The sequence below is a fragment of the Rana temporaria genome, chromosome 4 (assembly GCF_905171775.1).
Source record: "Rana temporaria chromosome 4, aRanTem1.1, whole genome shotgun sequence".
NCBI lineage: Eukaryota > Metazoa > Chordata > Amphibia > Anura > Ranidae > Rana > Rana temporaria.
In genome coordinates this window covers 233,986,800-234,058,888 of record NC_053492.1, presented here as the reverse complement: position 1 = coordinate 234,058,888, position 72,089 = coordinate 233,986,800, and the positions used below count along the sequence as shown (strand labels likewise).

Genomic DNA, 72,089 nt, shown 5'->3' with positions numbered 1-72,089 from the left:
AGCATCAGCTGTCCTAGTGGCTCTTGGCATTAAGTCACATGATATCTCAGAGCCTCAAAAGAAGGTGATACTTGAACACTAATCTCTTCCAAACACAACGATTGGTGGTCTAAACAGTGGGCAGGAAGGTATATAATGCCCCGTATGTATCACTGTCTGTGAGTCTTGCTCTTGATGTCTTGATGGGGGAGTATCTCCACTCAGGGCAACCAGCCCAACATATATTATTAGTATTGGCTCAGGGGAGAAATACCACCCTACCCCCCAACCCTGACCTCCACTGGCCATACTCCACACCTTAGTAATATGATTGTGAAATGGAAATGCTCATATAGTCTGAGCATTTACCTTTTACTGACTTCTTATTTTTATTTACATCAGGATCTTTCTTCTATCTTTCTTACTTGCTTGTAACATTCATGTAGTTTGATGAGCTTGGTTCATACACTGAACAAACTAACATCCAATTAAATGTTTTTCCAGCTTTCAAACATAAATTGAAAGCATAAGCAATACAACTGCATTTCCCATGTAATGTAATAAAACCCCCAATTGTAATATACACTTAATCCTGCTGCTTCTATAGCACAGAGTAAGCCACCATCCATAGTGTTGCTGACAGATAATAAAGATTCCCATAGCTCACATATTTTACTAAATACATCAATGACATCATTGCAACCAAGCACTAAATTTCCACTGGCATGCTTTATTCAAACACAATCGCTGGACTATTTTCCTGTCAAATTCTGCTCTTGCAATTAGTTTGATTTCCATTGTCTCTTTATCTGCAGTCTGTTACTACTCAAGGGCTTTATGCAAATGTGAACTCATAATTAGATGTCCAAATTTACATGCTTACACATCAGCCTCCAAAAGAGAATATTCAGACAGGAATAAATAGAGTCCATTTGCCATAGAGTCATAAGTTTCAAAGAGCAAAATTGACGCTTTAATTTAAATTCTAATTATTTATTTAATTTAATTTAACATTATTTATAAACGGCAATATGTTTGGTCAAACTAAAGAGTGGTAAAATGTATCTAAATTATATTGCATAAACAAAGAAATACATCACAAAACTTTACTTCACTTGAAGCCAGCACATTTTACAAACTGCGCTAGAATGCAAACTAACTGTTGGAGTAAACGCAGCCTGAAGCTCTTAATATTAAGCAGCAACTAACCTGAAAACATAAACAGTGAACAAAAGTGAAAAAAAATATATATAGTTGTGCTAGATCTCAAACAGCCCTTGAAAGGGGATGGTTACTAAATTACTACCACTCTATAGGTATCAAATATAAAGTGTAAAAAACATACAGTGCAAAACAATAAATGTAGACCATGCAATATGCAAAAAAAAAATGCGAACAATGAAGTAACCATATAGAAATGCATGAAATTAGAAATGAACATAAGAGTCCATATGTGACTTCAGTGTGAATGTACACCCATGTGATGATCCAAGATGTGAACTGGACTCACCGAGTCTAGAAACCAAAGTGAAATCCACCACCATCTAGTAGGTAAACTGTTTACCAGAGTCATTGGTCCCTTATGACATAGGACCCAAACCAGCATGTGTATTACTCCCAGCAGACAAATGACAGCCCCATTATCAGATCAGAAGAGGCGGCACCGGGGCCCAGGCAGCAGCAGCCCCCCCCCCCGACCAGCACGTTGGCGACCCCGCTGAACCTGAGCCTGCAGACAGGCTGGCCCAGAGGGGCGAACCAGCGCGGGAACAAGCACCCGCCCCAGACCAAGCCACCCACCCCGGAGCGGACCACCAACCTGTGAGCCGGGGGGGGGAGGGGACAACCGGCATGTTATTATTCCTGTGTACTCTGTGGGGCTTACATGATGTACTTGAATTAGTAGAGTGGGAGAAGGGGCACAAATTGTGAAAAAAAAATGTATAACCCCTTCCTATCCTCCCCAGCATCCTTCAAATAGTTCTGACTGCCCAAGGGGCAGGAAGGATCAGCAATCATGTGACAAATTTCACAGTGATCACATGATTGGAAGCCATTCCCACTTCTGATCTTTACTCTGGACTGAGGGCTGTCTTTGAAAAGCACGGTCTTTGTACACGCTCTCGACACAAAATCATTGGTTGCTCAGCGATGCATGTGTGCGACGTGTGGATGCTAAAGCCCACCCTTTTGCCACTGCACATATGTGTTGGGAGGTTGTAAGGGGTTAAAGTGTTTGTTAGAACTTTTTTCTGTTTTTTACGTTTTGTGTAGAGAAGGGCTAAATCATCTGGCAGTTTATTTTCACTGTTTCTGTCCTGTTGTGGAGAGTCCCTATACTCCTGGGAGATACAACAGGTAATATCAAGGTGTGGGAAATTTCCCTCTAATGCCCTGTACACACGATCGGTTCATCCGATGAAAACAGACTGATGGATTTTTTCATCAGATATCCGATGAAGCTGACTGTCATCAGTCGTGCCTACACACCATCAGTTAAAAAAACGATTGTGTCAGAACGCGGTGACGTAAAACACAACAACGTGCTGAGAAAAATGAAGTTCAATGCTTCCGAGCATGCGTCGCCTTGATTCTGAGCATGCGTTGATTTTTAACCGATGGATTTTCCCACAGACAAACATTTTTTTCTATCGGTTAGTTAACCATCAGATCATTTTAAAACATGTTCCTAGTTTTTTAACCGATAGATAAAAAAACGATGGGGCCCACACACGATCGGTTAGTCTGATGAAAACGGTCCATCAGACCGTTTTCATCAGACAATCCGATCTTGTGTACGCGGCATTAGACAGTGGTCAGCGGAACAATTGTGCCCATTGGAGGATTTTTCCTCCCCTCTAATTAGGGTAACAGGTGTAAATATTAGTAAAGCTGACCATACAAAAATAGAACTTTGTTTGATTTTCTGATTACTAGTGGAGTTAAATCGATGTTCGTTTTCAACTGCAGTGAAGAAATATTTTTTAAATATGACATTTCTAACATTGAATGTGGTTTTTGTTTGGGAAAGTCCATTCATGGAATGTTAAAATGGAATTAAATCATCCAATGTACTGAGAATTTTTGTACAAATGCTTGTACAAACATTTGTTTAAAAATCTGCTAGCGTATGGCCAGCTTAACAGTGCTCTCCAGGACTTTTAAAGAGCACGACTATAACAGACTTTGATCTAGCGAAGACTGAGACATAAAAAAACTTTACAGTTTTACAGGTTCTAATCCTTTTCTTTAAAATCCCCCCAAAAAAACAGAATTTTGGCTACAAAAATACGTTAAATGTTAAATCACCCTGTAATGCTACATGCAACCAGTTAGAAAAACAATATAATTTTTTATATATATATATATATATATATATATATATATATATATATAGATAGATAGATAGATAGATAGATAGATAGATAGATAGATAGATATTGCTATTTTATGTCACAGGTCCTTATAAACATAGTTCTATAATATAATTTTTTAGGTAAGAAAACTATTACAAATATAAGCACACTACAGAATACTAAGTTGCTGGGACATCACTGCTATACTGGAATCCTTACTGCATTTATCTTTTTAATTTAAAGGCACTCTGTGAATCTATAAGGCCCCTTTTAAATGGACGGACCGTTCAGGTCTGCCTGTCAGTTTTGTCAGCGGAGACATGTCCACTGACATCCGATCCGCTAAAAACAGACGTATGGGGATGGACATGCTGTCCGTTTTCATCAGATCGCTCCATAGGAAACAGCGGCGCCCAACAAGCCCCTCCCCACTCAGTGAGCAGAGAGGAGTTGTTATCCACCAGCTCAGCGAAGATCCACAGACTGATCTCCCGCTGAGCTGGCGGACTCCGTAGCGACAGAGTCTGCCTAGTGTGAAAGGAGCCTAAGCCATGTTTGGGATGGAATGACTTTGGGGGTTGTCTGTGGGGTGGTGATGACAAACATGCTAGTGTCCTGCTTTACCAAATGCTTATTGTAAACCAAGGACAGTGATCTAACAAAAGCATCCACAAAAAAAAGATGATTACCAATGATTGTCCCAAACTTTGATGGCAAGGGTTCATAGATACCCACACGTAAGTTTGTTTAATGCATGTTGTAAATTTCAAGGTTATGTACTTCCATCAAATAGCATTCTGATCAACCTTGTTGACCAATTACAGAGATATATAATATAATATCATTTAATATAATGCAATTTTATTATTATTGTTGTTAATATTATATGATATAATATATAATTACAAACATTTACAAATTACAAATTAGCTTGTTTACTGATTGTTCTTAAGAATTAACACAAATTTTACAAATATACAATAGCACACAAATAAAAACAGTAAACAAATACCTGTGCTGGATGTTATAGATAGCGGCATTTTTAGACTTGTTTTATTCGTTTTGGCAGTTTGCAAAGAAGATAATCTTCCAGGTGCCGTAGAAATTGAGCTTAGAGATGAGTATCGATGAAGTCCGTGTCCTCCAAACAACCAATCACGCAATCGTTGTACTTCCTCCTGAAAACAGTTGTGCACTGCAAGGCAAGCTTGTATTCTGAATGGGAAAAAAAAAATAGACACATAGAAATCTGAATATGATTTTAGAATTCTGCATTAACACCTCTGGGGTCCTACAATAAATGTATTATCCCCTAAATATACATACAGTGCCTTGAAAAAGTATTCACACCCCTTGAAATTTTCCACATTTTGTCATGTTACAACCAAAAAAGTAAATGTATTTTATTGGGATTTTATGTGATAGACCAATACAAAGTGGCACATAATTGTGAAGTGAAAGGAAAATGATTATTGGCTTTAATTTTTTTTTACATTTAAATATGTGAAAAGTGTGGCGTGCATTTGTATTCAGCCCCCTTCACTCTGATTCCCTTAACTAAAATCTAGTGGAACCCATTGCCTTCAGAAGTCACCTAATCAGTAAATAGAGTCCATCTGTGTGTATAAATACAGCTGTTCTGTGAAGCCCTCAGAGGTTTGTTAGAGGACCTTAGTGAACAAACAGCAACATGAAGGACAAGAAACACACCAGAAAGGTCAGGGATGAAATTGTGGAGAAGTTCAAAGCAGGGTTAGGGTATAAAAAAAATATCCCAAGCTTTGAACAACTCACGGAGCACTTTTTCAAAGCACTGTATACATCCTTTTACTAAGGGAAGGCAAATGTTCATTACAGCCATTTTTTTGTTTGTTTTTGATATTGTGGACAAGGGTTGGAGCCTCTTTCAGGTCTCTTTTGATTGCTGTCTGTGTGATTTCCCCACTCTTCCCTTTCATAATTAAAAATAAAGCTTATTCGTGATAGCTTTATATACATTTATTGCATTCTATCATTATGTCAATCAGATCACTTCTTTTATGTTTAATCTCTTTTTTATTAGGTTTTAGATGTTAACAGAGTCAGAACATATACTCAGCGTATTATGACCAATATAGAGATCTGAGAATAGAGATAACTTATATAGTAAAGCAATAATAGGATGTTATTGTTATAAGATGTTAATCCCAACTTCATATTTTGCACTGTACATGCAAAGCTGATTTTTAATCGATCCCCCATGAACTTTCGTACACATTGACAGATTTTCTCCCCAGTGACATTACTTTGTTTTCAGTTACTCACCTTTCATAGAAAGAACTGTTTCTTTTTAAAATAACTGCCTTATATTTATCTTTGTTGTGTTTTTTCTCTTCTCCAGCCCCAGTCAGAATAGAATCTTTATTTGTTACCATATGGTTCCTTATTATGCTCCAGAGTTTCTCTTCTGACCCTCCAGTTAAAAGACTTTCTTTCAGAAATAACTTACAGTTCTGTGTTAACTGATTTGATACCTGGCAGAGGCAAGTAAGCAAAATCATGAACAGAAAACAAGGACTTACAAAACACAACTAACAGAGATTTGGGGAAGAATTAAGGTCTTATTCACATGAGCATATAATTTGCATTTATATGCTTTTAGCGGACATTTCTAAATGCATACAAATGAATGCAGTCCCCATTACGAGGGGTCTTTTCTAGGAAAACGGGCATCACTAGCATCGTTTCCAGGAGCTAGGCACCATAACATTGCAGTTTGCAGGCTCCAACTAAAGTCACACTGCGCAAGCTTTAATTTAAATGGAGCAGCTGAAGCCGCCTGTGTGCAATGTGTTTCCTGCCTGGCTCCTGGGCATGATGCTGGGAACCACTGGGAAAGAGAAGAGGGAGGGTGGTGAAGACTCAGACATAAGGGGTAGGTCATGGGAATAACCAGGTGCAACCACCGGCCAATGAATGTGGTATAATCCATTTTTAAGGAAAGGGATGTCCGCACTCAGGATGACATCCAAAATAGTATTCCTTTGTTAAATACATGTACAGAGCTGTAAAACAGTCTACGCGTTTCAGATGTTAGTCATGGCTGATAAAAAAACAAAATAAGTAACACTTAAATAGTATATACAAAAGTCACATGATTAACCAACACAGGTGAATTCAAAATGCAAAAGGGAAAACCCAGCATGACTCCGTGCAATGGAACACATCACATTTTTTAAAATATATTGCAGGTGCACTGATTATCCTGAATTTTGTGTATTACTTAATCCTGACCGATAACCAGGGATGGACTGGCCATTGGGACTACAGGGAGTTTCCCGGTGGGCCGATGGCTCAGTGGGCCGGCTTCAGTGACAGCGGACTGCCACCCCCTCTGCTCCTCTGTCTCTCCCTTCCCGCATCGCTCACCTCCCTTCCGGCAGCGCTCACCTCCTCTCCCTCCCCGCAGCGCTCACCTGGGGGGACCAGAGAAGCAGGGGGAGGACCAGAGAAGCAGGGGGAGGACCAGAAGAGCAGGCGGGAGTTGTCCGGCCGCCATGGGAGAGACCTGTCAAAGTGGGCCAGTCTGGATGAAGTCCAGGGCCAACTTTTTGTCCCAGTCCAGCCCTGCCGATAACCTCTCTGTATTACTTAATCCTGATTCAATACTCTGTACGTTACCTAATCCCGACCCCTGAATTCTGTCCATTACTTAATCCTGACTGTTGAACTCTCTGCGTTACTTAATCCTGATCCCTGAACGCTGCGTTACTTAATCCTGACCCCTGTACTCTCTGCGCAACTTAATACCAACCCTGTGAACTTTGTGCATCACTTATACCTGAACCCTGAACTTTCTGTGTTACTTAATGCTGAGCCCTAAACTCTCTGCATTACTTAATCCTAGCCACTAAACTCTCTGCGTTACTTATACCTGAACCCTCAAACTCTGTGCAATACCTAATCCTGACCCTTGAACTCTCTACATTACTTAATCCTGAACCCCTGAACTCTCTACATTACTTAATCCTAACCCCTAAACTCTTTGCGTTACTTAATCCTGAACTCCCTACGTTACTTAATACTGACTCCTGAACTCTGTGAATTACTTATTTTTGAACCCTGATGGCTAAATGCATTAAAAATGCAATAAAATTAAATTAAAAACTTGCTAACGAGCTCTATTAAGACATTTGTAAAGCAGTCACATGACACTTGTTCAGTACACTAGATCAGTGATGGAGCAGAGACTGAGTGTCTCTGGACTGTGAACCCCGGTGATGACACGATGTCCTGCTAACACAACATTCTGCTTTTCCCTTTCAAAGATCAACTGCACACATCTGTCAATTGTATTATGGGTCTGAACCTATGGATAGCATTGACAAAAAAAGCAGGAGGCTGGCAAGCCCAACAAAGTCTGTCAGGATCACCAGGTTTGTGGCTTTACTTGGCAGCAACATCAGACATACTTAGGATTTAAAAAAAAAAAAAGATAAAAAAGAAGTTAACAAATTATTTGTTTATGAGCTTATTTTTATTTTTTTAGGTTTACATGAATTTTAGGTAGATAAAATTGTCAAATTCATAACACTGTACCTTAGTAAGTAAGAGTCCCAAATAACCATTTTTGGAGAAGAACTTTGTCATGTTTTCAATCTGCTGGATGCCATTGAAGAGGCTGGGGATTGTGTTGTTTACAAGGTTTACTGGGTCAGTGTCAGTAGACAAAGCTTCCAGATGACGATAAAGTGCCTCCAGGTATTTAACACGGTCCTTTGTAGCATTGGTTGCCTCTGTAATCCTATATAAAATATTAGAGCACAATTTAGTGCTGCCTAATTCATTACATTATTAATCTTAAAGATCCATCTAAAATCATTTGAAAAAAATGCATTCAGCATTCCTTTTTACTTCATGAGACTTCGATAAAATATTACCCAATATCCATGGTTTTCCACCTCTTTAGCAGTTTAGATTTGGCAGATATTATGACTCCAATAACAGATTTGCATTCTTTTCCTCGTAGTTGCTCTGCTATCAATCCCAGCATCTTCTGTCTTTGGTGCCATCGCTGAAGCTCAGTCAGAGGAGTAGTGGTAATATCCAGAACTCTAAACCAATAAATTACATTTAGAGAAATTCTTCTGTAAACTCAAGGAAAGAATGTTATGATGAGTTTTTATAAAACATTATTCATTTGTAAATGTTAGCGAGGGTTCCTGTTACTTTTTGTAAGTTGAAAATAGCACTGCTATTAGATCAATCATTTTCCAAAAAGTTTATTTTTTGCATGTACAGTATAGGTGTACTTATAGTTAACTAACTATAAAATATTTTTAGTAAATATACATTTTGAGCTATTAGGGCCAGATTCACAAAGGAGATACAACGGAGTATCTCAGATACTCCGTCGTATCTCTCAGAGTATCTATGCGACTGATTCATAGAATCAGTTACGCATAGATAGCCAGAAGATCCGACAGGTGTAATGGACTTACACTGTCGGATCTTAGGATGCAATACCGCGGCCGCCGCTGGGGGGGGTTCGCGTCGTAAACCAGCGTCGGGTATGCAAATTAGGATTTACGGCAATCCACGAAGATTTTTCCTGTCGTTACGTCGTCGCAAGTGTTAGATTTCCGTTGCAAAGATAGGGCACCTTTAATATGGTGGAAAAGTACTCCACCATGTTAAAGTATGCCCGTCTTTCCCGCGTCGCTTTTGAATTATTTTTAATTTTTTTCTTTTTCCCGGCGTAAGTGCTTTGTTGACGTCGCGATTCTCAAAACGTCGGTGCGTCGTAATTTCGCGCAAAGCACGTCATGAAATTTGCGACGGGAGCATGCGCAGTACGTCCGGCGCGGGAGCGCGCCTAATTTAAATGGTACCCGCCCCATTTGAATTGGACCGCCTTGCGCCGGACGTGTTTACGATACACCGCCGCAAATTTCCAGGTAAGTGCTTTGTGGATCGGGCACTTAGACTAAAAACTTGCGGCGGTCTAACGTAAACGGTTTACGTTACGCTGCGCCGAGGGTATGTGAATCTGGCCCTTAGTTTGTTCAACTGAAAGCAATTTTTGAATGGTTTTCATATCTTTACATGCATGCTGTGCCATGCTTTGATTATTGCATTTAATACAAAGATTTGTATAGGATTGTTCTAATGCTCATCTGTTAATAGCATTTCCTGATGATTCGACCTAGCAGGAGACTGTATTGAATACACATCAAACTAATGCAGAAGTTCCAAAGTAACCACCATGAGGCACACCACTGCACTCCTCTCTTCTATATGAATCAAAAATGATCATCACCTACTATAATTTTAACAAATATTATCTAAGAGTACAAAATTAAGTGCAAATAAAGTGAAAAGTGTTCATTATCTTTATCCATGATTTCAATGTTTACCACACTGTATCTTATCAGTATTTTTGTACCTTTCATCCACAGTTTCTGCCAAAACCTGCTCAATGGTTTTAATCCATTCAGAAAGTAGGGCTTCATTTTCATTGACAATCTCTGAATCAAGGACCATAGATCTTTGCTGTAGAATATCCGGACTGATAATGTTATGTGGTCTCTTCAAAATCTGAATTACAAAACATTCAGTGAGCAAAAAAAACTATATTTTTTAAATGGCAAGAAAAAATATCCAAGAAACCAGACTTTTGAGCATCACGGTAATCTAGTAGGTAATAACCAACATATTAGAGCCAGTACAGGATCAGACATTTTTACAGAAAATCAGAATTAGATTGTGTGTACTAACCCTTATGCCGCGTACACACGGTCGTTTTTTGTGATGAAATAAAACAACGTTTTTTATCATGAAACAAAACAAAGTTTTACAAACTTCATTTTAAAAAACGACGTTGCCTACATACCATTATTTTTTCAAAATGCTCTAGCAAAGCGCGGTTACGTTCAGCACGTACGACGGCACTCTGTTCCATTCAAGCTCGCTTTATAACTTGATTCTTAGCATGCGCGGGTTTAAAAACGTTGTTTTACCCACACACTATCATTTTAAATGACACAAAAAACGACGTTTTGAAAAACGACATAAAGAATTGAAGCATGTTTGAATTTTTTCAGAAGACATAAAACAACGTTTTCCCCACACACGGTCATTTTAAATGACGTTTTTAAAAATGTCGTTTTTTTTCATCACAAAAAACGACCGTGTGTACGCGGCATAAGAAATGGATTTGACCTTTTATTTTAGGACTCATTTCTATTGGCCAATTCAAAGCTTATCATTTAAAAAAAAAAAAAGTATGCAAATAAACAATTCTATGCATAGTGCCACAAATCAGTTAGATTGTATTGTATATATTAGATTATTCTATATTATTTTTATATTAAATTGATACATTTCTTAAGATAAAGTTTTTTGGCACATATTACAAAGTGCCATTTACAAATGTGAAAGGCTAACAGCCAATAAATGCTGTAATTTGTTACTATTACTACTATGACACGCTACAGATTTTTTTATCCGTGATAACGGACTTGTAAAATAAATCCTTGTTGTTTGCTCCCACTGTTCTATAATAATCTAGGTGAACATAACCTTTACTTCAAGAAACCAAGAACATGACTGGTTCAGCTTGTAACTAATCTCCCCTCCTTTATTACCAAGAATGGCTAAAAGAAATTATGAATGAAGAAAGACAATTCTGGTGAGCTGGCATGTGGTCTTTTATTCAGAATGCTTTATGTATGTTATTTATTATAGAAGCAGATATCTAATATTTGGAACACTGAAAGAAAACTATCAAAATAAAATATAAGTCAGCAGCTATAAAAAGTGTAGCTGCTGACTTTTAATAATCGGACACTCACCTGTCCCATGGTCCGGCAATTTTGGCGTACGAAGCCCCGCTCCTCTCCCCCCTCCTCTCTGCGGTGCCGGCATTCTTACTGTGGGCACCCGGCTGAGGCTTCACAGCCGGGAATGCACTGCGCATGCGCGAGCCACGCTGCATGCTGTGAATGCCGGGCAATCTTCTGGGACCTGTGACATGTCCCAGAAGATTGCAGGGAGGGAGGGGTGAGAGGTGAACTTCCTTCCAGCACTGCGGAGCCCCGCGAGGAGGTGGGAGCTGGATGCCTCTAAAAAGAGGGTATGCGCTCCCCCCCCCAAAAAAAAATTACATGCCACCATCACTTAAAGCGGAAGTTACATTTTTAAGTGGAACTCCATTTTAAAATTTCAAAACCATCAAGTATTTAGTATAACATGACCAATATAACACTCTAACAATTTTAAAATGATGTTCTCAGATATAAGAAATACTATTTCAAAACTTGACATAGGGAAATTCATGGTTCTTTAAAGATCGTTTGGGGAGAGTTCCCAATTATGTAATTTTACTGGTGCTACATCATCTCTCTCTCTATCCAACAACAAACAATTCTGTCTTGTATAGAATAATTATAATATATTACTAGCCCCCCAGTTTTTCATCCCAGAACCTAATCTCAACCACCCTACCTACATCATCTTTTTTTTTATCTCTAAGATTCTTACTTCCCCTTTGGACCTAGTTAAAATTAGATCCATGCACAAATACTATTTATACTGTTTTGTTTGTATGTTCTCTAATACTCACAGAGGGCTGCTGACAGAAATCCCCCCCCCCCCAAGAAAATATTTACAGGGAGAAGGATTAATGAGGGATGACTGTCTATTTCTTAGCAGATAAAAGCTGGGGGGGAGAGATCAGCTTTCAGCTACTGGAGGAAGAGATCTGTAATTGTCATCCATCATTAATCCCCCTCCCTGTATGGGCCCCCCTGTGTGCTTGGGCCCCCCTACAAGTGGACTTGTAGGGGCCCTGCTCATGCACTGTTCAAGAAAAATAAATAAAAAAGATATTGAAACAGAAAAATTACATTATACCAGTGTACACTCAAACAATAATTTAGAAATAAAATGACAAAAAAGTAATATAGCAGCAAACAAAACAAAATTAACTGTAAAAAAGTATATACTTACTGTCAGATGCTTTTCCGCATTGTTTATAATGGCAGTTTCTTCAATGGCCACAACATATTTCTCCAGATTTGATAGAAAATGTGTGACACTCTCCTGGCTGCAGGAACCCCAGTCTTTCTGAGCCCTCAGTAAAGGTATGCACAATTCATTCAGCAAGCATTTAAGACTTTCTACTGGATTTTCCTTGATTTCCCCACAAAATATTTCCTTCTCCATCATTGCAGCATCAACGTCACGTTCATTCTAAATTATAAATATTCAGTAAAACAAAGTAGGAGAAAGAGAGAGCAAGGAAAAACTTTACACAAGGTCTAGCAAAAAAACTGATTTAGTATAGGATGGTTACAATTTTGGATCTTTTAGAAAATATCCCAAATGAGTTTCAATATCCACCCACAGCAAACTAGTATGCAGTATGCAAACTATGGCTTATAATAGCCTCCAACAAACATGGCCAAAACTCTTGTGCATGTTGTGGGGCCTTAACACAGGGAACCAAGAACACAACAATGTGGATAAAGGTAACAACAGTATTTTGACAATACATAGTGTACAATTGTCCATTGTTTCAGCACCCATCGTAGGCCGGCCGTACAGGGAGCAAATTTCTTACTTGCAACCATAGGTTGACAGGGGAATCCCTCTGGCCATTGTGTTCCTCCGCTGGTGGAGAGGAAGTCATCCCAGCTAAAAGAACACAGTTATTATTGCTAGTGGCTGTAAAGCCACTAGCAATAATTGGGTGTAAAATCCAGCAGGCTGGTCGATCGATTAATTTGGGTACAACCAGCCTTCCCATACATGGTTCGAATCTTGGCCAGTTCCCGCTCAACTGACCGATATTCTTATGCCCTGTACAAACGATCGGTCCATCCGATGAGAACGGTCTGATGGACCATTTTCGTTGGTTAACCGATGAAGCTGACTGATGGTCAGTCGTGCCTACACACCATTGGTTAAAAAAATGATCGTGTCAGAATGCGGTGACATAAAACACAGCGACGTGCTGAAAAAACGAAGTTCAATGCTTCCAAGCATGCGTCAACTTGATTCTGAGCATGCGTGAATTTTTAACCGATGGACGTGCCTACAAACGATCATTTATTTCTATCGGTTAGGTATCCATTGGTTAAATTTAAAACAAGATTGCTTTTTTTTAACCTATGGATAAATAACAGATGGGGCCCACACACGACCGGTTTGGTCCGATGAAAATGGTCCATCTGACCGTTCTCATCGGTTTCACCGATCGTGTGTACGCGGCATAACTATCTATGGCTGGCTTTAGATTGCTTTCAGAGCAGTTTGTATACTAGAGGTATATTCAGAATGACACTGGACCTTGTAGATAAATTTCCTTTTAGATTTTGTTTGAAAGGTCATATACAGATTTTCCAAGGCATCCTGCCAAATTTTAATGTATAAACCTTAAAGCGCCTTTGAATATATATAAGTACTTATAGTGACAATATCAGCTGCAAAAAAAACTTGCTAAGTAGCGGTCAGCAAAAAAGCAATAAACAATGGAAGAAAAAGATTGCGCTAGAAAGAGTCTAATATAAGTACTCGACAGAACAGTATCATCAAATAGATAAATATTTCATTGGAAATAGATCATCATAGATCATCATCAGGAAGTAGTGACTACTTCCTGATGATGGCTTTGTGATTAGCCGAAACTTCGAGATATTACCACGTCATTGCGTTACTTCCGCCCAATTCAACTTACCCGGGAATCGTGCACCAGGACGCCGCTACAGGGGCTACTTCGTTCCAGGGCCGATTACCCTTTATTTCAATGGCCTGCTATACATGCCGGTGCCAAGACTATTAGGCACTCAGCAATGTAAGTGAAATTTTTTTACTTTTGTGGAACAAATAAATATTTTATATAGCATTGCGCAATGAGACTTTTTTCCTGTTCTTATCATCCTCATCCATCCCTATGAGGCACATCTCCCAGATGTTATCCTAAGAATTTGATTTCAGGGTATCCCCACATGCTTACAAGACCATACTAGCGATAGGTGGTCAACACCTAGGGGTGAGTGTACATCTATGTATGGCACCCAGCCTGAGCACTACTGCATAGGATACATCTATTGAGCACGAGCACCATATGGGACTGTTTATGATCTATTTCCAATGAAATGTTTATCTATTTGATGATACTGTTCTGTCCAGTACTTATATTAGACTATTTATAAATCAATCTTTTCTTCCATCCTGCCAAATTTTACAGTTGATTTAGACCATTTTTTGTTGCAGTCATAGGTTTAACTGTTGAAATATTACTGCCTAAATTTTTTTTAGGTATTTAAATTTTTGGTGTGACAAAATTATAAGCATAACAGCATGTATTGCATAACACCTATTTCTGTCAAGGTAAAAATATCTCCTGTGGCTTGGTGTTAGTTGAGGTTAAGGGTTATGGATTACAGCGACAGGAGAGAGTTAACTTAGAACACCTAAATAAAAAGCAGATTGCGTTAACAGCCAGCATAAACTTTAAGCTTGTTCCTTATTTGTAATTTTGTACCCATTATGCACCCTGAGATGTAAATATTTCATAATAGTATCAGTAGTAGTAGTAGGCATATGTGCATGCATCCTTCCACCATTCCCATAGACTTGTAAAGGTGTGCAAATTCTGACTGAAGTGAACACATGCCTTAAAACAGCACAGGTGCCAAATATGTATTCATAATATAATATATTAGATAGATAATATATTATCTTACTGAAAGAGAGGGGGGTGATATATTATCTTACTGGTGACAAAAAATGAGTGTGCTGAAACTTCTGTCGGGGAAACTCGCTCGTCTACAATAACCATGTTAAATTAAAAAAATAAGATAAAAATGTATGTGCCTGTCGTTTTAATGTATTTTAAAATATACGCGTTAAATAAATTAGCTTGCTGTAAATCATATTCGTACATGTTAAAAGGGAAGATACTGTATCTATCTGGTCTGGGTCATAATGGCTGTGGTTTGCTGAAAATAAAAAAAGATCCCTCCATTCACACAAAGTGTATGGAGGAGTCTCTGCACCCCCCTATGGTACATTGTATTTTGACAGTGGCATCTGTCAGAATACACTGATCTGTGGCTGCAGGAAAAATGTCCAACAATTCTGTTGAGCATCCCACACTAAGCAAAATTCAGCTGGTTCTTGCTGAACTCCATTTCTGATATTGAACATTCTTCGGGCAGGCAAAATAATAATGTGGTTTGGCAATGCAAACAAAATATAGTTATTTTTGGAGAACTAATGATAATCCCTTCTACTGGAAAAAGTAAGGCCTTTGCTGCACTGTATATTTTTTTTATATGTGTTTTTAAGGAAGTCAGTCTTCTTACAGAAATAAGAGAACCATTCATTGGAAAGAAGTCCCTAAAACCTTTGTGGGGCAGTTTGTACTGTCAAGTGGCTTGTGTCTGTGTATTTATTTACCTCTGCACGAAGAAAGTAAACCACTGTGGGAAAAGAGGACTTTCCGTTGACATTTTCTAAACTCCGTAGATCTGATCGAAGATGAAATTGCCAGGTGAAAGGATCTGCTTGATCATAAGCTTCAACCAAAAAGAAGAGGGCATGTTGTCCTTCAGCTTTAATAAAAAAAAAAGAAAAGAGAGAGATTCAACGTGAATATTTGTTGAGTGGTTATCTAGTAAGAACAAGAGAAATTCTTTAGTACAATATAGGCATTTTCATAGCACATATTGAAGTTGATTTGATAAAACTGGAGAGCGTAAAATCTGGTGCATTTCTGCATAGAAACCAATAAGCTTCCAGATTTTATTGTCAAGACTTAATTGAACAAGCTAAAGTTAGAAGCTGATTGGCTACCATGTGCCTCTTCAGTTTTAGTAAATAAACCCCATTGTGTTTTTGTGGAATTTATAATAGAAATAATAGTAATTGCTATTCTGATCTCATTCAACACAAATCTAAAGCCTAGTTAACACTATAAGAATATCAGACGAATGATTGTCCATTTTCTTTTGCATGCTAGTCTTATATCGAAAACCAATAGGTTAAGTTAGGAAAATTCTGATACGACAGAATACAACTTTGGCAGTAATGTGTTAAATGATGTTGCATTGTAATGTATTCTTTTGTTTCTGAGAATGTGTGGTCTTGGTTACACGATTTTTTTTGTACAAAGAAAAAAAATGTCATGCTTGTCCTTTCAGATATTTTCGCTCACACTGTGGTGATTGTCCGATAATCTGATTGTAGTATACAGCTTTCAAGAGCCAATCGCTCCGAAAGCAGTATTGGTTGTCCAATTTTCTCATCGTGTGTACTAGGCTTAAATATCTAGCGCTTCCTATGACATGCTTCTGTACCGTGCAATGCTTATTGCTTACAAAAGAGCACAGTGAATATTTGAAATGTTAGTTCCAAGGAACATTACACTGACTACTCTTACTGACACAATTCATATGTACATCTGCATTGGTGGAAGGATAATTTACTTTCGTCTGCCAAATGCTAATGTTCTTTTATTTTTATTGAGTTTGCTATTTTTCAACTCATTTTACCATCAGAGCAGTGAAATGTCCCAGTCTGCTGGAGGTTTTCTTCAATGATATCTATTATAAAGTCACCCTGGTTACATCCTGGATTGGATAATTAAGCTTATGATGGCTGGATTAACAGAGGGCATCACCTACTAAACCAATCTGCTTTCACTGGAAAATAATAGCATTCAAGTGGTGCCCAAACTCTTTAGATTATTGGAGATACCAACAAGTAAACCACTTTTAGATCTCCCGTCCTAAGCCTCTTTATTCTATAAGAGAATGAAATCCATTGGAGTAACTGTTTTACCAAAAAATAGCAGCTTTTACCCCCAACCCCAAAAAAAGCATCAACTCTCTGTAGACAAATACAGTCTCTATCCTTTCCCACCCTTCTGGGTATTATTAATATTAATAAAGTGGAATGCAAACTAGTCCACTAATCTATGAACAAAAATGCAATATCATAGCACTTACCTATACTTCATTAATTAGTTCTAAAATTGAAGAATCCAACTTTAAACTATTAATAAATTGATACATAGTACCATCATATTTGCACCATACCTGGCCACACCTTCCAAATACATCTTGGAGGTAGCAGCCAAGTAGGTTCCAACAACTACATTTGGTACTTGACACAAATAAAGATATAAGAAGATCAGTTCTTAATTTGAACCCTGTACTATACTATTCCACTGTACGTAGGAATCTGTCAGTAGCTATGAAAGTCTCCTACCACATTCCTCTTCAATGTCTCATAAAGCTTTCATCCCAGTATACTGGAGACAACTGTCTGCACTGACAGAGAGGGAATAGCTGATAAGAGCGGATCAATACTGCACTATGGAAGGAATAACCCATTATACTGGTGCCTGGTCAGATCTTGTTTGCACATAGTTTTGCTTTTGTTAATCCATTTATCGTTGACAGATGAAGCAAAAACAAGTAATTTCTCCTTCTCCCATATTTTTTTCTACTAAATTGATTATGATATTGCAGCTTACCAATCATTAGATGTGGTGGCTGCATTTGTTTTCCTTTTTTATCCATTGTCCTTTTTTTACCTGGTGATCTTTACCTGGCCAATAACACACTGCCTGTATTAGAGTGTCCCCACTCTGGGGACATAAGCACAGGGGGCACATTTGAACAGCAGCATTGTCAGTCTGGGAGGAGAGGAGTGTTAGATGGACTAGCAGATATAGATACACTAAAAAATACCTATTATAATCTGAATCGGAATACTGTTCATAGTGGTGTCTATTGTATCATTCCTCTTTGCGTCGATCCCTGAGGGTAGCATAGTAATGTGCAATGTGCTGGGTGTTTAGTGTGCTCCTGCTCCTTTAAGGAGGGTTGGGTTCCCTCTAGTCATCTGCCCTTCATCTATCCATCAGCATACATGTGCTTCCACTAAGGAGACTTTACATTTTAGAGTTAGGACTGCAGTACACAGAGAGCCTTGACGGGGCCTGCAGCTTACGCATGTATTTGCAAATGCGTGCAAGCAAACCCACGTTTTTAACGTACTGTTAGACAGGTGAATTTGGTTGGTTGCTGATTGGTTGGTAAGTTGAGCTTGGATATTCTGTGTGTTTTTTGACATGCGTTTGCCCTTTTAGTTCTCCTTGCTGTGAAGACCAGTCATAGGTAGGGGCAGTGACAGTTGTTTTTAGCATAGTAATTATACCTGGGCATTGGACTACGTTCATATGGTCGATGGGGTCCTTGAGGTGGACCTCTTCTTTCTCCACGTCCATATTTGCAAGTACCCCTGTCAGTGGTAAATGGTTTGTCTCAAACTCTAAGCTAGTCATACATGGATCAAAATTCATCTGAATCACCAGGGACCGGCCTAATTTTCAATCCATGTATAAGCTAGCTGGTTGTACACAAGTTGATCGATCGTGTTTTTCCTGAAAGATCTTTTTAGCCGTGCTGCAAGAAGGTTTCCCCCCATCCACCTTGAATGCGTGGATAAAAGATTCAGCACATTTTTATATTCATGTAACTTGCTGGTTGAACAAAAAATGTTTTAAAGCATTGTCTGCCTTAAGCCGGCAATAGATGGATCAAATCTCAGCCCATTCAGTATGGACCAGCCAATGTTTGATCTGTCTATGGGCAGGCTGATTCTATCCAAGTCGATCTATCCACTGACTTGGGTACAACCAGCATGTTGGATTTTTAGCATGCAATTGCGACCCCTTTCACACTGCGTTGGTTTTTCAGGTACTTTAGCGCTGGATATAGCCTCTGCCAAGCGCCTGAAAACCGCCTTTCATTCATTTCAGTGTGTCGTTTCACACTGGGGTGGTATGCTTGTGGGACGTTCTGAAAAGTGATTTTGAAGCGCCACACTTTTTGGGGTTAAAAGCGCCCCACTAACGGCCAAAAAGCGTTGCAAAAGTGCAGCTTTAACAGCACTAAATCGCCGCTAAAATAAACAATGCTTTAGCACTAACGGCCGTCGCTCACAGTGTGATAGGGGTCTTCTTCCTGTGGCTGTAGCCACTAGCATTAAAGGGGTTGTAAAGGAATGTTACCTTAGTGCAGTCCTCCTTCACTTACCTCATCCTTTTAAATGTCCTTATTTCTTCTGAGAAATGCTCACTTCCTGTTCTTCTGTCTGTAACTGTCAGGGAGCCAACCCAGCCAGACGCAGAATAGCGCACATGCGCGGTAGAACAGTGCTACGGCACATGCATTACGGTGATGAGTTGCAGACAGAAGAACAGGAAGTAAGCATTTCTCAGAAGAAATAAGGACATTTAAAAGCAAAATAGAAGGATGAGGTAAGTGGAGGAGGACTGCACTAAGGTAAAGGAAGCTATTTAGGTGGAAAAAAAAATTCCTTTACAACCCCTTTAATCGTTATGTTTTCCCAGCAGGAGAACACAATAGCTCTGTGGGAGGGATTCCCCATCAACACTGACTGGTTGCAGTCTGTGGTTGAAGGACAGACAATCCTGCTCCTCTACAGACAATGCTGCTGTCCAAAGGTCTCTCTGTTGCTCCTCCTTAGATAAAGGAGTCAAACCAAGACAGGAAGTATGTTACTGTGCAGATCACTAGGTGAAAATAAAAACAAAACAAATCTAAAAAAAAATAAAACGAAAGCAGCCACCACTTAGGCTTCATTCACACCTATTTTTCAGTTTTTTTTTGTTTTTTTAGGCAGCTTTTTTACAAGCTTTTTCAAAGCGTTTTTGAAGTGCTCTTTTGCACGTTTCTTTTTAGCTTCTTTGAGGTCCTTTGAGCATAAGCAATTTTTTTGCAATTTTTTTGTGTGTTTGAGTTTCTTTGAGTTTTTTCATGCTCTTCAGCGCGTTTTTGGGCACTTAGGCATCTTTTCTGCTCAAAAGCTGGTGGGATTTTTTTTTCTGCCTGTAAGAGCATATGCCTGTAAACTCCTGAAAAAGCCATAGGGCTCTTTCACATGGGTGGCCCGTTCAGGTCTGCCTGCCAGTTTTTTTGGTGGACCTGAACGGGCGCTCCGTGCTCCTCTATGGAGCCGCGGATGTCAGCGGTGACATCCGCTCCGCCAAAGTGTGACGGAGGAAAAACCTACATTTCCATCCGTCTGGCGGATCGGATCAGGTGAACACGGACAGACGGTCCGTGCTCATCCGATCCCCCCCATAGGGGAAAGCGGAGTAAAGACAGGGCGCGGGGACCGCCCTGTCATTTGCCAGGCTCAGCGGGGATCAACGGAGCGATCCCCGCTAAGGGGCCTTAGTGTGCATGGACACATTGGCTAACACGGAGGGGAGTTTCCAGGCAGAAAATATTAGAACTCAAAAAAGCTCAACAGCCTGAAGGAGCTGCTTCTTTGAGCTGCAGTGTGCATGAGCAATCAAAAGAATGTATATTTTCGAAACCTATACAAGATATCATCAGTAATAAAAATAAATAATTTATATTAGTCTAAACAAAGAGGTTTTTTCTTTCTAAATCAATAGCCATAAAATTCAGCAGCAATGCATGTTAGATAACAAGCCCTTAAGCTAATATACTATTTGAATCCCCTTGATGCTGTGACAGGAACAATATCAGATCTTTGGAATAATCATTTAGTATATTATACAGACCTCTGAGAAAGCTGTTGATAAGTTGCAGATTGTTGGCTTCTAATATAAAGGCTTCCAATGAGGTGGAGCTGTCCTGTCCTGCAGTGTGGCATGTCTGCTGCACTTTGCCTGCTATCCACCAATGCCTCTCATCCATTTCTTCAACTTTTCACTCCAGAAAACTTAGAAAACTCTGCTTCTTCATGGGGAAAAAAAAAGTATTTGAAGAAAGGAGTTATATCAGAACCCAGCAAAGTTGCATCTGTTGTCAAGGCCAACAGTAAACAGTCTTTAACAATGAACATCTCTCTAACTGGTAACCCTTTCATTAACTCCTGGGGACAGTAACAAAAGAAGCTGTGTTTGTAAACCTTCATATAAGCTGCTTGTTATGGATTGTGTACACTAGAAATAACCTAGAGAAAACTAATAAAACAGCTAGACATTTACACCGATAATTCATATTCATTCTCTGAAACACCTTCAAATACAGGTGCATCTCATAAAATTTGAATATTATCAAAAAGTTCATTTATTTTAGTAATTCAATTCAAAAAGTTAAACTCATATATTTTATATAGATGCGTTACGGAGTGATATATTCCAAGCATTTCTTTCTTTTCATGTTGATGATTATGGCTTACAGCTAGTGAAAACCCCACATTTTGTATCTCAGAAAATTGTAATATTTCATAAAACTATATTTTAAAAAAATTTAAAAAAAATAATTTTTAATACAGAAATGTTTGCTTACTGAAAAGTATATACGTGTAAAGTATAGTATGCACTCAATGCTTGGTCGGGGTTTCTTTTGCATGAATTACTGCATCAATGCGCCGTGGCATGGAGGTGATCGGCATGTGGCCCCGCTGAGGTGTTATGGAAGCCCAGGTTGCTTTGATAGCGGCCTTCAGCTCATCTGCATTTTTGGGTCTGGTGTCTCTCATATTCCTCTTGATAAAACCCCACAGATTTTCTATGGGGTTTAGGTCAGGCGAGTTTGCTGGCCAATCAAGCACAGTGATACCATGATCATTAAACCAGATATTGGTACTTTTGGCAGTGTGGGCAGGTACCAAGTCCTGCTGGAAAATGAAATCAGCATCTCCATAAAGCTGGTCAGCAGAGGGATGCACAGAGTGTTTTAGAATTTCCTTGTAGAAGGTTGCGCTGACTTTGGACTTGATAAAACACGGTGGACCAACACCAGCAGATGACATGGCTCCCCAAATCATCACGGACTGTGTTAAATTAATGTTGCATTTCATTTGGAAATCAAGGCCCCAGAGTCTGGAGGAAGAGTGGAGAGGTACAGAATCCAAGTTGTACAAGGTCCAGTGTGAAGTTTCCAGTCAGTGATGATTTGGAGAGCCATGTCATCTACTAGTATTGGTCTACTGTGTTTTATCGAGTCCAAAGTCGGCCCAGCCCTGCAGACGAGCTGAAGGCCGCTGTCAAAGCAACCTGGGCTTTAATAACACCCCCATGCCACGCTGCATTGGTGCAGTAATTCATGTAAAAGGAGCCCTGACCAAGTAATGAGTGAATACTATACTGTACATGGACATACTTTTTAATAAAAAAAATGTATAATAAAAGTGCAAAAAATCACATGCACAAATAATGTGGAGACACGATAGATGTAATGAATAAGAAAAACAAGCGATAACTACAGCCTGGTACACACAATGAGATTATTGAGCAAATCACCATCCGTTTTTTTTGCATGCTAGTCATATCAAAAAAAGAAGAGGTTACTAAAGTACAAAAATTCTCGTACGACAGATTAAAGGAAAATCGTACAATCTGGTATCAGACGAGAACATTTTTCATGCTTGTCCCTACGGAGAATTTCCGACAAAAGCTGTGTACTAATGATCAGCTTATCGTACGTTATCGATTTGAAAGCGGTATTTTTTGTCCGGTTTTCTAATCGTGTATGGGCCTTTAAGCTGGCCATAGATGGATAGAATGTCTAAGGAAAATTCTTAGGAAAATCCTTAGGAAAATTCATATGAACATTCTCAAAACATTTCAATGTAATTCAATAGACTTTGCTTGCTATTAACAATTAACTTGGGAATGAATGGACTTTACTGAACAAAAACCACATTCAATGTTAGAAATTTGTTTATTCAGGGAAAACGTAACATCCTGCTACTTCAAATTTTCTAGTCACTGCAGTTGAAAAAGAAAATCGATTTGACCCCACTTATTATTAGAAAAATTAACAAACTTATTTAGAACATTATTTTTCTAAGAATTGTCGCTCGAAAATCTACCCACCTATGACAAGCTTTAGACTTTCCTTAATGATTTATTTAATCAAACTCAGAAATGACTTCTATACCCCATCTATCTTCCCACCACACATTAAGAGCCTGGTGACACTATACCCACATATGAATCGCACAGGAATGCGCTGTGCGTTCCTGTGCGATTCAGACCATATGCAAAATGCACTCCATTTGCGATCTCCAGTGGGTGTTAATAGAAAGTTAAAGATTCCTATACTGCAGTACGCTTGCCTACACTGGATTGCATGGTAATTTTGTACAATGCGATACAGTTACAGTGCATTAATTTGGTGCTGTTCAATTTTAGATCATTCAAAATGAATAGGTTAAAATCGCACCATACAGAACCCCATGTAATTCACACAGGAACACATAGTGCGTATCATGTGCAGGCAATGCGTGAACAGGCCACAAAAGAACAGACATCATCATCATCTACTATGACCTAAACTACAATCTCCATAATACATGTGTGAAGTACAAAGCCTTCCCTCCTATGTACATGTATAAAGGTGGCCATACACTATACAATCTCTGTACAATTTCCTTTAGATTTACCAAAATTCACTTTTTATCCAGTCAGGCAGGCCCTTGCACTACATCAGGGGTGTCCAACCTGCGGCCCCAGAGAATTGAGCATGAAGCCCGGGCCCATCTGGAGGGTTGCTGGGGATACCGTGCAAACATAGCAACTGTGGCATCCTATATTGACAAGCCAGGCAAATGGACATGTGGAGAGATGCCAGGTAAACATAATTGATGAGTACAGGGTGCGTGTGCTAATGAGGTCAGCTGTGAACTGCTGCCTTGTCTTACTGGTTTTCACTTCCCAAATCTACTTATCAGGAAGTCATGAAGTTTTCTATGGAACACACCAGGGACTAAGGTAAATCCTTGATCTAAAAATCAAAGAAAGCTTTTACAATAATGGTATATTGGTACATAGGGGAGCTGAAATTTAGAAAAACATTTTTTTCACAGAAAAGCATTGCACCAGTGATCAGCAGAGTGCAATGTCAGGCTGCTGCAAGCTCTGCCTTCAGCTATCTGAGCATATCTCTGTATATGCTTTCAGTTGGAGAGCTGGAGGGAGTCTCATAGTACCGCGATTGCACCCATTACCACACTTGTGTTCCACTGAGAATTATAAGCCGGGTTGTAGTTTATCCATTCATAGTGACAGTGACTGCTGTCACAAGGAGGGGGGCTCAGGGGATGAGGGAGACTCTTAACAACATGCTACACCTGAATGACAGATGTAACATAAAGCTAAAGGTGGAGTTAGTTTTTAAAGCGGAGGTCCGGTTTAAAAAAAATTATAATTAAAAGTCAGCAGCTACTTCACCGCCCGATTCCCTACTGCGCATGCGCGAGCCGTGCGGCGCGACATGAATGGATGATGACTCCTGGGACACACACAAGGTCCCAGAAGACATCGCTCCCCCATTCCACAGGAGGCAGCCGAGAAGCAGAAGAAAGAAGACGGACCGCTGATCAGGAAGTGGCAGATTAGGATGATCTGCCTAGCAACAGGCACTTCAGTTATGTATATAAATATATATATATATATATATATATATATATATATATATATATATATATATATATATATATTTTGCAGCATTTTAGAATTTGTTTTTTCTTGGTGAAGCTCAGCTTTAAAGGGGTTGTAAAGGTTTGTTTTTTATTTTCTAAATATGTTCCTTAAAGCTAGTGAATTGTTGGCTCACTTGCCTTTTCCTTCGATTTCCCTTCTAAATGTTTTTTTTCTTTGTCTGAATTTCTCACTTCCTGTTTTTCCTCAGTAAGCTTGCACCCGTCATCCAAGTCGTTTTGGCTGGGGGTTAGTCAGTGTCCTCACCGCCTCCCTTGGGTTGTGTTCACAGCGTCTCCCCGCAGGGATGTAGGGAGATTCACCCTCTTCCTAGCTCCTAACTGTTCCTGATTTTGAGGAACTGTCCCTGATTAGGAACAAAGTCCATCTTTCCTCCTCATTTGTCCTTCATTTTGGTCTGATCTATATAGTTGTATTTGAAATGCACTATTTCTCTTTCAAAAAGTGTTTCCCAGTGCTCAACCTTTCATCCAAATTCTAAATTGTTGTACATTTCAAAAGCCAACATAAAGGAATAATAGTGGTAAAAAAAATGCATTTGTGCATCTAACAAATAATTTCTTGTATAATTCTCCTTTAAGGGGGTGTGGCAGAAGATGTGTCTTATGCCTACATACTTTTGCTAATTGGTGTCCCTTGTTCCCATCTCAGAAAGTTGGGAGGTATGCCTCTCTATTTGTCCTGTTTACCATTATCATTGAAAGAGATTGTAAAAGAAAATCCCAAATTGTTGGCTGTCCCCAGAAAATTAACAGAATATAAATCGTCCAATGGGGACACTGGTTCTAGTGACCCAGGGGTCCCCAAGGAATTTTATGAGATTTCCCCTCACTTCCTGTTTTGGCTATGGGACAAGAAGTGAAGGGAAATCTCTACAATGGGACACAGATGGCAAAAAATAAACTAGACAGGGGGTTTGGACCTTCCCTTTCTCTATCCAAAATGAAAAAAAGTTTTGCCTATAGTTCTACCTTAATCTTTACTTGATTTGCACAATTTATGGATTATTGCTAATAAAAATGTGCTCAGCTGATATCAGAAAGCTACCCTTAATCATTGAGAGATGATACCGCTCTAAAAACTGCTGATCCCTTGGCTTTGCTTTCGTCCCACTAAACCAAAAATGAGCTGGCTATGTACAGGTGCATTAGATAGAAGAAAATCCTGGACTGCCGCACTCCTTAAAACGATGTCTTTATTGTACAAATAAAATCCAAAAAACAACCAAAGCGATGCAGTACGAGTAAGCATCACATGATGTGAAACATGTCAGCCACCTTTTTCCTGTTGTTCACTTAATTTTGACTGTATCGCTTTGGTTGTTTTTTGGATTTTATTTGTACAATAAAGACATCGTTTTAAGGAGTGCGGCAGTCCAGGATCTTCTTCTATCCAATACCCCTAATCATTGTCATGACATGTTAGAATTTTTTTCTGAAGCAGCGGCTGCAGACGCTTGTCAGTGTATTCTGACAGCATCAGGTTCCACAGCCAGAATACTCTATCCTGATGGGAAAGGGAGAATTCCTGCATCCAACTCACTAATGCAACACTAGCGGAATGGAAAAAATAAATACAAAACAACCATCAACTTGTGAATGGGGTTTTCCTGATTTGATGTCATTTTTTCATAAATAAAAAAACACATTGGCTGTTTTTACAAGCCAAAAAAAGATGCAATTCAACAGGAATGTAAGCAATGTGCTGATCTGGGTTACAAGATAAGGAGGTTGCAGAGGCTAGCTTACTGGAATATTACCGTTTTTTAAAGGAAACCTGTAGTGAGAATGTATGGAGGCTCCTGTTGCTGATTCTTCCTTCTAAAAATACTAGTTCCTGTGCTCTCATGCTAATGCAATGACTTTAGTATTTTTTAGGTCACTGACTTAGAATGAGTATGCAAATTAGGACTTCTGTCCTTCCTGAGAAGCATGCTAGACCCTGGTCTACTTCTCAAATAACTGAAGACAGACAGTCAGGATTTTTTTTTTTTTTACTTAAAGTGAGATTAAAGTCTTGTTTTTTTATTTTTATTATTATATAACAAACATGTTATTTTTACCTGCTCTGTGCAATGATTTTCAACTGATCCTCCTCTTCTCAGGTCCCTCACAGGCACTCCTGGCTCTTCCCTCCTGCCAAGTGCCCCCACAGCAAACAACTTCCTATGGGGGCACCAAATCCTCCAGAGGATGCCTTTTTAGGACGAAATGTTGGGACGGGCTCTGCTGATGCCACTGCGTCATTTGATTTTATCTACATGCTTTTAATATCTTCTCAAATGTGAGTGTCCTATTTTTACTTATACAATAAACGTTTCTTGTTGAAATGGTATCACATGTGGCCTATTTTCTCTCCTACTACCGATTTATTATTTGGATGAATTGCCTTTGAGTTTGTGTCACTGCATCCTTAGTTGAACCCTACTGGCAACAATATTGTGATGGTCTTCCGCCTCATAAGTCTACATTGCAAGCTGTGTATGCTGATATACTTTCCTCCCCTGGGTGTGCTACACCACAAGCTCGGTTGACTCATTGGGCGTATGCCTAGTTGGGTTTTTATTGGTGGTGGAATACCTACAGGCAACCGTTTTATTATTACTAACCTTGGAGAGTCACTTCATCCACTAGAAACACTTTTAGCTAGATTCAGGTAGTTTGCCGCAACTTTAAGGCGGCGTAGCGTATCGTATTTATGCTACACCGCCTTAAGTCAGAGAGGCAAGTACTGTATTCTCAAAGTACTTGCCTCCTAACTTACGGCGGCGTAGCGTAAATGCGGTGGGCGCAATGCGTCTCTTCTAAAAGGGATGCTGGGGATGCCAGTGCAGTAATAGCTCAGACGATCTCACGAAAGCAAAACTTCCAGAAGTGGCCACATGAGCGGTTCACCTGTCAGCAGCAGTGCCCACTGGATGAAAAGATGGGCCCACAACTGCTGCACCAATCATCCATGGATGCACTGTGGGTCAGGGCAAAGTGGGACCCACCTTGGAGGCCTGTGTGCAGTGAACACCCTGCAAACATGGATGATATGCCACTGGTCATATCACCATGTTCTTGATTTTGGTTTCATATTGAAAATACTGCCCTCTTGAACCTTATTCCCCACATTGATGTATTAGGTTTCAACGTATATCTCTCCCACTGTGCTCCAGGAAACCGGTAAGGTATGTTAAAAATCGAATTCTCCCAATTGTACACAGTACATGACACCGGCTTCTTTAAAGCATTATGACTGGGTTGTAAAAAAGCAGTTTGTCTCAGGGGTACACAACACAACAGGTCAAGAAATGCTTGGCAGCCAGAGAGCTGGTTGTAGCACCTTACACCTGAAACTGGCATCAGGGGAGGCTTGAACATCCACCTGGTAGAACAAAAGGGGTAAATAGAAGCCAACATAACAGCCTTGCAAATCTGGGAAACAAGTGCCTGATGCTGAAAGTACATGAAGCACTCACATATCTGGCAGAGTGCAATATCCTAATTAAGGTGGCAGGGAGAGACCACATTTGCAAGGAAAGAGGCCTTAGGTCGCCAGACAATTTTGTCCTTTTGCAACAGTAACAAAGGCTCTTTACAGGATAAGGGTGTCAACTTAGAGACTCTTCACGCAAAGATGACAGCCACAAGAAAGGGTTTGAGTCAGGTCAGACAAAGAAAAATCCCTAAAGTTTAAAGGGTGGCTTCTGAAGAGCCAAATGTGAGATATTCCTTAACAAAATCCTTAAATTAAAAAATGAGGGGTCAAAGGGCTCTGAAACAGAAAGATCTGTCCTTTAATGGTATTCAAGGCCAAAAGTTGGTTCAGTTCAGATGGAGGGACAGTAAACATCCTACAAAGTACTGTCTAAGATGAAAGTTCTGTGACTCACAACAAAGCATAGTAGGCCTTCCAGGTATGATGGTAGACTTTACAAGTAAATTTTCTAGCCTTCAAGAAGGTAGGAATGGTTGAGTCCAACAGGCCCTAGTCCCACATTACCACTGCTTCAATAACCATACTGTTAAATCCAGTAAGCGAGAAACAGGTAGAACACGGGGCCCTTGGGACATGAGGTACAGATGATCCTGAAATGGGCCACAGAGCATCTGTCAAAAACTTCAGTATGTTAGAGTACTTTGCCCCCTGGAGCCAATTTGGTGTTTTAAAGGTTTCTCAATCCTGCAGAGTAGGCCAGACAGAATCTGGAGAGGCAGAAAGGCATAGATGCAGTTGAACTGGTATCACCAGAGTGTCCACCATTAGGCCCAACAGTCCTAGGAACTGGCAACAATTTTGTCCAGTTTGTTTTTAAATGTGGAAGCTAGGAGATCCACATTTAACTTCGGTAAGGGGATTGAAAGACTCCAGGATTCAGAAGTTGACAGAGAAAGTCCACCTGACAATTTTCTTCGCCTGGGATGTGTAGGGTGGACTAGCCAAAAACACGAAGTTCTGCCTAGGAAAGTCAGTTTCTCTTGAAGTGGCACAACCGGTGCCTCCTCAATGATTGATGTAGGTCACAGCTGTGGCACTGTCCAATTGGTCAGGTATCCTCTTAATGGTGGTGTCAAGTATTGAAGGGACAACCGAATTTCAGAATGTTGATTGAAGTCGAGCCTCCTCCAATGACCAAGTCTCCTGCACAGACAAGGTGTTCAGGACTGCTCCCCAGCCCAACAGGCTGGCATCCATCATGAGAACTTTCTATTATGTAACAAAGGGCTACCCTAAACCACTTCTAGAGTGGCATACCATCATGCTGGCCCGGGATCCGGTGCATAGGGAGGTATGTTTGTCCCCCACAGCCAGAGGTTCCAATGGTCTGAGGTGAAGCAGAAAAATTCCAGACAAGGACGTGTCCAGAATCAGACCTAGGTAATCTAAACTTTTGACACCATTTTGGGACCATTGTCATTTTTACAGCGAACAGTGCTATAAAAATGCACTGATTACTGTAAAAATAACACTGGCAGTGAATGGGTTAACCACTAGGTGGCGCTGCAGGGGTTTAGTCTTCCCTAGGGAGTGATTCTTACTGTTAGGGGGCATGGCTACACATGACATGTCACTGATGACCGTTCCCGATCATGGCGGTTGGCAAGTGGCTAGACAGCAATGGTCCAAGACTGCCACGGTCGGTCCCTCTAAGGCAAAAATAACTTTAGAGGGCCTCTATACACATTTATCTTTTGGGTCTTTGAACACTGGATTATCCGCCAAGGGAGCCATGAGGGTCTTGCCAATATAAGAAATGTCTGGATCAACCACAGCACTTGCCCCTTTCCTTGAGAAACTTTATTCACTAGGCTATTGCAGACCAAAAATCTTTGCTGGGTAAATCAAGTTTCCATACAGGACAAGCTCAACTGATTTGTGGACAGGGAAGATCTTAACTGTTGTAGGTTACTTTAGCGTCCCCATACTTGATACCCTTGGGAAAGCAGACTGTTTGCTCCAATGCCAAAACAAGATCATACAGCTTCAATAAGCGTAGCAATAGTCCCTTTCAAACTACAAGAAATATCTGTAGCAGGTGTTATCCTCCGGATATGACGCCTCAGAAAGCGAGGAATCTTCCTTAGCTTACACCACCTCCACTTACACTGTGACTGGCTCTGGGGCAAAGTCAAAGACCAACTCAAGAAGGGATGTTGAAGGGGGCAAAGCCATGACTCCTGCTTTCTAGGGGCTTAACAATGCCCGAAATTCTGACCATGAACTGACACGGTCAGAAAATTTGTCCCTCTAAAAATGAAACAGAAGGATGGTGCTACGATGTCCTGGCCAAATGATCAGGGGAAGGAAGTCAGAATGATGGCAACCCCTAGGGAGCTAAAGGTCCATGCACATCAGTAGCAGTAATAAGGGGGGGGCAAGTCCCTTCCTGGTTTTGCCCTTATCTTCAGAGACTGAGCTCTGCACTAGACAGCCATCTCCACATGCTGCACTTTGTTCCAAGGGGAGTACCCAGAGCAAGGTCCAGGTATGGTCCCCCAAGTTCAATTACCTGAATGTAACTGCATATAACCCAGTCAACATAATTTAACAAAGTCTGTTTCCTGTATCGCATAAACGGTAATTTTCAATTTCCAAAAGGTCAGCAACTACAGTCTCTACCATTTATAAATGCTCAGACTTAGAAAAAGACATAGAAACGACTCTGAACGACTATGTGTACATGTAGAGTTCAGGGGCGTGCGTTTAGCAGCTACAGTGTACTGCACACCATATACACAGATCAATTGTAACAAATCTTTTTAGCAGTAACGATAGAAGGTTTCTTTTCCAGCTGTGACCATTTGAGTGATGTTTTTTTAGAAACAATCTTCAAAAATCAATAATGAACAGCAAGAAAGAGAATACAATAACTGCTAGATCTCACAAATTATGCACATGATACAATAATGAAATGACACACAAATGCAGATCTTTTGCTGAATGAATCAGAAAATGTTTATTGAAAAATAATTTACACACAAGTAACATTTGCAATATATCATCAGGAGCAAGACTGCAGAAATTATTTAAAGGGGCTTTGCCAAAATGTCTAGAATTTCTACACATAGTTTCTTCCCATAGAGATTTGTTTTTATTGGTAGACAGTCCTCTGCTCCTAAACTGCACTGTGCTGAGGGATCAGAGGATGTCTAAAGCTCTTGCACTGCCTTCCGTATTTTTGACACGATGGTTACCAAATAAAGATTCACACAAAAAAGTTGCTGCATTCAAATTGATTACGCACAATAATATGACAGTATCACTGTAGAATGAGATGGCACGTGAAAAATGTGCTTTAAAGGGTTTGTTAACCCATCCATATAAAACTATGCCAGCCCCTCTAGGTCAGTAGAGTAAATACCCGTAAATACCCGATTTGAGCCATCTTCAGGCCGGTCACTTCACTCACGGCCGCTTTACGGCTCTGATAAATTGCTCCTGTGGGAGGGGCCATGATCTCCCTCTGATGTCAGACAGGGAGATCATGTGGCCACTTGTCTCCTCCGCAGAAGCCATGTATCGTAGCTGTAAAGCGGCCACGAGTCATGTGACCAGCCTGAAGACAGCTCAAATTAGGTATTTACACTGCTTCTTTTTTTAAACCTAATGACACAGTGTGCTATGCCAGCCTCTAATAGAGAGAGGTTGGCAGTGGGTGGGGCCAGCCGGAGACAGACACATAGGGGGATGGCAGGAAGGAGGGGGGGAGAAATGAGAGCAGGGCAGGGCAGCCCATCACGGAGGGAGGCACTTTGACCACAGTGATCAAGGCAGAGCATCCCTGATTTTCGTGGTCTTTTTAGAGATGCTATACAGGAAGTGGCAAGTTTAGGGATTTTTTTACAGTTTAGAGGGGGGAAGATTACACAGCACAAGCACTATGCTGTGTAATCTTCTTTAAGGAACCAATATCTGCATATTTTTGTTTGGGGGGGGGGGGGGGTTTAACAAACACTTTAATGTGATAAACCTTTTACTGTTATCTTCTGATTTAGTAGCAGTAAACCTGCACACCTAGAGTGACAAACACAGACCACCACCATCATATGAACTGGATAGTGGATAAGCATGTCAGATGAAGAAGAGAGTTTGTGTAAAAGTCCGATGGCCTGTTTCCAAAATATCATATCCTCTGCATGCCTATCCAGTCATATATACGTGTAAACTGCTAATGGTTATACAGGGAACATAAGCCTGATAACAGCCATCAAAATAAGTGCATTAGGACAAAGGGGTTTGCAAAGTCTTACAGTTTTCTTTCTTTAGAAAACAGTCATTACAAAAGTCTTGCCAGCATGCTGTAGAGGAGGACCCTTGCGCTGTGTGGGAGCAGCAATCTCTCTGCAGAGGTCTGACATGCATCCTGCTGAATGAGACTTACAGCTATGCAATCAGCAAAGCTCATGCTCCCTATTAAATGCAAAACTCTGATTGAGCAGGGAGTGTCGGACCTCTGCAGAAAGACCACTGCTTTTACACAGAGAGCAAGGTTCCTTTTCTCTAGCTGGCTGTTTAAGAAGTCAAACTGAAAAGACTTTACATGCTTTTTGTTTGAATGCACCTGGAATGTATCAAGTTAAAATAATCTGAACGTTCAGTTGCGTTTTAATCAATTCCTAAAGACTGCAGCAAAATCTGGATCAGTATGGAATTTTTTTTCTTTTTTAAACACACCCAAGAACACTCTTTTCCGTTTAAGAATTTAAGGGGGTGGGTTACATAAAATATTAGTATATATAAAAATAAAAATATATAATTAGTTAAGTTAGAGAAAAAAAAAAAACTTTACTTAAGACACTATCAATAGGTAAAGCCTACCCTGAACTTGGCCATTAATATAAAAAAAATCATTTTGATGAACAAAACATTTCTAGATAAAGAAACTGATTCTACCTCTATTGCGGTGCAAAGTTATAGACGCATGCTATAAATTGTAATGGTATGTCTTTTTGTTCCCCTACAATGACTAAGGTTACAAGGTGAGCTAGTGAAGTGCAATCCTGGTTAAGGGTGAATGTTAGCAAATGAGAAAAGTTCTATTCACAAATCATGATGATATCTAGCAAATAATTCTACCATTCAATATTGATGCAGCATAATGCAGGGGAAGTGCAGGATTATTTGCTTGTGCAAACATATGTTATACTGTTATTTATTATTGTTTAACAAGTGCACATGTACATTTTTTATAATAAAAATATATGGAGGAAATTATAATGCACAAGCTGAACAATTGTGGTCCAGTGTGTAGAATTCCTAAACTCAAGTGCTTGCATTTAAACAGAGTATATTTTAAGGGCTCACTAGAAAAACCTTTATCAAAGCATAAAAACAGGGCCAATTTTTAGCCACCACTGGCTTTATGACTGTCCAATAATATTTTATACCATGAAATATTTGTTAAAAAAGATCACGTGTGACATCATAGCACAAGGCAGGGGGGGGGGGGGGGTGCTTTGACTAATATGAATACAGCAAGTCCCCTACTTACGAACATGTTTCGTTCTAGGAGCTCGTTTGCAAGTTCAACTTGTTTTTAGGTCCAATAAAGATCAGCGCTTGCAGACAAATGCTGCGATCACTGATCAGTGTGTTCTGGCAAGATCGCTGCACCAACATTACTTGTGTTGGTAGGGGCGATCTGTCTGTTTTTTGTTTTTTTTTGTTCAGCCCGCTGGGTTGAACTGAAAAAAACTGAGTGTGTGTGTACCCAGCTTTACAGGATTGGATATGTTTGGATCTGTGAACGTTTGTAAGTAGAACGTTTGTATGTAGGGGACTTACTGTATTTGTTGAGAGTTCAGTTTTAAGCTGGGTATAAGCTACAATGGTTTGCATAGTACCCACTGTACAGATTTATTTCAGTTTAAAGGCCAAAGTATGCACCTTAGAAAACCTCAACCAGGAATCCAAAAACAAAAATAGCACAACTAATATAAAAACATGCACCAGTTGAAGGAGTACCAGGCTAAATAAATGTATTGGTTTGCGTGGTCAGTTTTCTAGGTGTGCTGGGAACTCCGCCTGCCCGTCTTCCAATGATCGCAAACTTGTGCCGACAAGCCATCCTTTCTTTTTCCTCTCACTAATTTGTATGAACTCACATCAGAGTCCTAGCACCTCTTGGGTGCTTTTTTATTCATTAATTAATGAGGCATAATTAATGTCTCATAGCATTTCCTCACTTTATAGTCCTGAACCTTCACATTTTTTTTTTATCTGTGACTGATTTTTACTTGCGCTTCCTGCTGCTCCTCCTCCAGAGCCACACCCTTTATCACAAGTGTCCCCACACAGACTCGTTTTGCAAGAGAAGTGAGGATCTTACCAGTTTGGTTACTTCTAGCCAATTACTGGCAGTACTTGGTCTAACTCTGGAACCGATAGGACTGCCCAGTCCTATTTAGACACCTTGCACAACTGTGGAGGTAAAACTGGAAATTCAGGTTCTTGGTACAAAGTCTCTTTGCATAACTATTTGGGACTTTGGCTGGCCTTTACAATTCTCTCTCTACATAGTCCCGCAATTAAAGTATTAGAACAACAAAAAAAAATCCTGCATTTGCAATGCAGGTACATAGCATATGCAAGTAAATTTAAGAAGCAGCAAATGTTCCCTTTAATTGCCCAGCCTCTACAGGGAAGGTGCAGCCTTTGCATACCCTAGAACCCCTATCTTAAGCTAGGAATCAAGAGATTCCCCTATACACGCTAAAAAGTACGGCTGGAGAAATCTACGCTGCCGGCTATTGTATTTAACCAGCTGTGGTGCTTGCAGCTTCTTGAATATCTGAACAGTGACTGCATCTGATGGGATGCAGTCACTGTTCAGTCAACAATTTTTCACCCGGTTTCTTTGATTTATCAGTCGAGTTTTGTCAAAGCCTGCTGGTGTCAACAGGGCCACCCACAGCTCAAAATTTTGAGGTATGTATGTAGACTGATAGAGCAGACAATATATTTTAATAAGAGAATGAGGGAACAGGGACTAAATTAGACAGGTTATTATTTACTTTAATTCAGCGTTCAATGATTCCTCTCACGGAATATACACCCGCCCCATCTAGCTAATGCAGAAATACAGGAGAATGCAAATGCCGCACCAGACAGCTGAATATACTCTGCTTCTTAAAAAAGGTACAGGTTTAATTTTATAAACTTTTAGCATAAAAGATACTCATTGCATGGGTGTTTAATTATTTAAGTTACCATTTAAATGATTTATTGGAATCCATTAGTGCATATATTTAACGTATGTTAGTTAAATTTGCATACATCTCAGGAAAGGGAATACTTCATACTGACCTAAAGGATAAAGAAAATGAAAATCCTTTAGGCAAAAAAAGGACACAGATTGGCAGCAAGTTGAATGGCAGGTGATCTTCCTGAAAAGAGGGCTAGTCTATGCAAATCACTTAAAATTAAAATAATGGCCCTTTCGATATCTCCTTCATCCAGTCACACAATATATCCATTAGAAGTGCAGTCCTTGTAACTTCAGAAACAAATTCTTCATTGTTATGAAGAATATTCATGACTTCCTCCAGTACATGACAAGATGATGTTGCTCTGATGTTGTGCTTGATCACTAGATCACATTAAAAAAAAAATATATATAATAATCTACATTTCTTCTTTCTGCAGGTAAACAAAACAAAAAAAAAAAAACACTTAATATCCATAGATGAAATCAAAAAGTATTATTTTTTTTTTTCTTTTAAAAACAATGTTCTACTTACCTGCTCTGTGCTATGTTATTGCACAGAGTGGCCCCAATACTCCTCCTCTTGCGTTCCCTGCCGACACTCCTCGCTCCCCCTCTTCTTGGTGTGCCACCATAGGAAGCTACTTCCCATGGTGGCACACCTGCTGACTCAATCCTGAGCCACGTTGCCTGCATCTATAGACACATACAGCAGAACTCGGCCCTGTCCCTTATCACAGGATTTGACCGATAGCAGCGGGAGACAATGGGAGCAACGGGGGGAGTAAAAAGCTGCTACAGACAGGCACAGCACTGGATTGAGATCAGGCTTAGGTTAAGTATAAGAGAATGCATTATAGTAAAAAAACCTTGAGCCTTTGGAACCATGTTAATTTATTGTATACAAGTCCTAAGCTACTACTCAACAAATAGCATGGACCTCTGGGTACCTTCAAATCTGTTATAAAGAGTTAGGGCCAGATCCACATACACTACGCCGCCGTACCTTACCTGGCGGAATTTCGAATCCTCAATAATTTTGCGCCATAAGTTACGGCGGCGTAGTGTATTTCTGGCGGCGGAATTCAAATCGGCGATTAGGGGGCGTGATTAATTTAAATGAGGCGTGTCCCCGCGCCGAATGAACTGCGCATGCGTCGTCCCGAAATTTCCCACCGTGCATTGCGCTAAATGACGTCGCTAGGACGTCATTTTTTTTAACTTAGACGTGAGTTACGTCGATGCCTATTCACGGACGACTTACGCAAAAAAAAAAAAAAAATTCAAATTTCGACGCAGGAACGACGGCCATACTTTAACATGGCAAGTCTATCTATACGCCACAAAATACCAGCTTTAACTATACGCCAGAAAAAGCCGACTACAGACAACGTTAGAAAATGCGACGGCCGCGCGTACGTTCGTGGATCGTCGTAAATCGCTAATTTGCATACCCGACGCGGAATACGACGCGAACTCCACCCAGCGGGCGCCGAAGTATTGCATCCAAGATCCGAAGGCGTACGAAGACGTACACCTGTCGGATCTTACCTAAATGCCGTCGTATCTTGGTTTGAGGATTCAAACTAAAGATACGACGCGGGAAATTTGAAAGTACACCGGCTTATCAGTAGATACGCCGGCGTACTTGCTCTGTGGATCTGGCCCTTAGTGTATTAGATGAATACCAAAGCCTCTTGCACTTCTTGGTTAGTCCATAACGGCTGTAGGCTGCTTCAGCGACCAACAATGGACATATGGAGCATATTGCAGGCGCTATAGCGTTAAAAATAGCACCTGCAATATGCCCTTAAAAATCTGTCCCCATTCACTCCAGTGTGAAAGCCAGAGTGGCTTTCACACTGGAGCGGTATGCTAGCAGGATGGTAAAAAGAGTCCTGCTAGCCGCATCTTTGGAGCAGAGAAGGAGCAGTGTGTTTGCGGTTTTAACCCTTTCTCGGCCACTAGCGGGGGGTAAATGCGCTCTGCTAGCGGCCGAAATGCGCCCATAGCGTCGTCTGTAAAAATAGCGGCGTTTCACAGTGTGAAAGGGCTCCAAGTCAGGAGGGGGGTTTTGTGCAGCCGATATGATAACTGACAGAACATACCTAGAACATAGACAAAGCTACTTCCAACATATGATGGTGCTACTACTGAAAGTGACAGTTTAGGTAATTTATGGCAAAGATATTCTCTAAAAATAAATTCACTATGGACTTTGCTTTTGTATGAATAAGCACTAAATTTTGGTGTGAAACGCGCCAGATTTTACCCCGTTTGCTGTGGCATGCTTTTTGTGCGTTTTTTGATTTTACAATAAAAGCATTTAATTTTTGGAGTGCGGCTGTCCAGAACGTTTTTCCTTTATTTTAAAAATTCTTTAACTTTATAACTATGCAGGATTTAAAATTAGCCATACATTTATCGTTTTTGTTTTTTTTCCCCATTCACCCTGACGTTTTTTCCTCAATCAGTGTCGTCGGCTTTAGCAACCAACACTGATCGGTGTGTTTTGTCGGCAGGGAAGTCTCTCCCTTGTCAGAGCACAATGGCGCACCAGGAGTGGTTCCCCCCATCCACATCAAACCGCTACTGCGTTCTGACAGCTTACGTTCAAGTCCAAGTCTGATGAACTGGAAAGTCAGGGACAGTTACTGCCCATCAATTACCTGATCTCTTATGCTACATATTCAGAAGATGGGAAACTGTGGGGTCAGGCAATTGACAAGCTAAATGTCACGTCAGAATCCTTTGATTGCCTCAGCAACAGCAGTTACCATAATTCTATCATGACTTCCTAAAAATGCCAAGATCAAAATAATCCAATGAATCGTCAAACATCAAGGCGATATTAAAGTCAAAAAATGTTTAAATAACATTTTATACTTACCTGTTCAGTGCAGTGCTTTTGCACAGAGCAGCCATGACATGACCCTCCTCTTCTCTGGTCCCCCGTTGGCGCTCCTGGCCTCTCCCTCCTGCCAAATGCTCCCAGAGCAAGCAGCTTACAATGGGGGCACCCAAGCAAGCTCAGTCTAGAGCTGCAGCTTTGTGCGCATTCATTCACACACAGAACTTAAAGCGGGAGTTCACCCATTTCTAAAAAATTTTTTTTTCTTCCCCTAGATTCCTGCTCGTTCGGTCTAGGGGAATCGGCTATTTGTATTAAAATAGGTGCAGTACTTACCCGTTTTCGAGCTGCATCTTCTTCCGTCGCTTCCGGGTATGGTCTTCGGGAGCGGGCGTTCCTTCTTGATTGACATTCTTCCGAGAGGCTTCCGACGGTCGCATCCATCGCGTCACTCGTAGCCGAAAGAAGCCGAACGTCGGTGCGGCTCTATACTGCGCACCGACGTTCGGCTTCTTTCGGAAAATCGTGACGCGATGGATGCGACCGTCGGAAGCCTCTCGGAAACCTGTCAATCAAGAAGGAACGCCCATTCCCGAAGCCCATACCCGGAAGCGACGGAGAGGATGCGTCTCGTAAACGGGTAAGTACTGCACCTATTTTTAAATAAATAGCCGATTCCCCTAGTAATAACGAGCAGGAATCTAAGGGGGAAAAGTGCCCTCTAAGGGTGAACCCCCGCTTTAAGCACGGCCCGCCCCCTCCCTTTACCAATTGGTTCACTGACTGACAGCAGCGGAGCCAAAATCTCCTGCTGCTGTCTTAGCCAATGAGGAGGAGGGACTCTCCCCAAAGAGTCAAGGATCTCATGCACATCGCTGGAGGAAATATATATAAAAAATTAATAATAACTCGGGTCAGTATTAGGGGGAGCTGGAGGGGAAAATGCTGCAGTGCACACGGAAGGTTTTTACCTTCATGCATAGAATGCATGAAGGTAAAAAAAAACTCCAGCCTTCAAAAACACTTTAAACATTTTACTTCTAGAATACTGTAACAGAGAGGAAAAAAAAAAAAACAACAAGTAAAAAAAATAGGATGCCATACCCTTGATGCAGATTTTGACTTTATCCGTAGGAAGGAAGATACTGTATTACTTTCCTTGGCTTCAAAAAAGTCATTATAATCCTGTTGAAAAACCCCAGCACAAATTAATATAACATTACCATATACAAGAAAACGAAAATAAAAAATAAAAAAAATTGGCAAAACAAAATGTTATAGTACAAGTACAGAGAACTGACAGCAGCTGGAAGGTGAATTCCCTGAACCAAGATGTTATTCTTCTATCGGTTTGTCAAAAGTGTAAGCCGTGTAAGATCAGACAAGCATTTTGCTACACGTTTGTATATAACCTGACCGACAACTGTTTTTTACTAAAATCTACAACCAGGGGTGGGTGTGCAGCAGTAATTCTTGGCTGCAGAAAAGTGAAATCAAGACCATGCCATAAAACACAAGCCTTAGAGGACAAGCTATTCCCTTTCACACATTGCAATTACCAACCATTCCTCCAAAACACAGACATTTCGTTCTATGAAATTAGTGGCAAATGTAATGCTTCAAAAACTGCCTTTCCATAATACCAAGAATGATTTAATGGTGAATATATTTAAAAACAATTTCAAATATATCGCTGCCTGACAACTCTGCATACTTGGTTACAATTATATGGTTTGACAGGGCTCTACATAATTATTGAAGCAAATGCCTGGGGATGATGTCAGCAAGTAATATTTACTTTTCTCTGTCCTAATTGCTTCCAGAACGCATTCATCATACGAAGCTGGGTTCATACCTTTCAACTGTGGGAACGTGTTCGTGTTACTGCTATGCGTAAAAACGTGCGCATTGTGCGGCTGCAATGCCATTCATTAATATTGACACCCTAATGCACCTTGCCAACCACACTGCAGGATAACACACTACTGTGCATTGTGGTGCATTGCCTTTCAACAAAATAAATAAAATATACAGTACACACACACACACACACACACACAGTACAGTATCTCGCAAAAGTGAGTACACCCCTCACATTTTTTGTAAATATTTTATATCTTTTCATGTGACAACACTGAAGGACACTTTGCTACAAGGTAAAGTGGCGAGTGTACAGCTTGTATAAAAGTGTAAATTTGCTGTCCCCTCAAAATAACTCAACACAGCCATTAATGTCTAAACCCCTGGCAAAAAAACTGAGTACACCCCTAAGTGAAAAGGATGTCAAAATTGGGCCCAATTAGCCATTTTCCCTCCCCAGTATCATGTGACTCGTTGGTGTTACAAGGTCTCAGGTGTAAATATTGGAAAAATGGATATTACAGCGCTTATCAAAGGAGGGGAAAAAAGGGGGGGGAATGAAAGTGAGGAGAAGTGGAGGTACAGCTGCGGCACTGAAAGGTGTATCAAACCATAAGCAATTGATAATGGGGAGGGTAGTGCTGCGCTAATGAGTGGTGAATGGATAGGTGAATAGGCAGGTGGGGGAAGGGAATGAAGATAAAGTGTAATTGAAATGAGGAGCAGTATAGCCCAAATGGCATCAGCATAAAAATAAATATAAAATGATCAGTGAACAATAACAGTACTGGTGTAAATCATATGACTCCACAGGTTCCTCTTAGTGTTATGAAATACACTATAAATAATGGTGCAAAAATTCCCAAGTAACTGTGCTAGGTGACACTTCTATACTGGTGATAAACAGTCCATCAACAGGGCTTGAAAAATATCAGCAAAAAATAAATATAAGTAAAATTTCAACAGTCCAAGAAAGCAAAAGTGCAAGTGTGGGTCCGCAATAAGGAGTGAGAGGGGAATGGGTATCCAGTGATCCTTTTAGGGTGAATAAGGATGTCCCCTTACCTTACTGCTGTAAGGTAACAGCATATAGGTCCAACCACATTAGATGGTTCTCTCGATGGGCTCTGATCCAACTACGGCAGGTCCTCCTTGGAGTTCTCGTCCCAGATTGGTCAGTTTCTCGCCCCAAAGAAATAAAGCATCGATGGTGTGATACCGTTTTAAAACATTTTAATTCTCAAAGAAAATAGACAGGGGTACTCACGTAATCCAAAATACAATTGAGCATGTAAAAAGAGGGGCAATCTGTCGCCAACGTCACCTCCGATACCTCTCAGTGGACTCATGCGCATTCGTCACTATCATGTGACTTCCTCAGGAGTAGTGAGAGGCATAAAGGGGATCCTTTTTATAGGGTGACTTGTTTAGTAGGCTGTAAGTAAACTCAGCTGTTTGTCATGCAAGAAATGCAGCTGCAGCCATTTTCCCGTAGTCTGCTAGGCATTTATTAATAAAATCAAAAAATCCCGCCCAGCATGTAAAATATTTAAATTAATAGCATTCAGTATGGTGGGTGACATATATGGCATCTCATTTATATGGTTAAAAATGAAAAACTTAAAAAACTTAAGACAATGGACGGAAACCATGGAGGAAGCAGACACAGAAGTCCCATTATAACATCATAACAATCTGTGTTGACAGTGCACAGCGTTCCGCCGGAAGTCCGGCAGCCGCCATTTTGTTATAGCTCAAGAGACGCCCCCAGCATCTCACAGAGCGCTGGGGATGCATCTTTTAAAGTGAGCCATTCTGTCTGATGTCTGGTCGGGGGCCTGCACGGGGCCCCCCCGACCTCGGCCAGCATCACAAATAAGGCTTCTCACACGTATCGGCGGTGTCCGTCGAAACGAGCGCCGCCGGAAGTGGAGCCGCGGCCACCTTGCAGCCACTGGAAGTGGAGCCGCGGCCATTTTTTTGAAGCCAATGATTATAAATGAAAGTGGAGCCGCGGCCACCTTGCAGCCACCGGAAGTGGAGCCGCGGCCATTTTTTTGAAGCCAATGATTATTAAATGGTAATACACGGCATCCTCACAAGGGAGCATACAAGAAAGCCAATCAGAAATATGGGGAGCAGGAATTTATATATACATAATCACTCATAATGCACCAAGAGGGTTGAGGCTCGATTGATATATTATATATTAAAATTATTTTGAGCCAGAATAATTTGTTAAAAAATTATATATATGTTAAAAAATGTAAAAAGTTTAAATAAATGTATGTCGACATAATTATTTCATTAAATGGATATGCCACATAAGGTTAAAAAACGTAGATGACGTGTGCGAACAGATCCACATATACAAATTAAAAACAATCTACGTCATCAATATTGGATAGCAAAAAAAAGAGAGCAGAGAGGGTAAGTGAAGCAAGAAATAAATCGAAAAATAAAATCTTATCGGTCACTTAAAAAGCAATTAAGATCAAAATCTATGTTAAGACCTCGAGGAGCAAAAGTATCCAAAGTAAATATCCAGCGAGATTCTAACTGGCTCAATGTTCTAACTTTATGTCCGCCTCGCCAGTGTCTCACATAGGGCTCTATGCCCCAAAATTTAAGATGTGTCGGATCTTTATTGTGGTGGGTAAGAAAATGTCTTGATACACTATGTTTATCAAAGCCTTTAAGGATGTTTTGGACATGTTCTTTTATACGCACTCGTAATGCTCTTTTTGTCCGGCCTATGTATTGTAGACCGCAACTGCATTCGAGTGCGTATACAACTCCCTCTGTGTTACAGCAGATAAATTCTTTTATTTCGTATACATCTCCTGTACTAGTTGCAGTAAAATCTTTCTTCTTCTGGTTCGGTTTATGAGTTCTCAGACATGCGTAGCATCTTTTGCATGGAAAAAAACCTTTACCAGTAAAAAAGGAAAGGAAGTTGTTTTTATTTTTAGGCGGATCAGGCAAATTTTTAACAATTTTGTCCCTAATAGTAGGTGCCCTTTTATATACGAATTTTGGAATCGGTGGAAGGACACTCCCCAGTTCTTTGTCAGTCAGTAGTATATTCCAATGGCGTCTAATGATTTTTTCAATGCGTTTATGTTGTATACTGTAATCGAAGATGATAGGCATTAAGTCTTTATGCATTTTTTGTTTAGGCTTATCACTCATGAGAGTCTGTCTATCCATTGTTGCCACTTCTGCAATCTTCTGGTTAATAAAGGAATTGTCGTATCCTTTTTGTTTAAACCTTTCTCCCATATCTTTTGCTTGGGTGAGGAACAACACAACACAACTGAATAATGATTTAACAAAGAAAGACAAGGAAGTACAACACAGGAAAAGTAAAAAATACAGTCGCGATATGAATGATTTTAAAACGGATCATACGTTTAAATGGCAGAGCCAATCGGGCCGATCAGATCCCATCTCAACCTATTCCACACCAGAGAGAAATGTGAGGGTTTATTCACCCCCAAGAGTGATCAACTATATAGGGCCCACTCAAGAAACACATGATAGGAATAGGCACGAATCGCCCCGGCAGTACAGAAATGAAGAGAGACAGGGCAACCATAATCAACACACTCCCTACCAAAATGAGAGAAGACCACCCCAAAATGAGCGGACACCACAGAATGGTTGGAAGAAACCCTTCTGGAAAAAACGCAGAAATAATAACAATGGCCATAACTATGGACAAAGACCACAACAAGACCAGAGGGATAATAGACCTCAACCCCAAAATCAACGAGATAATAGAGGTGGAGGCTATGATAATAGAGGTCGACCACAGGAAACCAACTATTATCAGGGACGTCCAAATGAATACCATGAAAACAGAGGATATACACATGAACAGAGAAGAAGAAGCCCTGTTCGTTCAAATGATCGAAGAGAGGGAGATCGAGGTTATTACACTCATCACCCACAGGATAGGAGTCCAATCCCTACACGGAATTACTATGCACCCTTAGAACAGAGAACAGTGGATGATAGAGTGGAAAGACATCAAAATCCTAATACCTCTTCTTTTTTAGAGAGAGGTCAAGAATACCATCCGCCTCGACATACAGAGGAAACAAGAGCCTACAGAAGAACCCCAGAAAGAAACGGGGAAAGCGAGGAGGAAAGAGAACACAAAAGAAAAAGAACAGAAAGGGAGAGGGAATCTTCAACTTAAGTGGACTCCCACTTACACATGAAGAGATTGGCGTCCTAGATAAGGGCCTCAAATACGCACCAGTGAAAAATCTGGACAAATTCCAGACATATATAGGAATTCAAAAATATGTTAGGAAATTAAATATTCAAAAGTATATGATCAGTAACCCTTACAAAACTAGGGCTGCCAATCCAGATGAAGAAATTAGACATAGCAATTTGAAGAATAAATCTATTTTTAATCCGCCTGTGAAAGATAATAAATGTGTGGAAGTCTTTAAAAGATTGGTCACAGGAGAACTAATGGACCTGAAGGTGAAAAAACAAGAAGAACCGAAGCATATTAGGAGTGGAATACGCAAATTGATGAAAAGAAAGGATCTAGTAGTTCGACCAGCCGATAAAGGTGGTGGCATTGTGGTACTTTCCAAGGAACAGTATAAAATCAGCATGGAACAAATGCTAGGAGATACCAACACCTACAACCGCCTTCTGAGTAATCCCATGTTTAAATGCAGAAAAGCCTTGGAACAGATTGTCCATTTAGGACTAAAAAGAGGAATCCTGGATAAGAAAGAAGCACAATATTTGATCCCTACATCATGTCGTACACCTATTGTATATTCACTCCCCAAAATAAACAAGAACAGCACGAACCCACCGCCCAGACCTATAGTAAATGGAATCGATTCCTTAACTGCAAGAATGGGACAATACATTGAACTACAGCCAGTAGTTCAGAGTACAAGAGCGTATCTTAGAGACACAAAACAGATGTTACAATGCCTGGATGATATACCAAGAGACGATGGACCCTTTTGGCTAGCAACAGCAGACGTATCGTCGTTATACACGATCATACTACATCATCAAGCATGCGAAGCAGTCAAATGGGGCCTCAGGAAATATTCCCAGTTGCCCTGCATCCAACGAAAATATCTGGTAAAAAGTTTGGACTTTTGCCTTAAAAATAGCTACTTCTGGTATGGCGGCAATTATTTCCAGAAAACCGGCGTAGCCATGGGGGCAAAATTTGCCCCTAGTGTAGCTGGGCTTTTTATGGCCCAATGGGAAGAAGGGAAAATCTTTTCCGAACCTCCTGATGATCTGTACATATATAAAAGATATATTGATGATATCTTCATACTGTGGAGGGGCGAGAAAGAAACGCTAGCAGATTTTCTACAAGATTTAAATACCAATGACAGAAACATTGAACTTTCTTGGGAAATCAGCAACAAAAAGATCACATTCCTAGACCTAGAGGTGGAACAAGAAAATAATGAACTCCGGTCTAAAACTCACTTTAAAAATGTGGATCGTAATAGCTACTTGCCGCTTGAAAGTTGTCATCACAGAAACTGGCTTTTTAACATTCCAAAAGGGCAACTAATGCGCCTAAGACGAAACTGTACAGACAAAGATATTTTCCTCACCCAAGCAAAAGATATGGGAGAAAGGTTTAAACAAAAAGGATATGACAATTCCTTTATTAACCAGAAGATTGCAGAAGTGGCAACAATGGATAGACAGACTCTCATGAGTGATAAGCCTAAACAAAAAATGCATAAAGACTTGATGCCTATCATCTTCGATTACAGTATACAACATAAACGCATTGAAAAAATCATTAGACGCCATTGGAATATACTACTGACTGACAAAGAACTGGGGAGTGTCCTTCCACCGATTCCAAAATTCGTATATAAAAGGGCACCTACTATTAGGGACAAAATTGTTAAAAATGTGCCTGATCCGCCTAAAAATAAAAACAACTTCCTTTCCTTTTTTACTGGTAAAGGTTTTTTTCCATGCAAAAGATGCTACGCATGTCTGAGAACTCATAAACCGAACCAGAAGAAGAAAGATTTTACTGCAACTAGTACAGGAGATGTATACGAAATAAAAGAATTTATCTGCTGCAACACAGAGGGAGTTGTATACGCACTCGAATGCAGTTGCGGTCTACAATACATAGGCCGGACAAAAAGAGCATTACGAGTGCATATAAAAGAACATGTCCAAAACATCCTTAAAGGCTTTGATAAACATAGTGTATCAAGACATTTTCTTACCCACCACAATAAAGATCCGACACATCTTAAATTTTGGGGCATAGAGCCCTATGTGAGACACTGGCGAGGCGGACATAAAGTTAGAACATTGAGCCAGTTAGAATCTCGCTGGATATTTACTTTGGATACTTTTGCTCCTCGAGGTCTTAACATAGATTTTGATCTTAATTGCTTTTTAAGTGACCGATAAGATTTTATTTTTCGATTTATTTCTTGCTTCACTTACCCTCTCTGCTCTCTTTTTTTTGCTATCCAATATTGATGACGTAGATTGTTTTTAATTTGTATATGTGGATCTGTTCGCACACGTCATCTACGTTTTTTAACCTTATGTGGCATATCCATTTAATGAAATAATTATGTCGACATACATTTATTTAAACTTTTTACATTTTTTAACATATATATAATTTTTTAACAAATTATTCTGGCTCAAAATAATTTTAATATATAATATATCAATCGAGCCTCAACCCTCTTGGTGCATTATGAGTGATTATGTATATATAAATTCCTGCTCCCCATATTTCTGATTGGCTTTCTTGTATGCTCCCTTGTGAGGATGCCGTGTATTACCATTTAATAATCATTGGCTTCAAAAAAATGGCCGCGGCTCCACTTCCGGTGGCTGCAAGGTGGCCGCGGCTCCACTTTCATTTATAATCATTGGCTTCAAAAAAATGGCCGCGGCTCCACTTCCAGTGGCTGCAAGGTGGCCGCGGCTCCACTTCCGGCGGCGCTCGTTTCGACGGACACCGCCGATACGTGTGAGAAGCCTTATTTGTGATGCTGGCCGAGGTCGGGGGGGCCCCGTGCAGGCCCCCGACCAGACATCAGACAGAATGGCTCACTTTAAAAGATGCATCCCCAGCGCTCTGTGAGATGCTGGGGGCGTCTCTTGAGCTATAACAAAATGGCGGCTGCCGGACTTCCGGCGGAACGCTGTGCACTGTCAACACAGATTGTTATGATGTTATAATGGGACTTCTGTGTCTGCTTCCTCCATGGTTTCCGTCCATTGTCTTAAGTTTTTTAAGTTTTTCATTTTTAACCATATAAATGAGATGCCATATATGTCACCCACCATACTGAATGCTATTAATTTAAATATTTTACATGCTGGGCGGGATTTTTTGATTTTATTAATAAATGCCTAGCAGACTACGGGAAAATGGCTGCAGCTGCATTTCTTGCATGACAAACAGCTGAGTTTACTTACAGCCTACTAAACAAGTCACCCTATAAAAAGGATCCCCTTTATGCCTCTCACTACTCCTGAGGAAGTCACATGATAGTGACGAATGCGCATGAGTCCACTGAGAGGTATCGGAGGTGACGTTGGCGACAGATTGCCCCTCTTTTTACATGCTCAATTGTATTTTGGATTACGTGAGTACCCCTGTCTATTTTCTTTGAGAATTAAAATGTTTTAAAACGGTATCACACCATCGATGCTTTATTTCTTTGGGGCGAGAAACTGACCAATCTGGGACGAGAACTCCAAGGAGGACCTGCCGTAGTTGGATCAGAGCCCATCGAGAGAACCATCTAATGTGGTTGGACCTATATGCTGTTACCTTACAGCAGTAAGGTAAGGGGACATCCTTATTCACCCTAAAAGGATCACTGGATACCCATTCCCCTCTCACTCCTTATTGCGGACCCACACTTGCACTTTTGCTTTCTTGGACTGTTGAAATTTTACTTATATTTATTTTTTGCTGATATTTTTCAAGCCCTGTTGATGGACTGTTTATCACCAGTATAGAAGTGTCACCTAGCACAGTTACTTGGGAATTTTTGCACCATTATTTATAGTGTATTTCATAACACTAAGAGGAACCTGTGGAGTCATATGATTTACACCAGTACTGTTATTGTTCACTGATCATTTTATATTTATTTTTATGCTGATGCCATTTGGGCTATACTGCTCCTCATTTCAATTACACTTTATCTTCATTCCCTTCCCCCACCTGCCTATTCACCTATCCATTCACCACTCATTAGCGCAGCACTACCCTCCCCATTATCAAGGTCTCAGGTGTGAATGGGGAGCAGGCGTGTTACATTTGGTGTTATCGCTCTCACTCTCTCATACTGGTCACTGGAAGTTCAACATGACCCCTCATGGCAAAGAACACTCTGAGGATCTGAAGAAAAAAAAAAAAAAAAAGAATTGCTGCTCTACATAAAGATGGCCTAGGCTATAAGAAGATTGCCATGGTCCACCAAAGAAGTTGAGTGCACGTGCTCAGCGTAATATCCAGAGGTTGTCTTTGGGAAATAGACGTATGAGTGTTGTCAGCATTGCTGCAGAGGTTGGAGGGGTGGGGGTTAGGCTGTCAGTGCTCAGACCATACGCTGCACACTGCATTAAATTGGTCTGCATGGCTGTCATCCCAGAAGGAAGCCTCTTCTAAAGATGATGCACAAGAAAGCCTGCAAACCGTTTGCTAAAGACACGCAGACTAAGGACATGGATTACTGGAACCATGTCCTGTGGTTTGAAGATAAACTTATTTGGTTCAGATGGTGTCAAGCCTTTGTGGCGGCAACCAGTTGAGGAGTGCAAAGACAAGCGAGTCTTGCCTACAGTCAAGCATGGTGGTGGGAGTGTCACGGTCTGGGGCTGCATGAGTGCTGCCGGCACTGGGGAGCTACAGGTCATTGAAGGAACCATGAATGCCAATATCTACTGTGACATACTGAAGCAGCAGAGCATGATCCACCCCCTTCGGAGACTGGGCTGCAGGACAGTATTCCAACATAACGACCCCAAACACACCTCCAAGACAACCACCGCCTTGCTAAAGAAGCTGAAGGTAAATGGGATGGACTGGCGAAGCATGTTTCTAGACCTAAACCCTATAAGCATCTGTGGGGTAACCTCAAAACGGAAGGTGGAAGAGCGCAATGTCTCCAACATCCAACTGATGTCGTCATGGAGGAGTTTGTAGAGTAGTCCAGTGGCAACCTGTGAAGCTCTGGTGAACTCCATGCCCAAGAGGGTTAAGGCAGTGCCGGAAAACAATGGTGGCCACACACAATATTGACACTTTGAGTCCAATTTGGAAATTTTTCACTTAGGGGAGTACTTACTTTTGTTTGCAGCGGTTTAGACATTAATGGCTGGGTGTTGAGCTATTATGAGGGGACAGCAAATTTACACTAGCTGTAACCTAGTGAGGTAAAGTAGTGACTTTACATTGTAGCCAGGTGTCATTTCTTCAGTGTTGTCACATGAAAAGATATAATAATAAAATATTTACAAAAATGTGGGGGGTGTATGCATGTTTCTGAGATAGTGAGTGCGTATATATATATATATATACACACACACACACACACACACACACACACATACACATATACACACACACATATACATACATACATACATACATACATACACACACACACACACACACACACAAATATATAATTTTTTTATTATTATTACACACACACACCTTTTTGCATTTTAGTGCACAAGGGAGCCCATTTAAATTAATAGACTGCGCTAACACTCATGAAACGCACATGAACAAACACTGTACACACGTCATGCAAAACACTGGTAATCTCAAAGCTGTAAAGACCCTTACAATAATAGTAACTACAATAAAAACCCATCACTGCAGGCGAACTTGGTGCCTTATGCATTCTAATCCCTACTGCCACCTGGGGTGGACTGCTGCATGTGTGGCACACCAAGTACAGGTACTAGGCCTGCCAATATTTTACACTCTGAATATATTAATGAAAAACGCATATTGACACTCTGCTCCTATACTTGGGTCCCTATAAATCAACTGCATCTTTTCACATATCTTAGCCCATGACTTGTCTTCCGTAATAATATCTTCCCTCTTAGAACCTTGAATTCAGTCTATGAATCAATGCTTTCCAACATAAGACTATACAAGCTTATTTCTGAACTTATCCTGTACAATATATTCTTTTCTGCATTTCCTGTAAATTTTATTTGTATCACTAGTATTCCATAAAACAGCTGCTGACGTTGCCTTCAGTCTAGCTTATGTGCTTGCAGTCTGTTCCCTGCATTCTTGATCACAATCCCCAATACACGTTGTGGTGCCTCAGTAAACTGTCAATAAGACAAGTTCACATTGTGGATGTATAGGCATTGCTATTATACAGCATCTAAAAACAAAACTCCTGTGCAACTCAAAGAAAAAGTAAATTCCCATTTCTCTAAAAACAAAGGGCTAGATTCAGTAACACTTACGACGGGCGTATCAGTAGATACGCCGTCGTAAGTCCGAATCCGGGCCGTCGCAACTTTAAGCGTATGCTCAAACTGAGATACTCAGGCTTTTTCCGGCGTAAAGTTATGCCTGCTATATGAGGCATAGCCAATGTTTAGTATGGACGTCGGGACAACTTTGAATTTTACGTTGTTTGCATAAGTCGTTCGCGAATAGGGCTTAGCGTAAACTACGTTCACGTCGAAAGCATTGACTATTTGCGGCGTGATTAGGAGTATGCGCACTGAGATACGTTCACGGACGGCGCATGCGCCGTTCGTTAGAGACGTCATTTACGTGGGGTCATGTTTTATTTACATAAAACACGCCCACCTCTTCAAAATTTGAATTAGGCGTGCTTACGCCGGCAGATTTACGCTACGCCGCCGTAACTTAGGGCGCAGGTTCTTTGTGAATACAGAACCTGCCTCACTAAGTTACGGCAGCGTAGCGTATCTGAGATACGCTACGCCCGCACAAATTTACGGCGGGCTATCTGAATCTAGCCCAAACAGTTAAATAGGAAGCCCATATTCCAGCAGTCCAAACCCCTGGAATAATTGAATACATTAAAATTAGTTTGGCCATTTTTCCTCTTTATCATACCATAGTGGTCAGTCACAGAGCCACAGCCTACTTAAAAAAAAAAAAAAAAGACAAATGACAAATGCTCTTAAAGTGGTTGTAAACCCTTATGCCCCGTACACACGATCAGGCTTTATCCCAGCCAAACTCTCATTGGAATTCCGACGGAATGCCATCGGAGTAAAAGAGAACATGTTCCCTATCTAAACTCCGATGGAATTACTCCAAAATTACTCCGAAAAAAGTCAGATGGGGCATACACACGGTTGAAATTTCCGAAGGAAAAAGTCCGTCTGGTTATCTAACAGCACCTGACAATGTTGTTAAAAACTTAGCAGACTGCCCATTCTTTTCTTTTTTTGACAGCTGAAAAGTCTCTACACTTGTTACATGAAATAATCGGGAAACACTGCAATATAGGGATCGTGAGGGGTGGGTTGAATCGAGATCATGATTTTTTTTTAACGATTAATTGTGCAGCTCCAAATCAAGTCCACCTGTTTGTTTTTCAGGCAGACCTGATCGGACCCCCTTGGTCTCTTCTATTGGGCGGCTGATGTCAGCAGACATGCCCGCTGACACCTGCCGCCATCTGATCCGATCCTGTCCGCCAAAAAAACAGACAGATGGGGACCTATTCTCCATCCGCCTGGTGGATCGGATGGAAACAGACAGGAGGTCCGTTTCCATCCGATTGAACCATAGATGAGAGCGGCCTGTGTAAAAGGGGCCTAAATAAATAGGCTACAAAAAAATAAAACATAGCCTGTATCTATTTACTTATCAAGATGTTTGAACTGACTAACCTGTAGTCCAATTGAGACATGCCTATATAAAAGCTCCATGTCATTTACAGTATAATTAGGCAGAGTAACAAGGTATCCAGGCTGCCTTCTACTTGGGGCGAGAACACTTTTCCAATCAGCAGCTTTGCCCCGAAGAGTCAGATCACACGATTCAAATGTTGGGCTGGTGAAGTTTATTGCAATCAACTTTACTATTTTATATGGTCTGGAACACAGACAAAATGCACTCCAAACATGTACAGAAAGTTGCTAATCTGTTATTCTTATTTTTTTTTTAAATGGCCAGAGTTGGGCTTTTTTGTCTTTTGTTTGATTAAACAAAAATAAAACAAACAGTGTTAAACCTTTGCAACAGACATAAAATACTGAGAAAAAAAAAGCAATATAGACTGGAAACACAAACTTTTAGCACTTATTTTAGTATTCACGTCAAATTGTGTGTTGATTTAATACGATATCTGGAAAGTAGAAAACAAAAATGATATATATATATATATAGATATATATATATATATATATATATCCATCTATCTATATCTCTATATCTTTTATTTTAAAACAAATGCTGGGTGCCAAGGATTTTGTGCATTCACCCCTTGATTTGTTCACTTGGTCTTGCACAATATGATGGTCAGCTTCTTCCTTCCTGCTGAAAATGATGTGGATTGCATTCTATATAGTTAGACTAAGGCGTGGTTCCCGATTGTGGCTTCCTTTGTCCTTCTATACTTTATTCATTATAAAAATGATACACCCTGGCTGCACCAAGCTATGAATATTAGCTATAAAACACTGGGCTAAAAATACACAGAGAAATACTCACTGGGATGATAAGCAACATGTTTCTGGACATCACTATGGAGTCTTATCTGCGCTGTGCACATGGCACACAAAACTTATCCAAAGTTTATGTTTCTAGCCTCTTTACTAAGCAAATTGTGCGACATGAGAACTGGAGATAATACATTTCCTAAAGTATTTAACTTGTAACAGAAATGTATATTATATAATATATATATATATATATATATATATATATATATATATATATATATATATATACATACATACACACACACACACACGAATATATATATATATATATATATATATATATATATATATATATATATATATATATATATATATATATATAGAGAGAGAGATAGAGAGAAACAGATTTCTGAACATTTATTTATCTTCCTTTGGTATAGCTTGTATCCGTTTTAAGCAACATGGCTGCTATGTAGTGCGCACTTTAACATTCAATTCAGACCTGGGTCACCATCAGAGGTGAGATTTTTGGCTCTCCTTGAGTTTTGGCTGTTGCCATCACCATCTACTAAAAGAGTCTAAACACTCTTAAACCCAGTGAATGGATCACATACACCAGATGAAAGAACTCCTGCTCCACTTAGCATAGGATCGCATGGTAAGGTTTTATAAAGTGGTAAATAATGGAAATGCTCACATGGCTGTCAAATGCTGTGCCCATGCAGCGGCTATATCCCAAATGACATGAACGGGGCTGCCTGCTCAAAATGCACGGCCCTCGCATGGGTGTATGCTGTAGTACGCCCGGGTGTATAGGAGGCCTTACGAATATTGCTATAGTAAAATAACAGTTATCAAAAAAAAATAAAAAAAATCCTCACATTGCATATTTGAAAGTTATCCAACATAAATGCAATATAAAAACAGGTGAAATTGTTAAAAACAAAAAATAAAAACCCACAAAACACATTTATTCAGGCATACTCACCCCACAGTAGGTATCATCATAATAGATCTGTGGTGGTAAAGGATTGCCATGCTCAGGCCATTTACTCTTTGGGATATTTTTGTACATCCGTTGCCGCTTTTCTTCTGACATGGTAATATCCACTACTTCAAAATCGATATTGTGGCATTCCAAATACTGCACTACTTCCTGCTGTTGCTTCTTCATCTGTTGGAGAGAACACAGGTTTAGTCAATATTCCACAAGCTCATTGACCAATTAGTTTCAAACAGATGCTCCATGGCAGAATTCAGTATATGTGGCCCTTTTTAGTGCGTTTTTGGAGTGCGCTCAATCACGCGCTACTCAGCACTGACAGCGCTGTCATTCACAGCTCCCAGTCAAAGAGTGACAATTGGCCGCTGGTAGGACAGGCTCCCAATGATATGATTACTGTGACAGGTGATCACATAATTAGGAAGCCTAGGATGACAAAATGTGCACGATCATTTCTTGACCCATGAAGAATAAAAATTATATCAGATACCAGGTAATTTTTATTCTTCAAATAAATCTCTTTTGTGCAGCAATCCTCTTATTTTTTATAATATGGTCCCTGGGAAGGACAATGTATGTGGAGACCACCGTTTAGTGCACCTCACCCTTTGAACACACATACATACATTTTTCATTAACACACACACACACACACTTTTTTTATTATTATTATTATTATTATTATACACACACACAAATCTATCATTAACCACTTAAAGACCGGCTCACGACTAAATACGTCAGCAGAATGGCACAGCTGGGCAAAGTGACGTATATTTCCGTCACATTTATTTTCCCACTGTATGGGCGCGCGTGCCCCTGCCACAAGCTCCGTGACCCGCAGACTCGATGTCCGCCGGTGTCCCGCGATCGGGTCACAGAGCTACAGAATGGGGAGAGGCCAGTGTAAACAAGGCATCTCCCCATTCTACCTAGTGACACTGATTGTCTGCTCCCTTTGATTGGGAGCAGCGATCAGTGACGTGTCACTCTTAGCCATGCCCCCCCAACAGTTAAAATCACTCCCTAGGACAGGCCTCGACAAAATCCGGGCGCCGGGTCGCAATTGCGACAAGAAATTGTGACCTGGTGCCTGCGGAAGCTTAGGGGTGCAGAAGACCGCGGCCTCAATTACCGGCCGGCGCGGGACGGCCGGTAATTGAGATCGCGCCTTTGCGGCCTTAACAGAAGGAAGCTGAGGCCTGCAGAAGGAATCTAGGAGTGGCCATCTTGTGCAGTTCTAATGTGTTTTTTCACTGCCATCTCCTTCCCTCTAATTAGAACCCCCAAATATTATATATCATTTTTTATTCTAACACCCTAGAGAATAAAATGGCGGTTGTTTTGGGAAAAAATACACTTTTTTTTTTATAAAAAAATAAATAAAGTTAGCCCAATTTTTTTTTATATTGTGAAAGATAATCTTACACAGAGTAAATTGATACCCAACATGTCACGCTTCAAAATTGCGTCCGCTCGTGGAATGGCGACAAACTTTTACCCTTTAAAATCTCCATAGGCGACGTTTAAAAAAATTCTACAGGTTGCAGGTTGAGTTACAGAGGAGGGCTAGAATTATTGCTCTCGCTCTACCAATCGCGGCGATACCTCACATGTATGGTTTGAATACCGTTTACATATGTGGGCGCTACTTACATATGCGTTTGCTTCTGCGCCCGAGCTTGGCGGGACGGGGTGCGTTTTTTGGCTCCTAACTTTTTCAGTTAGATTCCAAGCAAATTTGTCAAACCCTGCCCTAGGACACACTTAACCCCTTCACTGCCAGTCACATTTATACAGTAATTAGTGCATTTTTATAGCACTGTTCGCTGTATAAAATGTGAATGGTCCCAAAAAAGCATCAAAAGTGTCCACCATGTTGCAGTCACGAGAAAAAAAAAAAAAAACACACACACACACACACACTATTACCTATTTTGTAGACGCTATAACTTTAGCGCAAACCAAATGCTTATTGCAATTTTTTTTTACAAAAACATGTAGAAAAATATATATATATATATATATATATATATTTATTATAGCAAAAAAAATGCTTTTTTTCCCCCAAAAATTGTCGCGTGATCAAATACCACCAAAAGAAAGCTCCATTTGTGGGAAATAAAGAACTTCAATTTTGTTTCAGAGCCACGTCGCGCAATTGTCAGTTAAAGCGACGCAGTGCTGAATCGCAAAAAGTGGCCCGGTCATTTGGCAGCCAAATGGTCCGGGGCTGAAGTGGTTAAAGCCCAGTCCAGCAACATCGGTAGCAGAAGATGAGCAATCGCTCGTCACTCTGCTGCCCTGATGTTCTGCCCGCAGTCTACCCGCAGACTGTGTGGCCGGAAGTGTGTGCAAATACCCGCCTTAGAGAACCCTCCCCCCTCCCCTGGAAGGTGTCAAATGTGATGGGGGATGGGGGAGGGGGGAGGGTTCCGATGAGCGGAAGTTCCACTTTAGGGATTACAAATTTAACTACACCCATTAGATTTTAGACAACTGAAATAAGTTTTAGTAGACTAAAATGTATCAACTAAATACGATAATACAATTGCAGAAAACTAAAAGTAAAATGCCATTTTATTCTAAAGATTAATCGCCAGATTAAGAAAGACTTGCATAACTATCAGGCGGCGTAGCCCATATACGCTACGCGCCGTAAGTCAGAGAGGCAAGTGCTGTATTCACAAAGCACTTGCCTCCTAAGTTACGGCGGCGTAGCGTAAATGGGCCGGTCTAAGCGCGCCTAACGCAAATGTGGAACAGGGGGGGCGTGTTTTATTGACAGTCTTCCGACAGGCTTCCGACGGTCGCATCCATCGCGTCACGAGTAGCCGAAAGAAGCCGAACGTCAGTGCGGCTCTATACTGCGCACCGACGTTCGGCTACTTTCGGAAAATCTTGACGCGATGGATGCGACCGTCGGAAGCCTTTCGGAAGCCTGTCAATTAAGAAGGAACGCCCAGTCCCGCAGCCCATACCCGGAAGTGGCCGGAGAAGATCGCCCTCTACAACGGTAAGTAATGCTCGGATTTTAAAACAACTATCAGGTTCCCCTAGACTAAATGAGCATCCATCTAAGGGTAAAAACAGCATTTTACCGGCGAACCTCCGCTTTAACATGTTCTATAACTTACTGAACATGTACCATGGTCAAGGGTAGAAAAATAATAAAATAAAATGATTATGTATGCATGTATGTATGTAGTAAAACAAATTTAAATAAAAATTATGTATGCATGCAGTAAAAAAAAAAAAAAAAAAAAAAAAGGGAACTTTCTTTTCATAAAATGTTATATTGTGTGGTGGGTTCTACAAACTCTGGGGCATGTCAAGTAGATGTATAATGGATCAAGTAGTAAATAGCATGAAAAAGGTTTACACCTATCAAAAAAAACAAAAACAAACACACACACACACACACACACACACAATAAGAGTGGCAGCAGAACTAATACTGCTGACAAAATAAATGAATAATCAGCAGAACTCATGACCATGAACTACTTGTATGCCAACATCATAGCATGCAACTACTGTAATACAAACTATTTCCAGTACAAAAAATGTAGGGGATTGAAATACACAGTTTGGGGGGGGGGGGGGGACACCCCACAAGCTAAAGAAAAGTCTTTGCTGGCAAAACTGCACATTTCACAATAGCATTAATACAAACTGTACGCTTAAATTGCCCCTCCCCATACCAGAAACGCGATAATCTTTAGACAAGGAAGGTTCTTGTGTACAGAAAAATACACGATGCAAACAGTATGGTCTTCAATGCATTAAATGAAAACTGAGAATTCACAGAAAACCAAACACACGGCTTATATTCAAAGTTAAGTGATTCCTATTATGTGGTATGCATACCAGAGATGAACTGAACCTTGACAGGTAGTGTTGCTTGTGTAGCGTGTGGACACTACACAAGCATGGGCACTAAACTGTTACATACAGCATGTTCTCCATTGTGGTTTTAGATGTTCCAGCAACCATTTTATTTTCCAAGCAGTGGCTGCCCAGCTTGTACAAAGCAATAACAGGCTGAGGGGAGCTGTCACCCAGAGTCTACCTGCTGATGGCAATGGATGTCAGAGACTCCTGGACACATCTGTCCCCAACCAAAAGTAACCACTGGGTGTGTGGATACATGTACAAGGACAGCTCCTCTCAACCTGCCATTACTTTGTACAGGTTGGGCAGACTCTGCTGTTTGCATACTCCTATCATTCCAGTCACATATTCAGATGATTCTTGCTGCTGGAATCCGGAGTAGGCATGTCACCACCCATGTGAAGGAGGCCTCAAAAAAAAAAAAAAGTTTCTGTTTATGGTTACGAATTATATATGTACATGGGAAGAAGCATACTTGGTCACCCTCAATACATGTATTTCAGGTTGTTCAGGCTATTATATTCTCTCTAGGCAGCCTATAATGTGATTCCAGCTGTCATTTAGTAAACTAAAAAAAAAATGTAATGCATAATTAACACTGGTCTATGGTGCATGTTCATACCTCAATAGCATAAATAACATATTTTTCATTCGGGCAGTATATAATGAAATTGTAGAGAAATGTTAACTAATGGATTACAATTTAATTGCACTCATTAGATTTTAGACGACTAAAATTAGTTTTAGTCTACCAAAATGTACTGGAGATTTAGTCGACCAAAACCATTGCAGAAGACGGGACTAAAACTAAAATGCCATTTTAGTCTTAAGACTAAAACTAAATGAAAATTTGATGCCAAAATTAACACTGGTCAAATATCATCTGCCATCAGTCAGTACAGTAGAAAGTTTCTAGAAAGCGTCCAATTGGCTCGTGTGTACAACTGCTTGGAAGGCTTCTGTCAGATGAGCATGCTGGAAACCAGGAAGAGGGCGGGCCCTTCTGTCAAAACAAAGTCGGAGAGATCACTGCACTGACATTGTGTTAGTAGTAGTACAGCAATCTGTCAGCTTTTTCCCCCCCCCCATTCAGCCCGCTGGGTAAAAAAAAAAAAAAAAAAAAAAAAAAAAAAAAGGACCGCAAACTTGAGCTGGCCATACAATATCCTTTAGATTTACCTTTAAATATGTAGAGCAAGGGCCTGCCTGTCTGCATACAAAATAAAAAAGTGTTTAGGTCTGACCTCATATTATATGGTTTTGGTAAATCTAAATTGCTAACACAATTGCATAATGTATGGCCAGCGTTATGGTGTGTGCCAGGCCCCAGCAGTAAGGCTGTCAAAATCTTTGCCTCAAAAAACGGAAAGTAGGAGCTCATCTGCCACCTTGACATATCCAGAAATCATATGTTGCAATATGCGCAAAGATGAAAAAGCAAAAACTTCTTATAGTGTAAAATCATGTAAACAAACAACACATTTCCCTGTTCTGCCTAGTGAACTGACAGGGATCTACTGCTTCCTGTCATCGGGAGCATTGATCGCTGTCATGTCAGCGGTAGCCCACCCCCCCTACAGTTAGAATTAGGGTTGTCCCGATACCACTTTTTTAGGACTGAGTACAAGTACCGATACTTTTTTTTTATGTACTCGCCGATACCGAATACCGATACTTTTTTTTAAATGTGTCCCCAAATGCAGCCATGTCCCCAAACATATTGCAGCCACGTCCCCAAACATATTGCAGCCACGTCCCCAAACATATTGCAGCCACGTCCCCAAACATATCCAGCCACGTCCCCAAACATATCCAGCCACGTCCCCAAACATATCCAGCCACGTCCCCAAACATATCCAGCCACGTCCCCCGTATATCCAGCCACTTTCCCCATATACGCAGCCACGTCCCCCCACATATCCAGCCACGTCCCCCCACATATCCAGCCACGTCCCCCCACATATCCAGCCATGTCCCCCCACATATCCAGCCATGTCCCCCCACATATCCAGCCATGTCCCCCCACATATCCAGCCATGTCCCCCGTACCTACTGTAAATGATGCCGCTGCCGCGTTAATCACCGCACGGGGAACATTACAGTCAGCTTTCGTTTGAATAGCCGTTTTCCCCCGCCGCGCTGTGTATAGAGACACTCCCCCTTGCTCGCGATTGGACAGATCCGTCTGTCAACAAGGGGGAGTGTCTATGCGCGGCGGGGAAAACAGCTATTCAAAACGAAAGCTGACTGTAATGTTCCCCGCCCCGCAGTGATTAACGCGGCAGTGGCGGCGGCTTTGCGACACACGACGGCGGCATGGGGGGGTAGTATTCTATTTTGGCATCGGGGGTATTAGCGGGCGTACGAGTACTCCCGCTAATACTCGGTATCGGTCCCGGCGCTTCCTGATGACGGATTACTGACGGATTACTGAAACGTACGTCGAGGCGACACGCAGACCGCGCACAACTTCCTGTCCAGCTGGTTCTCAGCCTTTGCGAGGTGACACGCACGCTGCAGATTCCACCAGCGCAGACATCGCTCTCTATTTGACCGGTCTTCAGGATCGATACTCTGATCTACAAGCCTAAAGCCTCAGTGCCGGGATGTGGGCACTTTCCAAGTAATATATATATAAAAAATATCATTTTTTTTTTTTATTATTATGACACAAAGTAAAAAACATATTGCTTTTTTTCAAAATTGTCGCTCCTTTTTTGTTTATAGTTCAAAAAATAAAAACCGCAGGAGGTGATCAAATATCACCAACAGAAAGCTCTATTTGTGAAAAAAAAAAAAGAAAAAAAAAAAAGGGATGTCAATTTTGTTTGGGTACAACGTCGCACGATCGCGCAATCGTTAGCTAAAGCGACGCAGTGCTGCATCGCAATAAATGCTCTGGTCAGGAAGGGGGCAAATTCTTTCGGGGCTGAAGTGGCTAAGGGGGAATATCTTCTGGTCCTTAAAGGAGTTGTAAATAAAAAAAAAAATTTGCCGAAATGACTGTTTACAGGGTATAGAGACATAATAGTTAACTGATTCCTTTTAAAAACGATTAAAAATCAATCATATAATGTACCTGTAGTTTCTAGTTTCGTTTTTGCATGTTGTTTCCTGCCTCTGCTGTACAGAGCCAATACAGGGCAGTGATGGTTTGGAAAACGAAACGGATTGGTGCTGAGGGGTTTTAGACACACAGTAATCACACCTCCTTGTTTAGTGACCACAGAGAGAAAGCTCCCAGTACTGTGGTTATCAGGAAACAGACAACCAGGAAGTGTGGAGATCAGAGAAGAATTACAGCAACTTGAGAGCAAAAACGAACAATGAGGACATGAAAACAGCACTGCATTAAGGTAAAGGAAGGTATTAAGATAAAAAAAAAAAAAAAAAAAAATCCTTTACAAACCCCAAGTGGTAAAAATAAAAAAAATAAAAGAAGAAGTACTAAAAGAGTCATATTTGACCAGAATGTCAATGTTATTAACCTAATATGGCCATGTGGTCCATTGTGTACATGCAGCTGTGGGTGAGGTATTGTCTCAGCCCATTGGCCAAGGAATAGCAGCTGCCATTCAGCATCAGCCAACCCCAGGTTTAGGACTAGCACACATAATAAATCAGCAATACAAGTAAAAAACCTGTTGCTAAGATTCTACATTGGTCTTTCTAACCTAACCTTGTTGCTAAAATCAACAAAAATGGTAGCTGCTTACCTCATCACCACGGACCATCAATAAATTACGGAAAAAAAAGAAAAGAATAAAGAGAAGAAGAAAAAGAAAAAACCTAACCTAAAACAGCCAAAAAAAAAAGAAAAACAAATTACACAAAATAAAAAAGTTCTTCTATAAGGCCATAAAGCCCCATAATCCCTGTGGAATATAGTCATGTAGCTGCTGTATACATTTGCAGCTCCTTAGTACAGCAGTGTTCTCTCAAAATGTCATGCGTGCCAGATGAAACAGATAAAAGTCCAGTAAAGAGACACCGTTATATTTTTCTTCACCCACATGTGTTTGCGAAGTGTAACGCATTAAAGCGGAGGTTCACCCAAAAGTGAACCTCCGCTTTTCAGAACCCTCCCCTCCCTCCGGTGTCACATTTGACACCTTTCAGGGGGAGGGGGTGCAGATACCTGTATAAAACAGGTATTTGCACCACTTCCTGGTATAGACTCCCGCGGGAGTCCGGCCCCGCCGTGTCCCCCCCCCCCCCCCCCGTTGTGTTCTGGGTAACACTCGGCTCCCAGAACACAACGGGGACCAGTGGGAATGGCGCAGCGTGACTCGCAATGCGCAAAAGGGAACCGGGCAGTGAAGCCACAGCGCTTCACTTCCCTATTCCCTCACCGAGGATGGCGGCAGGGGAAGCCAAAAGCCAAGCTACTGCTCGGCTTTGCCTGCCAACGTCACGGGTGACCTGGACAGGTAAGTGTCCATTTTTTAAAAGTCAGCAGCTGCTTTTTTTTTTCTTCAGTGAACCACCGTTTTAATAATAAATAAAAAAAGTAAGTTTACGATTTTGTGTTGGGTTGCATTCGTAGCCACCTTGGGTGGCAGGTTGGACACACCTGGTTGAGTCACTGCCTCTAAATTCAAAATGATGATATGGGGCTCGACGGTGCCTAGACCCAAACACAGACCACTGCTACATCTAGTGAATGACTCCCAATAAGGATATTGGTTCCAAAAGGACATGGGGCTTGATGATGACTAGACTCAAAGACAGATCACTGCTTCAGTGAATGACCAGACACATGAACTTACCACCACTACTGCCTCTAGAGCCAAGATCTAACCACTACTACAGCCAGGGAATAAACTTACAACACAAAAAAAGTAAACACCACAGCGAAATTCACAATACAACAATTAGATGGTGGAAATTAAAGAATACTCCAGATAGAGCATGGCCATAATTAGAGCCAAAGCAGAACTGCCAGTCAAACCTTTTCAGATAGTAGCGACCACCATGCTGCACCTGAACTGATAAATCATTAGCCATTTAAGCCACACACAAAATGAAAGCTACCCACACTTAGGAAACTACTATATAATATATCCAGGGACAATCTGTCAAAGTGGCCACCGTCCAACCTAGCTTCCTAATTTGTAAGCCATCACAAAAGATAAGCAAACCTCAGAATGAGTACCAGCTGCTGGCCAAGAATTGAGGCAGTCAAGGGAAAGAGAGTTAAAGTTTTTCCACCAAAGATACCGTCTGAATATGTGGGACATGCAAGAAGGCTGCACAAGTCACGCTACCTAATAGTGCACCGGGCTAGACTGGGGGTGCGAGATGCAGGCTGTAGTGTCTCGCCTGGCCCATAGAGCAGGGCCTTGGAAAGGCTGCAGATTTAGCAGTCACATCATTTTATTTACTTGGTCAGACTAGCCTGGGCTTTAGAAGACAATACAGGAGGCAAGTTAAACTATCCGGGGTAAATCCTAGCTGGCTTTAACAGCTCTTGTATTAAATAATAATTTTTTAAATGTTTAAAAGACCATGTCATCTCTGACATCAGATGACTAGCTATAGAAAACATTCCTCTCTGTTATTAAGTAGGTTGATATGCTCCAGTAACTAATGAATCAACAAACAGGTCCCTATATTCACATATTTACAAAGGCTCGGAAATCGTGACAACAGTATTACAGAAAACCAATGACAATGCAGACTTGATCAATAGTGATACAAGAACAACAAACACATAATAATACTAACAATCGCTTAACTTGGAGTACTGTCATGTTTAAACTTAACACAATAACAGTTCCTAAGTCCCCTTTCACACATGCAGCAGTCTCTTACCGTCTTCTGAAAAGTGATCGAAGAAGTACTTTCTAGAAAGGGTTAGTGCAGCAGATTCCAGGCATTAGGGAGGAGATCAGCCTCCAGAATACATGTTTTTTTGTCTTTTAGTCTCCAGAGATGCTTTTGTAATGAAATTATTATTAATATTCTTGCAATAAAGGCCCCTTTCACATGGGCAGTCTGATAATACCTAGCGATCAGTTTTCAGGCAGATCTGATCAAACGCTCAATGCTAGTATATGGACAGATTGGATGTAAACTGTCCATGGCAGGAGGGGGGAGAAGAGGACGCTCACACGCACAACGGGGAGGTTGGAGAGGGAAAGCCAAGAGAGCCAGGAGCACTGAGGGAGCCACTGCCATGTCCGGGTCCTGCCGATAACACAATATGTGTAGCGCCAGGCTGAGAAGCCTGCTGCTCTGTGGGCTGGGCTGCTTGCTGAGGGGCAAGTGACGTCTGCCCGGGGCTCCATCTGAGGGGATCCAAAGGGAGGAGGGGGACTGGCACTGTACCAGGTGATGGAACCATACTTGGAATATATGGGGAATGGGGGCTGGCACTACACTAAGGGGTAGGACTGACACTATCAGGGATAGAAGGGGGTGGGGGCAAAATACCAGGGGCAGGAGGGGACTGGTACTATACTCGGGGCAGGATGATGGGGAAACTGGCACCATACTGGGGGCTGCCCCTATACCATAAGCAGTACTGGCATTGAACCAGGTGATGGGGGCTTCCATTGTACCACAGGCAGGAGGTGATTTTCATAATACCAGGGACAGGAGGGGGTGGCATCATTCTAGTTGGTGGGAACTTGTACAATACCAGGGGCAGGACATGGTGAGAAGGAGGGCGATTGGCATGGTACAAGTGAAATGGGAGGGGGTGACTGGCAATGTACCAGGGACAGAAGGGCAACAGTGGACTGGCACCGTACCAGGGGAAGGAAGCTAAGGAGGGTCTGACACCACATCATGAGTGAGAAGACAAGAGGATTGGCAAGATACTAGGGACAGGAGAAGATGGGTAATTGGCACCAAACCAGGGGCAAGAGGGAGGGGGGGTATGGTTGCTTGCTTTTAACCATGGGAGTGCATTTCGAACCTTTTATACATTAAATTGCCGTCATACTGCACTTAGTGCTGCTCTGTCTTTGTGTTCCCAGAGTCCCTTCTAGCTTCCCCCCCACCCTGCACTCACTTGCCCTCCTATCCCCCCACCCTGCCCTCAGCCCAGCCACCTCCCCCCCCCAACCTCCAAAACTTCCCCTCGACCTACTCTTCCTAGGCAATGGGTATTGGTATTGGCAAGTACTTTAAAAAAAAGTTTCGGTACTCTGTGTTAAAAAAATAAAATAAAATGCCATCGGTGCATCCCTAGCAGAAAGTATAAAAAGTCTTGGTGGCTAGCAAGCATGAGCTTGTGTTTGGTCCGAATCCGGAAGGAAGATGTCACTCGGGCCCATTGCGACCTAGTGAACTGCAGCCGGGGGAAGTCCCTGCCCAGCAGCTGCACATTAACAAAGGGGCAGAGATGCTTGTGACTAGGGATGAGCTCAGGTGTGTTGGTATACAAGTCTGAACTAGCCATAGCTATCAAAGCTGACAACAGCATTCTTCACTCCACAGCTGCACTGTATGTAGTGTATCTAGGGGTGTGTATATGTGGGGCTGGGAAAACAGTTTTTGACTGACAGCTTCCTGGCGGGATAGCTCAGACTCATTTCCCAACATACTCATCACTGCTCGTGACATCAACTTTATATGGCTATGTGGAAATACCCTGGCTACAGTTGACTGGGCAGGAATGACAGCTTCTTTCCATGTCTGGTTCGAACACTCAGGTTTGACCTTAGCAGCTAGTTTTGGTGGGAGATCAATTACCCAAAGCCTACGCCCAAGGAACCCTAGCAACCTCAGGAGGATCCCTAGAGTTTTACTGAACCCTGGTGGAGAAAGGCTACTCTAGTGTATCTGTTCACCAAAAATATCATCTAAACCAGCCTTTTAAAAATGGAGGAACCCTTCCAATAATACTCAGGGCTTGGGTAACCACTGTTAAAAAGGATTTTATTTACAAAATTGTGATCAGTAGAAAGAATACCCTCCTATAGAGGCCACTAACATAATCGTTGGTGCTAGTGGTTAGCCAATTTTAAAAAGGAGGAGGAGGAGTTCCACTGGTCCCTTGTCATTGGCTCTGTCAAGTGGCATTGGTACCAGAACTATGCAGGCACCATCAGGTGGGAATATAATCCACCATTGTTCTAGGAACCTTAGGGTTCCACAGAACTCTAGTGGATCAAGACTTTCTAAATTGAACGTCGGGGGAAAAAAAAGCCCCTGTACATTGGTGGTCAATGTACTGCTCAAAGAACCCCTAGAAAACTGTGGGTTGAGTAATGCCTTGTACACATGAACAGAAAAGTGGAACAATTTTTTTCCGGACTGATCTTACGATAATCTATTCATTAACACGCAGCTTTCGAGAGCCGATCAAGACAGTTCATCCAACAAAATCCAAAAGGGACAAGGGGGAAAAAAACATCTCTTTACATTGATGGGAGACAAATCTGTCACAGAGCAAGGAACCCCAAGCCATCTCTGGAGGAACCTTAGGATTCCAAAGAACCCTGGTTGAGTAAAGCTTTCTAAATTGTACGTCAGAGGATACATTGTCCCTTTACATTAGTGGTCAATGTAGGTGGGAGACAAATCTGCCACTGGGGAAGGAACCCCAAGCAATCTCTGGAGGAACCTTAGGTTTCCAAAGAACCCTGGTTGAGAAAGGCTTTATAAATTGTACGTCAGAGGAAAAAAAAAAAATGCCCCTTTTCATTAGAGGTCAATTTGGGTGGGAGACAAATCTGCCACTGCGGAAGGAACCCCACGCAATCTCTGGAGGAACCTTAGGATTCCACTGACCCCTGGTTGAGAAAGACTTTCTAAATTTTCCATCAGAGGATACATTGTCCCTTTACATTAGTGGTGAATGTAGGTGGGAAGACAAATCTGCCGCTACTCAAGGAACCCCAAGCAATCTCTGGAGAAACCTTTGGGATCCAAGGAACACTGGTTAAGCAAGTCGAAACTTGAACATCCCCAAGGCCAGGAGAACAGGGGCAAAGGAGTTGAGTTGTTAAAAAATGATAGGTAGATTTAGAAAGAGTTAGGCCGGCTTATCTACAGATAAGCCGACCTAACTCTGAAACTACGCCGCCCTATGTTTAAGTGTATTCTCTAACAGAGATACACTTAAACATATCTAAGATAGGACGGCTTAAGCGCAAATCGTCCGCGAATCGGGAGTTACGTCCGCGTCTAAATCAATAGGCCCGTACGGAGTACTTAGCCGCAATGCGCCCTGGGAAATGTAGGCGCCCGGCGCATGCGCAGTGTAAAAAAACATCAAAAAACGTGAGGTCAAGCCTCATTTCCATACAACACGCCCCCCTCCAAGCAATTTGAATTAGGCGCCCTTACGCCCACCGTGTTTACACTACGCCGCCCTAAGTAAGGAGGTAAGTGTTTTCTGAATCATGTACTTTCCTCTCTTACTTAAGGCGGCGTAGTGTAAACACGCTAGGCTACGCCGTCCTTAAGTTTAGGCGCCCCTACCTGAATCTACCTATAATTAACTAAAAGGCAACATGAAAAATAGAAACAGGATTTAGACACTGCATGCAAAAAAAAAAAATTACAAATAAAAAAAAAAAAGAGAATAGGAAAAGTAATAACACATTTGGATTGTGTTGCACTAAAATGTGATCTCACCTGGCAAAAGTGAAGTGAACTACAGCTAGTAATGAATACAGAAAAGTGATGTGATTACGTATGTGTGCGCAGCAGCCAGTGGGAATACAGGAATTCCTAGTGACCCCCAGTGTGAAATGTAATGCCACAGGTCCCATCAGAAAAGTAAGCCCCATGGGAAGGAGACTTACCGTGGTGGAGCAGGATGAAGATGCTGTGTACACCCTGGTCACCATCCTGCCTAGCAGTAGATGCAGCTCTGTTCCTCCAGCAGCTGTCAATGCAGGTGTCCCCCACCTTCCGGTGTCACGATGGAATCTAGCAGTGGAATGACTCCGGGATCCGATCCAACCACCCGCACGGCTCTTTAACACACTCACTGATACCAACGGACAGCCAAGTGGAACCAGTTACCACCCCCTGCACCGCCCTCACTGGGAAGGGAGGAGCGCTGGGAAAGGGCACAGAGCCTGACCATTCAGCTGCATCGTCATGAAAACATATCAATAAGGATTAGCCCGGTATGTGTACAATACAGAACATAAAACACATGGACAGCCGACACATTGCAAATCTCCTATTCCCTACACTCATCATGTAAAGCCGACTCTTTGATAAGGCAGTCAACGGCAGTCAGTACTGCCATCTTGTGTACGTGGGTGGTATTACACAATGCTGCTCCTAACTAATTACTTGTATTATTTATTACTTATTTATTTAATTAACCTGTTAGCACAAGTACAGCTATTAGGTGATACTGTTTATATTTGCTCATTGAACATTTTAGGTTTATTTTTACTAAAGTGATTTAAACCTAAAGACAAAAATGTAATGTATTGCAGCTTACATATTTTTACATGTGGTCGCTGCAGTTTTTTTTTTCAGTAATGTTAAAGCCCGTAAGTAAAATTTTGTACGATGAACGATCGGTCAATTATCTGAACGTTAGTAAAGTGCGTTCGACAGCGGATTCTGACTTTTCGGAACAACAGAATCTGAAGGTTCAGGCAATACATTTTTTATTGTGCATGAACACAACGTCTGAAATAAATTCAGGTAAATATGTATTCTGCTACATATTTTTGGTAAAAGAAAATCCCAATAGGCGTATATTAATTGGTTTGCGTCAAGGTTATAGCGTCTACAAACTATGGGATATATACTTTTTTTTTAGTAATTGCGGCGATCAGCGACTTATAGCATGACTGTGATATTGCAGCAGACATTCGGACACTGACACTTTTTGGAAACCATGACACTAACACAGTGATCAGTGCTAAAAATATGCACTGTCACTGTACTAATGACACTGGCTGGGAGGGGTTAAACATCTAGGGTGATCAAAGGGTTAAATGTGTGGCTAGCCAGTGTTTTTAGTGCACTGTGTGTGGTGCTTTTACTAAGGGAAGTAATGGATTGTATTGCCTGCTTTGCGGGGGAAAGGAAATCCATTACTTCCCTATTGACAGGACAGGGCTCTGCCTTGTTTACATAGGCATGGCTCTGTCCTGTGTGTCTTCCTGACGATCGGCAGGTACCGGCGGTCATCCATTGGCCGGAACCCCCTGATCGACACCTGCTATTTATGATCACAGCATATCCAGGTCGCTGGAAATGCACGTGGGTGCCCCCTACCCAGTAGTGCCGCATCACGTACCTAGTATTTGATCTGGCACTGGAGAGATGCCGTATATGGTCAGCAATCGGTTAAAGGAAGCTAAGAAATAACAGACTTACTGGCCTGATCTCCAGGTGAAAACAAAGGAAAAAAGCCTAAAAATCAAAAACGAATGCAGCCACCAGATCTAAAAATTGCTAAGCTGCAATGTAATTAGGTTTTGGGTTTAATATCACTTTAAAAATACATGCTTAAAATATAAAAAAAACATTTTAAAAGAGGGTTTAGGCATTGACAAAAAAGAAAAAGAAAATGCGTGTGGGACTCCAGGTACTAGTGACGTTGGACAGAGAAACCAACAATGGGTGGGCGCTGGTCTCTGCAGTTTTCCAGGTGTTTGACTTCATTGTTTATATCGGTCCTTTACCCTTCCTGCATACCTGTCGGCTCCTCTGTCCTATGCAACTGGTACCTGTAGCCCCACAAACATTTTCTTTTTGTCAGTTGCTTATGCTTGTTGTGTTTCCCAGTACCCTGTAGCTCCAATATTGCTTCTCCTCCATCTACCAGCCTATAAGCCGGCTTCTTAGGCCTCGTACACACGACCGAACATGTCCGCTGAAACTGGTCCGTCGGACATGTTCGGTTGTGTGTAGGGCCGACCGGACAATTTTCCGGCCGACTGGACAATTTTCCGGCCGACCGGACAGGTTTCCAGCGGACAAATGTTTCTTAGCATGCTAAGAAACATGTCCGCTGGAAGCCTGTCTGCCGGACATGTCTGATGGTCAGTACGACTCATCGGACATGTCCGCTGGCCCGAGAACCCGCGCATGACGTTGAAGTGATTCGACGCATGCGTGGAAGCATTGACCTTCCGGGTTCGCGCACGTCGCCGCCACGTCACCGCTGACCGTTTTCATCGGACAGGTCCGCTCGTCTGTACGAGGCCATGCTGTTTAGTGGGCTGACTGAAAAAGGGATGAACCCCAAAACACGTAGTGTCTGACTGCCATTGACTTTGGTTGCAGCAATGAGTGTTAGAGGAAGGATGTCAGACATCACCAGTGGCATGTCTTTTTGGCGGGTACGATTCTCCATTACCTGGCTCTTTGGTCTGCCAGCCTGAGTTATGTTGGATTGGAGTTTTTACCACCCCCCCCCCTACCTCTGAGCTGCTCTGCTTTTGCCTGCATGTAAGTTTGGATACACATTTGTTAATACATTTCATACATTTTTATAATCTAGGGAAGGGATCTCCAAACTTTTCAAACAAAGGACCAGTTTACTGTCCTTTAGACCTTAGGGGGGGCCGGATTCTGGCCAGAGGGGGGTAGAAAATGGACTGGGCCGAGCATCAGTAAGAATAAACATGGCCTCAGTGTTGGTGGTCAGTAGGAAGAGGGAGTAGTGCCCCATCATTGGTATTAGTGGAAGAAATAGTGCCCCATTGTTGATGTCAGTGGGAGGAATAGTGCCTTATATCATTGGCAGGAATAGTGCCCCAAGGGCCCGATGAAGGCTAGCAAAGGGCCGCAGTTTGCAGACCCCTGATCTGGGGCCTTGGTCGCTCTGTTTCCATGTAAAGACAACAGCTATAAACTTGCAGAAGCTGGCTGCCCATCCTGTGCCAAGGACAGCAAAGCAGGAGACACGTAAAGGAGGCAAGACATGTGCCATCTTTTAAAACAATCAGGTCCACCTGTGCTACAAAGCAGGGTCACCCGACTACAATATGCTACATAGCCACAATTCCCTAGAATACTGTGCAGGACCAATAACTGGCAAATGTGAAACTAGGTTCAATAGAATCTCGATTACATGAGTAATAATTAGATTATATAGTACATTAGAGTAAAATGAAACCTTCAGTTTTATTAGCTGATTTAATCAGGCTGGTGCCATGATCGCTGCCTCAAATTTCCTGTTTCAGGGTGGCTCCCATCTCTTGCAGCAACCTATGGAGCCACCCTTGCATGCAGGGACTAGTGTTGTGTCTCCCTACACTGTGTTCATCAATAGTAACACACAGCCACATAGCCTAGAAAGGCATTGCACTCCCCTGCTTAATGTGGATCTGTGAGACTTGTTATCCTGCAGATGAACAATGCAGTGTTCTGCCTTTTCCTTGCATTAACAGATTTTTCTTGGTTCAAGGTTTAAGTTTTGGTTAGCTCTGCTAAAGAGTTCTCTATATTTTATTATCCCTTCAAAAGGCTGCATATTCTGCATATTTTGCAGACAGTCACTGTAAAATGTGCCCTGTTTGGGGTGTCTGGATTCCAATGAAGGACGACTAATTTCTAAAATGAGGGTTGGACTGATTTACAGTAGAGATATAAATACACAACGTCAAGCTGTAAGGCTTCACTGCCGGGTTCCCTTACCCGCAATGGTGGCGGCAGCACCTGACAGCTGGTGTAAACATCAGCTGCAGTGCCGACATCGCTGGACTCCTGGACAGGTAAGTGTCCTATTATTAAAAGTCAGCAGCTGCAGTATGTGTAGCTGCTGGATTTTAATTTTTGCAGGGATGAGCGGACCTCTGCTTTAAGTACCTCTTTAAAGTACCGTATTTATCTTCATATAGCGCGCACCGGCGTATAGCGCGCACCCCCAACCTAGAAGGGAAATTTCAGGAAAAAAAAGAAAATACTTACAGTTTGAATGCCCCTCGTCGGTGTCTTGCCCGGCGTCCATCGGCGGCCTTGTCCGGTTTGTCTGTGGCCTTGGTGGTGTCCTCCCCGCTTCTCCCGTGCTTTTTTTGAGCCGATCCCCGCTTCCCGCACTGTGTTTGAGCGCCGCCGCCGACATATACTGAGCGCAGTACACTCGGCCACGCTCGGCTTCTCTCGCATAAAGGCTAGGAGGCGGCACAGGACGTGACCGCGAGCGGAGCCGAGCCTGGCCGAGTGTACCTGAGTGTACTGCGCTCGATATATGTAGGTGGCGGCGTTCAAACACAGCGCGGGAAGCGGGTATCGGCGTATATCGCGCACCTACGATTTTCCCCTTATTTTAAGGGGGAAAAAGTGTGCGGTATACGCCGATAAATACGGTATGTTAAATA

The 72,089-nt window shown here is 41.4% G+C and overlaps 2 protein-coding genes across 3 annotated transcripts in view; both read right to left on the bottom strand.

The window, feature by feature from the left end:
• LOC120937061 (dynein heavy chain 5, axonemal-like) overlaps positions 1–21,238 on the bottom strand; it is a 342,938-nt gene extending 321,700 nt beyond the window's left edge. Inside the window, exons 1-8 of the mRNA XM_040350003.1 lie at positions 20,947–21,238; positions 15,780–15,934; positions 12,324–12,566; positions 9,760–9,911; positions 8,255–8,428; positions 7,914–8,118; positions 5,640–5,848; positions 4,348–4,550 (exon numbers count right to left, since the gene is read on the bottom strand). Of these exons, the coding sequence (XP_040205937.1) occupies positions 4,348–4,550; positions 5,640–5,848; positions 7,914–8,118; positions 8,255–8,428; positions 9,760–9,911; positions 12,324–12,566; positions 15,780–15,934; positions 20,947–21,082 (1,477 nt within the window). The 5' untranslated portion in view covers positions 21,083–21,238. The remainder of the gene's footprint in view (positions 1–4,347; positions 4,551–5,639; positions 5,849–7,913; positions 8,119–8,254; positions 8,429–9,759; positions 9,912–12,323; positions 12,567–15,779; positions 15,935–20,946) is intronic.
• A 10,016-nt stretch (positions 21,239–31,254) lies between these two features.
• Positions 31,255–67,969, bottom strand: SH3BGRL2 (SH3 domain binding glutamate rich protein like 2). Of its 2 annotated transcripts, none has more exons than XM_040350001.1 (4): positions 67,593–67,969; positions 53,923–54,108; positions 39,483–39,563; positions 31,255–35,911 (listed from the first exon to the last, which is right to left on the bottom strand). In XM_040350001.1, exons 1-4 carry the CDS (start codon positions 67,635–67,637, stop codon positions 35,909–35,911), a joined length of 315 nt encoding a protein of 104 aa, XP_040205935.1. In that variant the 5' UTR covers positions 67,638–67,969; the 3' UTR covers positions 31,255–35,908. The 2 variants fall into 2 exon arrangements, with proteins under 2 accessions (XP_040205935.1, XP_040205934.1); XM_040350000.1 differs by having other exon boundaries at positions 31,255–35,961; positions 67,593–67,968.
• Positions 67,970–72,089: the final 4,120 nt, after the last annotated feature.

Excerpts from the sequence above, each read along its gene's own strand:
- SH3BGRL2 (XM_040350000.1), bottom strand. The coding sequence starts at position 67,637 with ATGGTGACCAGGGTGTACACAGCATCTTCATCCTGCTCCACCACG. Across the intron at positions 54,109-67,592 it reads CTTCATCCTGCTCCACCACG|ATGAAGAAGCAACAGCAGGA; the intron begins GTAAGTCTCCTT and ends TCTCTCCAACAG. Across the intron at positions 39,564-53,922 it reads ATGATGATACCTACTGTGGG|GATTATAATGACTTTTTTGA; the intron begins GTGAGTATGCCT and ends GTTTTTCAACAG.